This window comes from Columba livia, unplaced genomic scaffold (genome assembly GCF_036013475.1).
Source record: "Columba livia isolate bColLiv1 breed racing homer unplaced genomic scaffold, bColLiv1.pat.W.v2 Scaffold_107, whole genome shotgun sequence".
Taxonomy (NCBI): domain Eukaryota; kingdom Metazoa; phylum Chordata; class Aves; order Columbiformes; family Columbidae; genus Columba; species Columba livia.
In genome coordinates this window covers 2,294,437-2,365,284 of record NW_027043012.1, presented here as the reverse complement: position 1 = coordinate 2,365,284, position 70,848 = coordinate 2,294,437, and positions in this window count along the sequence as shown.

Here is a 70,848-nt window from a genome sequence, read left to right as displayed (position 1 = left end):
CAAGAGACAAGTCGGGAAGAAAGATATGGGACAGAGGGAGAAAGCGAAGGGAGCAGGAGAAAGGGAAGGAAGAATAAAAAGTAGTGTTGGGCTGCAGGAGTGAGATGGAGGAATTGCAAGAAAAGAGGCAGGAAGCAGGAGAGTGAGAGAAAAGGGAAGAAGAGACATGCAGCCAGACGAGGGCTTAGTGAGAGAGGATGGGACAGAGAACAGGATGAGAAGGACATAAGGCAAGGCTAGGACAGGCAAGGACAGGCAAGGCAAGGCTAGGCTGCAGGACATGTTTTTGCTTTATAGTTTCTAGCACATTCGTCTTCAGACTAGGAGGAAAGCCATAAGACCGTATGGATTAGGCCCAAGCAAAAACCCCAGGTACTTGAGACACTTAGACTAAGCCTAAAATACCAAGATCTCTCCATAAGGATGGTTTTTATACTGTACTTCCACAATCTGCTGGCAGTACAAAAAAGTAAGCTGCAGATCTCCTTAGGCTGAGTCATAGTGCTTTGGGGCAGGGACCATGCATATCATGGGAATATTTCACAGTTTCTGCTCTGTTTTCAGTGTATGACACCAAAACACCCACCTGATGACATCCTTTCAAGAGCAAAGGCAGCAATTTGCAGAATTCCGCTTCTTAGGGGAAGTGAGAAATTGCTGAGCTGACACCAAGTCCTGCAGTGTCCCTGTCACCTGCAGAGCCACCGCATCCTCGCCACGGTAGCGGGCATTGTGACAAAGGTTCTATGTCAGCTGGGTGTGGCAGCCAGGCGCCCCCTAGGGGATGGGGAGCCTGGCTGCCCCGGGCCTGTCACTGCCTGCTGTCCCTGCTGCCACCAGCCAGGCCTCTGAAAACTTGTCAAAGCATGCCCAGACTTGGGGCCAGTTTGGCCCAAAGTCTGCAAGAGACAAGTCGGGAAGAAAGATATGGGATAGAGGGAGAAAGCGAAGGGAGCAGGAGAAAGGGAAGGAAGAATAAAAAGTAGTGTTGGGCTGCAGGAGTGAGATGGAGGAATTGCAAGAAAAGAGGCAGGAAGCAGGAGAGTGAGAGAAAAGGAAAGAAGAGACATGCAGCCAGACGAGGGCTTAGTGAGAGAGGATGGGACAGAGAACAGGATGAGAAGGACATAAGGCAAGGCTAGGACAGGCAAGGACAGGCAAGGCAAGGCTAGGCTGCAGGACATGTTTTTGCTTTATAGTTTCTAGCACATTCGTCTTCAGACTAGGAGGAAAGCCACGAGACCGTATGGATTAGGCCCAAGCAAAAACCCCAGCTACTTGAGACACTTAGACTAAGCCTAAAATACCAAGATCTCTCCATAAGGATGGTTTTTATACTGTACTTCCACAATCTGCTGGCAGTACAAAAAAATAAGCTGCAGATCTCCTTAGGCTGAGTCATGGTGCTTTGGGGCAGGGACCATGCATATCATGGGAATATTTCACAGTTTCTGCTCTGTTTTCAGTGTATGACACCAAAACACCCACCTGATGACATCCTTTCAAGAGCAAAGGCAGCAATTTGCAGAATTCCGCTTCTTAGGGGAAGTGAGAAATTGCTGAGCTGACACCAAGTCCTGCAGTGTCCCTGTCACCTGCAGAGCCACCGCATCCTCGCCACGGTAGCGGGCATTGTGACAAAGGTTCTATGTCAGCTGGGTGTGGCAGCCAGGCGCCCCCTAGGGGATGGGGAGCCTGTCAGCCCCGGGCCTGTCACTGCCTGGTGTCCCTGCTGCCACCAGCCAGGCCTCTGAAAACTTGTCAAAGCATGCCCAGACTTGGGGCCAGTTTGGCCCAAAGTCTGCAAGAGACAAGTCGGGAAGAAAGATATGGGACAGAGGGAGAAAGCGAAGGGAGCAGGAGAAAGGGAAGGAAGACTAAAAAGTAGTGTTGGGCTGCAGGAGTGAGATGGAGGAATTGCAAGAAAAGAGGCAGGAAGCAGGAGAGTGAGAGAAAAGGAAAGAAGAGACATGCAGCCAGACGAGGGCTTAGTGAGAGAGGATGGGACAGAGAACAGGATGAGAAGGAAATAAGGCAAGGCTAGGACAGACAAGGACAGGCAAGGCAAGGCTAGGCTGCAGGACATGTTTTTGCTTTATAGTTTCTAGCACATTCGTCTTCAGACTAGGAGGAAAGCCATAAGACCGTATGGATTAGGCCCAAGCAAAAACCCCAGCTACTTGAGACACTTAGACTAAGCCTAAAATACCAAGATCTCTCCATAAGGATGGTTTTTATACTGTACTTCCACAATCTGCTGCCAGTACAAAAAAATAAGCTGCAGATCTCCTTAGGCTCAGTCATGGTGCTTTGGGGCAGGGACCATGCATATCATGGGAATGTTTCACAGTTTCTGCTCTGTTTTCAGTGTATGACACCAAAACACCCACCTGATGACATCCTTTCAAGAGCAAAGGCAGCAATTTGCAGAATTCCGCTTCTTAGGGGAAGTGAGAAATTGCTGAGCTGACACCAAGTCCTGCAGTGTCCCTGTCACCTGCAGAGCCACCGCATCCTCGCCACGGTAGCGGGCATTGTGACAAAGGTTCTATGTCAGCTGGGTGTGGCAGCCAGGCGCCCCCTAGGGGATGGGGAGCCTGTCAGCCCCGGGCCTGTCACTGCCTGCTGTCCCTGCTGCCACCAGCCAGGCCTCTGAAAACTTGTCAAAGCATGCCCAGACTTGGGGCCAGTTTGGCCCAAAGTCTGCAAGAGACAAGTCGGGAAGAAAGATATGGGACAGAGGGAGAAAGCGAAGGGAGCAGGAGAAAGGGAAGGAAGAATAAAAAGTAGTGTTGGGCTGCAGGAGTGAGATGGAGGAATTGCAAGAAAAGAGGCAGGAAGCAGGAGAGTGAGAGAAAAGGAAAGAAGAGACATGCAGCCAGACGAGGGCTTAGTGAGAGAGGATGGGACAGAGAACAGGATGAGAAGGACATAAGGCAAGGCTAGGACAGGCAAGGACAGGCAAGGCAAGGCTAGGCTGCAGGACATGTTTTTGCTTTATAGTTTCTAGCACATTCGTCTTCAGACTAGGAGGAAAGCCACAAGACCGTATGGATTAGGCCCAAGCAAAAACCCCAGCTACTTGAGACACTTAGACTAAGCCTAAAATACCAAGATCTCTCCATAAGGATGGTTTTTATACTGTACTTCCACAATCTGCTGGCAGTACAAAAAAATAAGCTGCAGATCTCCTTAGGCTCAGTCATGGTGCTTTGGGGCAGGGACCATGCATATCATGGGAATGTTTCACAGTTTCTGCTCTGTTTTCAGTGTATGACACCAAAACACCCACCTGATGACATCCTTTCAAGAGCAAAGGCAGCAATTTGCAGAATTCCGCTTCTTAGGGGAAGTGAGAAATTGCTGAGCTGACACCAAGTCCTGCAGTGTCCCTGTCACCTGCAGAGCCACCGCATCCTCGCCACGGTAGCGGGCATTGTGACAAAGGTTCTATGTCAGCTGGGTGTGGCAGCCAGGCGCCCCCTAGGGGATGGGGAGCCTGTCAGCCCCGGGCCTGTCACTGCCTGCTGTCCCTGCTGCCACCAGCCAGGCCTCTGAAAACTTGTCAAAGCATGCCCAGACTTGGGGCCAGTTTGGCCCAAAGTCTGCAAGAGACAAGTCGGGAAGAAAGATATGGGACAGAGGGAGAAAGCGAAGGGAGCAGGAGAAAGGGAAGGAAGAATAAAAAGTAGTGTTGGGCTGCAGGAGTGAGATGGAGGAATTGCAAGAAAAGAGGCAGGAAGCAGGAGAGTGAGAGAAAAGGAAAGAAGAGACATTTAGCCAGACGAGGGGTTAGTGAGAGAGGATGGGACAGAGAACAGGATGAGAAGGAAATAAGGCAAGGCTAGGACAGGCAAGGACAGGCAAGGCAAGGCTAGGCTGCAGGACATGTTTTTGCTTTATAGTTTCTAGCACATTCGTCTTCAGACTAGGAGGAAAGCCATAAGACCGTATGGATTAGGCCCAAGCAAAAACCCCAGCTACTTGAGACACTTAGACTAAGCCTAAAATACCAAGATCTCTCCATAAGGATGGTTTTTATACTGTACTTCCACAATCTGCTGCCAGTACAAAAAAATAAGCTGCAGATCTCCTTAGGCTGAGTCATGGTGCTTTGGGGCAGGGACCATGCATATCATGGGAATGTTTCACAGTTTCTGCTCTGTTTTCAGTGTATGACACCAAAACACCCACCTGATGACATCCTTTCAAGAGCAAAGGCAGCAATTTGCAGAATTCCGCTTCTTAGGGGAAGTGAGAAATTGCTGAGCTGACACCAAGTCCTGCAGTGTCCCTGTCACCTGCAGAGCCACCGCATCCTCGCCACGGTAGCGGGCATTGTGACAAAGGTTCTATGTCAGCTGGGTGTGGCAGCCAGGCGCCCCCTAGGGGATGGGGAGCCTGTCAGCCCCGGGCCTGTCACTGCCTGGTGTCCCTGCTGCCACCAGCCAAGCCTCTGAAAACTTGTCAAAGCATGCCCAGACTTGGGGCCAGTTTGGCCCAAAGTCTGCAAGAGACAAGTCGGGAAGAAAGATATGGGACAGAGGGAGAAAGCGAAGGGAGCAGGAGAAAGGGAAGGAAGAATAAAAAGTAGTGTTGGGCTGCAGGAGTGAGATGGAGGAATTGCAAGAAAAGAGGCAGGAAGCAGGAGAGTGAGAGAAAAGGAAAGAAGAGACATGCAGCCAGACGAGGGGTTAGTGAGAGAGGATGGGACAGAGAACAGGATGAGAAGGACATAAGGCAAGGCTAGGACAGGCAAGGACAGGCAAGGCAAGGCTAGGCTGCAGGACATGTTTTTGCTTTATAGTTTCTAGCACATTCGTCTTCAGACTAGGAGGAAAGCCACAAGACCGTATGGATTAGGCCCAAGCAAAAACCCCAGCTACTTGAGACACTTAGACTAAGCCTAAAATACCAAGATCTCTCCATAAGGATGGTTTTTATACTGTACTTCCACAATCTGCTGGCAGTACAATAAAATAAGCTGCAGATCTCCTTAGGCTGAGTCATGGTGCTTTGGGGCAGGGACCATGCATATCATGGGAATGTTTCACAGTTTCTGCTCTGTTTTCAGTGTATGACACCAAAACACCCACCTGATGACATCCTTTCAAGAGCAAAGGCAGCAATTTGCAGAATTCCGCTTCTTAGGGGAAGTGAGAAATTGCTGAGCTGACACCAAGTCCTGCAGTGGCCCTGTCACCTGCAGAGCCACCGCATCCTCGCCACGGTAGCGGGCATTGTGACAAAGGTTCTATGTCAGCTGGGTGTGGCAGCCAGGCGCCCCCTAGGGGATGGGGAGCCTGTCAGCCCCGGGCCTGTCACTGCCTGGTGTCCCTGCTGCCACCAGCCAGGCCTCTGAAAACTTGTCAAAGCATGCCCAGACTTGGGGCCAGTTTGGCCCAAAGTCTGCAAGAGACAAGTCGGGAAGAAAGATATGGGACAGAGGGAGAAAGCGAAGGGAGCAGGAGAAAGGGAAGGAAGAATAAAAAGTAGTGTTGGGCTGCAGGAGTGAGATGGAGGAATTGCAAGAAATGAGGCAGGAAGCAGGAGAGTGAGAGAAAAGGAAAGAAGAGACATGCAGCCAGACGAGGGCTTAGTGAGAGAGGATGGGACAGAGAACAGGATGAGAAGGACATAAGGCAAGGCTAGGACAGGCAAGGACAGGCAAGGCAAGGCTAGGCTGCAGGACATGTTTTTGCTTTATAGTTTCTAGCACATTCGTCTTCAGACTAGGAGGAAAGCCATAAGACCGTATGGATTAGGCCCAAGCAAAAACCCCAGCTACTTGAGACAATTAGACTAAGCCTAAAATACCAAGATCTCTCCATAAGGATGGTTTTTATACTGTACTTCCACAATCTGCTGGCAGTACAATAAAATAAGCTGCAGATCTCCTTAGGCTGAGTCATGGTGCTTTGGGGCAGGGACCATGCATATCATGGGAATATTTCACAGTTTCTGCTCTGTTTTCAGTGTATGACACCAAAACACCCACCTGATGACATCCTTTCAAGAGCAAAGGCAGCAATTTGCAGAATTCCGCTTCTTAGGGGAAGTGAGAAATTGCTGAGCTGACACCAAGTCCTGCAGTGTCCCTGTCACCTGCAGAGCCACCGCATCCTCGCCACGGTAGCGGGCATTGTGACAAAGGTTCTATGTCAGCTGGGTGTGGCAGCCAGGCGCCCCCTAGGGGATGGGGAGCCTGTCAGCCCCGGGCCTGTCACTGCCTGCTGTCCCTGCTGCCACCAGCCAGGCCTCTGAAAACTTGTCAAAGCATGCCCAGACTTGGGGCCAGTTTGGCCCAAAGTCTGCAAGAGACAAGTCGGGAAGAAAGATATGGGACAGAGGGAGAAAGCGAAGGGAGCAGGAGAAAGGGAAGGAAGAAAAAAAAGTAGTGTTGGGCTGCAGGAGTGAGATGGAGGAATTGCAAGAAAAGAGGCAGGAAGCAGGAGAGTGAGAGAAAAGGAAAGAAGAGACATGCAGCCAGACGAGGGCTTAGTGAGAGAGGATGGGACAGAGAACAGGATGAGAAGGACATAAGGCAAGGCTAGGACAGGCAAGGACAGGCAAGGCAAGGCTAGGCTGCAGGACATGTTTTTGCTTTATAGTTTCTAGCACATTCGTCTTCAGACTAGGAGGAAAGCCATAAGACCGTATGGATTAGGCCCAAGCAAAAACCCCAGCTACTTGAGACAATTAGACTAAGCCTAAAATACCAAGATCTCTCCATAAGGATGGTTTTTATACTGTACTTCCACAATCTGCTGGCAGTACAAAAAAATAAGCTGCAGATCTCCTTAGGCTGAGTCATGGTGCTTTGGGGCAGGGACCATGCATATCATGGGAATATTTCACAGTTTCTGCTCTGTTTTCAGTGTATGACACCAAAACACCCACCTGATGACATCCTTTCAAGAGCAAAGGCAGCAATTTGCAGAATTCCGCTTCTTAGGGGAAGTGAGAAATTGCTGAGCTGACACCAAGTCCTGCAGTGTCCCTGTCACCTGCAGAGCCACCGCATCCTCGCCACGGTAGCGGGCATTGTGACAAAGGTTCTATGTCAGCTGGGTGTGGCAGCCAGGCGCCCTCTAGGGGATGGGGAGCCTGTCAGCCCCGGGCCTGTCACTGCCTGCTGTCCCTGCTGCCACCAGCCAGGCCTCTGAAAACTTGTCAAAGCATGCCCAGACTTGGGGCCAGTTTGGCCCAAAGTCTGCAAGAGACAAGTCGGGAAGAAAGATATGGGACAGAGGGAGAAAGCGAAGGGAGCAGGAGAAAGGGAAGGAAGAATAAAAAGTAGTGTTGGGCTGCAGGAGTGAGATGGAGGAATTGCAAGAAAAGAGGCAAGAAGCAGGAGAGTGAGAGAAAAGGAAAGAAGAGACATTTAGCCAGACGAGGGGTTAGTGAGAGAGGATGGGACAGAGAACAGGATGAGAAGGAAATAAGGCAAGGCTAGGACAGGCAAGGACAGGCAAGGCAAGGCTAGGCTGCAGGACATGTTTTTGCTTTATAGTTTCTAGCACATTCGTCTTCAGACTAGGAGGAAAGCCATAAGACCGTATGGATTAGGCCCAAGCAAAAACCCCAGCTACTTGAGACACTTAGACTAAGCCTAAAATACCAAGATCTCTCCATAAGGATGGTTTTTATACTGTACTTCCACAATCTGCTGCCAGTACAAAAAAATAAGCTGCAGATCTCCTTAGGCTGAGTCATGGTGCTTTGGGGCAGGGACCATGCATATCATGGGAATGTTTCACAGTTTCTGCTCTGTTTTCAGTGTATGACACCAAAACACCCACCTGATGACATCCTTTCAAGAGCAAAGGCAGCAATTTGCAGAATTCCGCTTCTTAGGGGAAGTGAGAAATTGCTGAGCTGACACCAAGTCCTGCAGTGTCCCTGTCACCTGCAGAGCCACCGCATCCTCGCCACGGTAGCGGGCATTGTGACAAAGGTTCTATGTCAGCTGGGTGTGGCAGCCAGGCGCCCCCTAGGGGATGGGGAGCCTGTCAGCCCCGGGCCTGTCACTGCCTGGTGTCCCTGCTGCCACCAGTCAAGCCTCTGAAAACTTGTCAAAGCATGCCCAGACTTGGGGCCAGTTTGGCCCAAAGTCTGCAAGAGACAAGTCGGGAAGAAAGATATGGGACAGAGGGAGAAAGCGAAGGGAGCAGGAGAAAGGGAAGGAAGAATAAAAAGTAGTGTTGGGCTGCAGGAGTGAGATGGAGGAATTGCAAGAAAAGAGGCAGGAAGCAGGAGAGTGAGAGAAAAGGAAAGAAGAGACATGCAGCCAGACGAGGGGTTAGTGAGAGAGGATGGGACAGAGAACAGGATGAGAAGGACATAAGGCAAGGCTAGGACAGGCAAGGACAGGCAAGGCAAGGCTAGGCTGCAGGACATGTTTTTGCTTTATAGTTTCTAGCACATTCGTCTTCAGACTAGGAGGAAAGCCACAAGACCGTATGGATTAGGCCCAAGCAAAAACCCCAGCTACTTGAGACACTTAGACTAAGCCTAAAATACCAAGATCTCTCCATAAGGATGGTTTTTATACTGTACTTCCACAATCTGCTGGCAGTACAATAAAATAAGCTGCAGATCTCCTTAGGCTGAGTCATGGTGCTTTGGGGCAGGGACCATGCATATCATGGGAATATTTCACAGTTTCTGCTCTGTTTTCAGTGTATGACACCAAAACACCCACCTGATGACATCCTTTCAAGAGCAAAGGCAGCAATTTGCAGAATTCCGCTTCTTAGGGGAAGTGAGAAATTGCTGAGCTGACACCAAGTCCTGCAGTGTCCCTGTCACCTGCAGAGCCACCGCATCCTCGCCACGGTAGCGGGCATTGTGACAAAGGTTCTATGTCAGTTGGGTGTGGCAGCCAGGCGCCCCCTAGGGGATGGGGAGCCTGTCAGCCCCGGGCCTGTCACTGCCTGCTGTCCCTGCTGCCACCAGCCAGGCCTCTGAAAACTTGTCAAACCATGCCCAGACTTGGGGCCAGTTTGGCCCAAAGTCTGCAAGAGACAAGTCGGGAAGAAAGATATGGGACAGAGGGAGAAAGCGAAGGGAGCAGGAGAAAGGGAAGGAAGAATAAAAAGTAGTGTTGGGCTGCAGGAGTGAGATGGAGGAATTGCAAGAAAAGAGGCAGGAAGCAGGAGAGTGAGAGAAAAGGAAAGAAGAGACATTTAGCCAGACGAGGGGTTAGTGAGAGAGGATGGGACAGAGAACAGGATGAGAAGGAAATAAGGCAAGGCTAGGACAGGCAAGGACAGGCAAGGCAAGGCTAGGCGGCAGGACATGTTTTTGCTTTATAGTTTCTAGCACATTCGTCTTCAGACTAGGAGGAAAGCCATAAGACCGTATGGATTAGGCCCAAGCAAAAACCCCAGCTACTTGAGACACTTAGACTAAGCCTAAAATACCAAGATCTCTCCATAAGGATGGTTTTTATACTGTACTTCCACAATCTGCTGGCAGTACAATAAAATAAGCTGCAGATCTCCTTAGGCTGAGTCATGGTGCTTTGGGGCAGGGACCATGCATATCATGGGAATATTTCACAGTTTCTGCTCTGTTTTCAGTGTATGACACCAAAACACCCACCTGATGACATCCTTTCAAGAGCAAAGGCAGCAATTTGCAGAATTCCGCTTCTTAGGGGAAGTGAGAAATTGCTGAGCTGACACCAAGTCCTGCAGTGTCCCTGTCACCTGCAGAGCCACCGCATCCTCGCCACGGTAGCGGGCATTGTGACAAAGGTTCTATGTCAGCTGGGTGTGGCAGCCAGGCGCCCCCTAGGGGATGGGGAGCCTGTCAGCCCCGCGCCTGTCACTGCCTGGTGTCCCTGCTGCCACCAGCCAGGCCTCTGAAAACTTGTCAAAGCATGCCCAGACTTGGGGCCAGTTTGGCCCAAAGTCTGCAAGAGACAAGTCGGGAAGAAAGATATGGGACAGAGGGAGAAAGCGAAGGGAGCAGGAGAAAGGGAAGGAAGAATAAAAAGTAGTGTTGGGCTGCAGGAGTGAGATGGAGGAATTGCAAGAAAAGAGGCAGGAAGGAGGAGAGTGAGAGAAAAGGAAAGAAGAGACATGCAGCCAGACGAGGGGTTAGTGAGAGAGGATGGGACAGAGAACAGGATGAGAAGGACATAAGGCAAGGCTAGGACAGGCAAGGACAGGCAAGGCAAGGCTAGGCTGCAGGACATGTTTTTGCTTTATAGTTTCTAGCACATTCGTCTTCAGACTAGGAGGAAAGCCACGAGACCGTATGGATTAGGCCCAAGCAAAAACCCCAGCTACTTGAGACACTTAGACTAAGCCTAAAATACCAAGATCTCTCCATAAGGATGGTTTTTATACTGTACTTCCACAATCTGCTGGCAGTACAAAAAAATAAGCTGCAGATCTCCTTAGGCTGAGTCATGGTGCTTTGGGGCAGGGACCATGCATATCATGGGAATGTTTCACAGTTTCTGCTCTGTTTTCAGTGTATGACACCAAAACACCCACCTGATGACATCCTTTCAAGAGCAAAGGCAGCAATTTGCAGAATTCCGCTTCTTAGGGGAAGTGAGAAATTGCTGAGCTGACACCAAGTCCTGCAGTGTCCCTGTCACCTGCAGAGCCACCGCATCCTCGCCACGGTAGCGGGCATTGTGACAAAGGTTCTATGTCAGCTGGGTGTGGCAGCCAGGCGCCCCCTAGGGGATGGGGAGCCTGTCAGCCCCGGGCCTGTCACTGCCTGGTGTCCCTGCTGCCACCAGCCAGGCCTCTGAAAACTTGTCAAAGCATGCCCAGACTTGGGGCCAGTTTGGCCCAAAGTCTGCAAGAGACAAGTCGGGAAGAAAGATATGGGACAGAGGGAGAAAGCGAAGGGAGCAGGAGAAAGGGAAGGAAGAATAAAAAGTAGTGTTGGGCTGCAGGAGTGAGATGGAGGAATTGCAAGAAAAGAGGCAGGAAGCAGGAGAGTGAGAGAAAAGGAAAGAAGAGACATGCAGCCAGACGAGGGCTTAGTGAGAGAGGATGGGACAGAGAACAGGATGAGAAGGACATAAGGCAAGGCTAGGACAGGCAAGGACAGGCAAGGCAAGGCTAGGCTGCAGGACATGTTTTTGCTTTATAGTTTCTAGCACATTCGTCTTCAGACTAGGAGGAAAGCCATAAGACCGTATGGATTAGGCCCAAGCAAAAACCCCAGCTACTTGAGACAATTAGACTAAGCCTAAAATACCAAGATCTCTCCATAAGGATGGTTTTTATACTGTACTTCCACAATCTGCTGGCAGTACAAAAAAATAAGCTGCAGATCTCCTTAGGCTGAGTCATGGTGCTTTGGGGCAGGGACCATGCATATCATGGGAATATTTCACAGTTTCTGCTCTGTTTTCAGTGTATGACACCAAAACACCCACCTGATGACATCCTTTCAAGAGCAAAGGCAGCAATTTGCAGAATTCCGCTTCTTAGGGGAAGTGAGAAATTGCTGAGCTGACACCAAGTCCTGCAGTGTCCCTGTCACCTGCAGAGCCACCGCATCCTCGCCACGGTAGCGGGCATTGTGACAAAGGTTCTATGTCAGCTGGGTGTGGCAGCCAGGCGCCCTCTAGGGGATGGGGAGCCTGTCAGCCCCGGGCCTGTCACTGCCTGCTGTCCCTGCTGCCACCAGCCAGGCCTCTGAAAACTTGTCAAAGCATGCCCAGACTTGGGGCCAGTTTGGCCCAAAGTCTGCAAGAGACAAGTCGGGAAGAAAGATATGGGACAGAGGGAGAAAGCGAAGGGAGCAGGAGAAAGGGAAGGAAGAATAAAAAGTAGTGTTGGGCTGCAGGAGTGAGATGGAGGAATTGCAAGAAAAGAGGCAGGAAGCAGGAGAGTGAGAGAAAAGGAAAGAAGAGACATTTAGCCAGACGAGGGGTTAGTGAGAGAGGATGGGACAGAGAACAGGATGAGAAGGAAATAAGGCAAGGCTAGGACAGGCAAGGACAGGCAAGGCAAGGCTAGGCTGCAGGACATGTTTTTGCTTTATAGTTTCTAGCACATTCGTCTTCAGACTAGGAGGAAAGCCATAAGACCGTATGGATTAGGCCCAAGCAAAAACCCCAGCTACTTGAGACAATTAGACTAAGCCTAAAATACCAAGATCTCTCCATAAGGATGGTTTTTATACTGTACTTCCACAATCTGCTGGCAGTACAAAAAAATAAGCTGCAGATCTCCTTAGGCTGAGTCATGGTGCTTTGGGGCAGGGACCATGCATATCATGGGAATATTTCACAGTTTCTGCTCTGTTTTCAGTGTATGACACCAAAACACCCACCTGATGACATCCTTTCAAGAGCAAAGGCAGCAATTTGCAGAATTCCGCTTCTTAGGGGAAGTGAGAAATTGCTGAGCTGACACCAAGTCCTGCAGTGTCCCTGTCACCTGCAGAGCCACCACATCCTCGCCACGGTAGCGGGCATTGTGACAAAGGTTCTATGTCAGCTGGGTGTGGCAGCCAGGCGCCCCCTAGGGGATGGGGAGCCTGTCAGCCCCGGGCCTGTCACTGCCTGCTGTCCCTGCTGCCACCAGCCAGGCCTCTGAAAACTTGTCAAAGCATGCCCAGACTTGGGGCCAGTTTGGCCCAAAGTCTGCAAGAGACAAGTCGGGAAGAAAGATATGGGACAGAGGGAGAAAGCGAAGGGAGCAGGAGAAAGGGAAGGAAGAATAAAAAGTAGTGTTGGGCTGCAGGAGTGAGATGGAGGAATTGCAAGAAAAGAGGCAGGAAGCAGGAGAGTGAGAGAAAAGGAAAGAAGAGACATTTAGCCAGACGAGGGGTTAGTGAGAGAGGATGGGACAGAGAACAGGATGAGAAGGAAATAAGGCAAGGCTAGGACAGGCAAGGACAGGCAAGGCAAGGCTAGGCTGCAGGACATGTTTTTGCTTTATAGTTTCTAGCACATTCGTCTTCAGACTAGGAGGAAAGCCATAAGACCGTATGGATTAGGCCCAAGCAAAAACCCCAGCTACTTGAGACACTTAGACTAAGCCTAAAATACCAAGATCTCTCCATAAGGATGGTTTTTATACTGTACTTCCACAATCTGCTGGCAGTACAAAAAAATAAGCTGCAGATCTCCTTAGGCTGAGTCATGGTGCTTTGGGGCAGGGACCATGCATATCATGGGAATGTTTCACAGTTTCTGCTCTGTTTTCAGTGTATGACACCAAAACACCCACCTGATGACATCCTTTCAAGAGCAAAGGCAGCAATTTGCAGAATTCCGCTTCTTAGGGGAAGTGAGAAATTGCTGAGCTGACACCAAGTCCTGCAGTGTCCCTGTCACCTGCAGAGCCACCGCATCCTCGCCACGGTAGCGGGCATTGTGACAAAGGTTCTATGTCAGCTGGGTGTGGCAGCCAGGCGCCCCCTAGGGGATGGGGAGCCTGTCAGCCCCGGGCCTGTCACTGCCTGGTGTCCCTGCTGCCACCAGCCAAGCCTCTGAAAACTTGTCGAAGCATGCCCAGACTTGGGGCCAGTTTGGCCCAAAGTCTGCAAGAGACAAGTCGGGAAGAAAGATATGGGACAGAGGGAGAAAGCGAAGGGAGCAGGAGAAAGGGAAGGAAGAATAAAAAGTAGTGTTGGGCTGCAGGAGTGAGATGGAGGAATTGCAAGAAAAGAGGCAGGAAGCAGGAGAGTGAGAGAAAAGGAAAGAAGAGACATGCAGCCAGACGAGGGGTTAGTGAGAGAGGATGGGACAGAGAACAGGATGAGAAGGACATAAGGCAAGGCTAGGACAGGCAAGGACAGGCAAGGCAAGGCTAGGCTGCAGGACATGTTTTTGCTTTATAGTTTCTAGCACATTCGTCTTCAGACTAGGAGGAAAGCCACAAGACCGTATGGATTAGGCCCAAGCAAAAACCCCAGCTACTTGAGACACTTAGACTAAGCCTAAAATACCAAGATCTCTCCATAAGGATGGTTTTTATACTGTACTTCCACAATCTGCTGGCAGTACAAAAAAATAAGCTGCAGATCTCCTTAGGCTGAGTCATGGTGCTTTGGGGCAGGGACCATGCATATCATGGGAATGTTTCACAGTTTCTGCTCTGTTTTCAGTGTATGACACCAAAACACCCACCTGATGACATCCTTTCAAGAGCAAAGGCAGCAATTTGCAGAATTCCGCTTCTTAGGGGAAGTGAGAAATTGCTGAGCTGACACCAAGTCCTGCAGTGTCCCTGTCACCTGCAGAGCCACCGCATCCTCGCCACGGTAGCGGGCATTGTGACAAAGGTTCTATGTCAGCTGGGTGTGGCAGCCAGGCGCCCCCTAGGGGATGGGGAGCCTGTCAGCCCCGGGCCTGTCACTGCCTGGTGTCCCTGCTGCCACCAGCCAGGCCTCTGAAAACTTGTCAAAGCATGCCCAGACTTGGGGCCAGTTTGGCCCAAAGTCTGCAAGAGACAAGTCGGGAAGAAAGATATGGGACAGAGGGAGAAAGCGAAGGGAGCAGGAGAAAGGGAAGGAAGAATAAAAAGTAGTGTTGGGCTGCAGGAGTGAGATGGAGGAATTGCAAGAAAAGAGGCAGGAAGCAGGAGAGTGAGAGAAAAGGAAAGAAGAGACATGCAGCCAGACGAGGGCTTAGTGAGAGAGGATGGGACAGAGAACAGGATGAGAAGGACATAAGGCAAGGCTAGGACAGGCAAGGACAGGCAAGGCAAGGCTAGGCTGCAGGACATGTTTTTGCTTTATAGTTTCTAGCACATTCGTCTTCAGACTAGGAGGAAAGCCATAAGACCGTATGGATTAGGCCCAAGCAAAAACCCCAGCTACTTGAGACACTTAGACTAAGCCTAAAATACCAAGATCTCTCCATAAGGATGGTTTTTATACTGTACTTCCACAATCTGCTGGCAGTACAATAAAATAAGCTGCAGATCTCCTTAGGCTGAGTCATGGTGCTTTGGGGCAGGGACCATGCATATCATGGGAATATTTCACAGTTTCTGCTCTGTTTTCAGTGTATGACACCAAAACACCCACCTGATGACATCCTTTCAAGAGCAAAGGCAGCAATTTGCAGAATTCCGCTTCTTAGGGGAAGTGAGAAATTGCTGAGCTGACACCAAGTCCTGCAGTGTCCCTGTCACCTGCAGAGCCACCGCATCCTCGCCACGGTAGCGGGCATTGTGACAAAGGTTCTATGTCAGCTGGGTGTGGCAGCCAGGCGCCCCCTAGGGGATGGGGAGCCTGTCAGCCCCGGGCCTGTCACTGCCTGCTGTCCCTGCTGCCACCAGCCAGGCCTCTGAAAACTTGTCAAAGCATGCCCAGACTTGGGGCCAGTTTGGCCCAAAGTCTGCAAGAGACAAGTCGGGAAGAAAGATATGGGACAGAGGGAGAAAGCGAAGGGAGCAGGAGAAAGGGAAGGAAGAATAAAAAGTAGTGTTGGGCTGCAGGAGTGAGATGGAGGAATTGCAAGAAAAGAGGCAGGAAGCAGGAGAGTGAGAGAAAAGGTAAGAAGAGACATGCAGCCAGACGAGGGCTTAGTGAGAGAGGATGGGACAGAGAACAGGATGAGAAGGACATAAGGCAAGGCTAGGACAGGCAAGGACAGGCAAGGCAAGGCTAGGCTGCAGGACATGTTTTTGCTTTATAGTTTCTAGCACATTCGTCTTCAGACTAGGAGGAAAGCCATAAGACCGTATGGATTAGGCCCAAGCAAAAACCCCAGCTACTTGAGACACTTAGACTAAGCCTAAAATACCAAGATCTCTCCATAAGGATGGTTTTTATACTGTACTTCCACAATCTGCTGGCAGTACAATAAAATAAGCTGCAGATCTCCTTAGGCTGAGTCATGGTGCTTTGGGGCAGGGACCATGCATATCATGGGAATATTTCACAGTTTCTGCTCTGTTTTCAGTGTATGACACCAAAACACCCACCTGATGACATCCTTTCAAGAGCAAAGGCAGCAATTTGCAGAATTCCGCTTCTTAGGGGAAGTGAGAAATTGCTGAGCTGACACCAAGTCCTGCAGTGTCCCTGTCACCTGCAGAGCCACCGCATCCTCGCCACGGTAGCGGGCATTGTGACAAAGGTTCTATGTCAGTTGGGTGTGGCAGCCAGGCGCCCCCTAGGGGATGGGGAGCCTGTCAGCCCCGGGCCTGTCACTGCCTGCTGTCCCTGCTGCCACCAGCCAGGCCTCTGAAAACTTGTCAAAGCATGCCCAGACTTGGGGCCAGTTTGGCCCAAAGTCTGCAAGAGACAAGTCGGGAAGAAAGATATGGGACAGAGGGAGAAAGCGAAGGGAGCAGGAGAAAGGGAAGGAAGAATAAAAAGTAGTGTTGGGCTGCAGGAGTGAGATGGAGGAATTGCAAGAAAAGAGGCAGGAAGCAGGAGAGTGAGAGAAAAGGAAAGAAGAGACATTTAGCCAGACGAGGGGTTAGTGAGAGAGGATGGGACAGAGAACAGGATGAGAAGGAAATAAGGCAAGGCTAGGACAGGCAAGGACAGGCAAGGCAAGGCTAGGCGGCAGGACATGTTTTTGCTTTATAGTTTCTAGCACATTCGTCTTCAGACTAGGAGGAAAGCCATAAGACCGTATGGATTAGGCCCAAGCAAAAACCCCAGCTACTTGAGACACTTAGACTAAGCCTAAAATACCAAGATCTCTCCATAAGGATGGTTTTTATACTGTACTTCCACAATCTGCTGGCAGTACAATAAAATAAGCTGCAGATCTCCTTAGGCTGAGTCATGGTGCTTTGGGGCAGGGACCATGCATATCATGGGAATATTTCACAGTTTCTGCTCTGTTTTCAGTGTATGACACCAAAACACCCACCTGATGACATCCTTTCAAGAGCAAAGGCAGCAATTTGCAGAATTCCGCTTCTTAGGGGAAGTGAGAAATTGCTGAGCTGACACCAAGTCCTGCAGTGTCCCTGTCACCTGCAGAGCCACCGCATCCTCGCCACGGTAGCGGGCATTGTGACAAAGGTTCTATGTCAGCTGGGTGTGGCAGCCAGGCGCCCCCTAGGGGATGGGGAGCCTGTCAGCCCCGGGCCTGTCACTGCCTGGTGTCCCTGCTGCCACCAGCCAGGCCTCTGAAAACTTGTCAAAGCATGCCCAGACTTGGGGCCAGTTTGGCCCAAAGTCTGCAAGAGACAAGTCGGGAAGAAAGATATGGGACAGAGGGAGAAAGCGAAGGGAGCAGGAGAAAGGGAAGGAAGAATAAAAAGTAGTGTTGGGCTGCAGGAGTGAGATGGAGGAATTGCAAGAAAAGAGGCAGGAAGGAGGAGAGTGAGAGAAAAGGAAAGAAGAGACATGCAGCCAGACGAGGGGTTAGTGAGAGAGGATGGGACAGAGAACAGGATGAGAAGGACATAAGGCAAGGCTAGGACAGGCAAGGACAGGCAAGGCAAGGCTAGGCTGCAGGACATGTTTTTGCTTTATAGTTTCTAGCACATTCGTCTTCAGACTAGGAGGAAAGCCACGAGACCGTATGGATTAGGCCCAAGCAAAAACCCCAGCTACTTGAGACACTTAGACTAAGCCTAAAATACCAAGATCTCTCCATAAGGATGGTTTTTATACTGTACTTCCACAATCTGCTGGCAGTACAAAAAAATAAGCTGCAGATCTCCTTAGGCTGAGTCATGGTGCTTTGGGGCAGGGACCATGCATATCATGGGAATGTTTCACAGTTTCTGCTCTGTTTTCAGTGTATGACACCAAAACACCCACCTGATGACATCCTTTCAAGAGCAAAGGCAGCAATTTGCAGAATTCCGCTTCTTAGGGGAAGTGAGAAATTGCTGAGCTGACACCAAGTCCTGCAGTGTCCCTGTCACCTGCAGAGCCACCGCATCCTCGCCACGGTAGCGGGCATTGTGACAAAGGTTCTATGTCAGCTGGGTGTGGCAGCCAGGCGCCCCCTAGGGGATGGGGAGCCTGTCAGCCCCGGGCCTGTCACTGCCTGGTGTCCCTGCTGCCACCAGCCAGGCCTCTGAAAACTTGTCAAAGCATGCCCAGACTTGGGGCCAGTTTGGCCCAAAGTCTGCAAGAGACAAGTCGGGAAGAAAGATATGGGACAGAGGGAGAAAGCGAAGGGAGCAGGAGAAAGGGAAGGAAGAATAAAAAGTAGTGTTGGGCTGCAGGAGTGAGATGGAGGAATTGCAAGAAAAGAGGCAGGAAGCAGGAGAGTGAGAGAAAAGGAAAGAAGAGACATGCAGCCAGACGAGGGCTTAGTGAGAGAGGATGGGACAGAGAACAGGATGAGAAGGACATAAGGCAAGGCTAGGACAGGCAAGGACAGGCAAGGCAAGGCTAGGCTGCAGGACATGTTTTTGCTTTATAGTTTCTAGCACATTCGTCTTCAGACTAGGAGGAAAGGCATAAGACCGTATGGATTAGGCCCAAGCAAAAACCCCAGCTACTTGAGACAATTAGACTAAGCCTAAAATACCAAGATCTCTCCATAAGGATGGTTTTTATACTGTACTTCCACAATCTGCTGGCAGTACAATAAAATAAGCTGCAGATCTCCTTAGGCTGAGTCATGGTGCTTTGGGGCAGGGACCATGCATATCATGGGAATATTTCACAGTTTCTGCTCTGTTTTCAGTGTATGACACCAAAACACCCACCTGATGACATCCTTTCAAGAGCAAAGGCAGCAATTTGCAGAATTCCGCTTCTTAGGGGAAGTGAGAAATTGCTGAGCTGACACCAAGTCCTGCAGTGTCCCTGTCACCTGCAGAGCCACCGCATCCTCGCCACGGTAGCGGGCATTGTGACAAAGGTTCTATGTCAGCTGGGTGTGGCAGCCAGGCGCCCCCTAGGGGATGGGGAGCCTGTCAGCCCCGGGCCTGTCACTGCCTGGTGTCCCTGCTGCCACCAGCCAGGCCTCTGAAAACTTGTCAAAGCATGCCCAGACTTGGGGCCAGTTTGGCCCAAAGTCTGCAAGAGACAAGTCGGGAAGAAAGATATGGGACAGAGGGAGAAAGCGAAGGGAGCAGGAGAAAGGGAAGGAAGAATAAAAAGTAGTGTTGGGCTGCAGGAGTGAGATGGAGGAATTGCAAGAAAAGAGGCAGGAAGCAGGAGAGTGAGAGAAAAGGTAAGAAGAGACATGCAGCCAGACGAGGGCTTAGTGAGAGAGGATGGGACAGAGAACAGGATGAGAAGGACATAAGGCAAGGCTAGGACAGGCAAGGACAGGCAAGGCAAGGCTAGGCTGCAGGACATGTTTTTGCTTTATAGTTTCTAGCACATTCGTCTTCAGACTAGGAGGAAAGCCACGAGACCGTATGGATAAGTCCCAAGCAAAAACCCCAGCTACTTGAGACACTTAGACTAAGCCTAAAATACCAAGATCTCTCCATAAGGATGGTTTTTATACTGTACTTCCACAATCTGCTGCCAGTACAAAAAAATAAGCTGCAGATCTCCTTAGGCTGAGTCATGGTGCTTTGGGGCAGGGACCATGCATATCATGGGAATGTTTCACAGTTTCTGCTCTGTTTTCAGTGTATGACACCAAAACACCCACCTGATGACATACTTTCAAGAGCAAAGGCAGCAATTTGCAGAATTCCGCTTCTTAGGGGAAGTGAGAAATTGCTGAGCTGACACCAAGTCCTGCAGTGTCCCTGTCACCTGCAGAGCCACCGCATCCTCGCCACGGTAGCGGGCATTGTGACAAAGGTTCTATGTCAGCTGGGTGTGGCAGCCAGGCGCCCCCTAGGGGATGGGGAGCCTGTCAGCCCCGGGCCTGTCACTGCCTGGTGTCCCTGCTGCCACCAGCCAGGCCTCTGAAAACTTGTCAAAGCATGCCCAGACTTGGGGCCAGTTTGGCCCAAAGTCTGCAAGAGACAAGTCGGGAAGAAAGATATGGGACAGAGGGAGAAAGCGAAGGGAGCAGGAGAAAGGGAAGGAAGAATAAAAAGTAGTGTTGGGCTGCAGGAGTGAGATGGAGGAATTGCAAGAAAAGAGGCAGGAAGCAGGAGAGTGAGAGAAAAGGAAAGAAGAGACATGCAGCCAGACGAGGGCTTAGTGAGAGAGGATGGGACAGAGAACAGGATGAGAAGGACATAAGGCAAGGCTAGGACAGGCAAGGACAGGCAAGGCAAGGCTAGGCTGCAGGACATGTTTTTGCTTTATAGTTTCTAGCACATTCGTCTTCAGACTAGGAGGAAAGCCATAAGACCGTATGGATTAGGCCCAAGCAAAAACCCCAGCTACTTGAGACAATTAGACTAAGCCTAAAATACCAAGATCTCTCCATAAGGATGGTTTTTATACTGTACTTCCACAATCTGCTGGCAGTACAATAAAATAAGCTGCAGATCTCCTTAGGCTGAGTCATGGTGCTTTGGGGCAGGGACCATGCATATCATGGGAATATTTCACAGTTTCTGCTCTGTTTTCAGTGTATGACACCAAAACACCCACCTGATGACATCCTTTCAAGAGCAAAGGCAGCAATTTGCAGAATTCCGCTTCTTAGGGGAAGTGAGAAATTGCTGAGCTGACACCAAGTCCTGCAGTGTCCCTGTCACCTGCAGAGCCACCGCATCCTCGCCACGGTAGCGGGCATTGTGACAAAGGTTCTATGTCAGCTGGGTGTGGCAGCCAGGCGCCCCCTAGGGGATGGGGAGCCTGTCAGCCCCGGGCCTGTCACTGCCTGGTGTCCCTGCTGCCACCAGCCAGGCCTCTGAAAACTTGTCAAAGCATGCCCAGACTTGGGGCCAGTTTGGCCCAAAGTCTGCAAGAGACAAGTCGGGAAGAAAGATATGGGACAGAGGGAGAAAGCGAAGGGAGCAGGAGAAAGGGAAGGAAGAATAAAAAGTAGTGTTGGGCTGCAGGAGTGAGATGGAGGAATTGCAAGAAAAGAGGCAGGAAGCAGGAGAGTGAGAGAAAAGGAAAGAAGAGACATGCAGCCAGACGAGGGCTTAGTGAGAGAGGATGGGACAGAGAACAGGATGAGAAGGACATAAGGCAAGGCTAGGACAGGCAAGGACAGGCAAGGCAAGGCTAGGCTGCAGGACATGTTTTTGCTTTATAGTTTCTAGCACATTCGTCTTCAGACTAGGAGGAAAGCCACGAGACCGTATGGATTAGGCCCAAGCAAAAACCCCAGCTACTTGAGACACTTAGACTAAGCCTAAAATACCAAGATCTCTCCATAAGGATGGTTTTTATACTGTACTTCCACAATCTGCTGCCAGTACAAAAAAATAAGCTGCAGATCTCCTTAGGCTGAGTCATGGTGCTTTGGGGCAGGGACCATGCATATCATGGGAATGTTTCACAGTTTCTGCTCTGTTTTCAGTGTATGACACCAAAACACCCACCTGATGACATCCTTTCAAGAGCAAAGGCAGCAATTTGCAGAATTCCGCTTCTTAGGGGAAGTGAGAAATTGCTGAGCTGACACCAAGTCCTGCAGTGTCCCTGTCACCTGCAGAGCCACCGCATCCTCGCCACGGTAGCGGGCATTGTGACAAAGGTTCTATGTCAGCTGGGTGTGGCAGCCAGGCGCCCCCTAGGGGATGGGGAGCCTGTCAGCCCCGGGCCTGTCACTGCCTGGTGTCCCTGCTGCCACCAGCCAGGCCTCTGAAAACTTGTCAAAGCATGCCCAGACTTGGGGCCAGTTTGGCCCAAAGTCTGCAAGAGACAAGTCGGGAAGAAAGATATGGGACAGAGGGAGAAAGCGAAGGGAGCAGGAGAAAGGGAAGGAAGAATAAAAAGTAGTGTTGGGCTGCAGGAGTGAGATGGAGGAATTGCAAGAAAAGAGGCAGGAAGCAGGAGAGTGAGAGAAAAGGAAAGAAGAGACATGCAGCCAGACGAGGGGTTAGTGAGAGAGGATGGGACAGAGAACAGGATGAGAAGGACATAAGGCAAGGCTAGGACAGGCAAGGACAGGCAAGGCAAGGCTAGGCTGCAGGACATGTTTTTGCTTTATAGTTTCTAGCACATTCGTCTTCAGACTAGGAGGAAAGCCACGAGACCGTATGGATTAGGCCCAAGCAAAAACCCCAGCTACTTGAGACACTTAGACTAAGCCTAAAATACCAAGATCTCTCCATAAGGATGGTTTTTATACTGTACTTCCACAATCTGCTGCCAGTACAAAAAAATAAGCTGCAGATCTCCTTAGGCTGAGTCATGGTGCTTTGGGGCAGGGACCATGCATATCATGGGAATGTTTCACAGTTTCTGCTCTGTTTTCAGTGTATGACACCAAAACACCCACCTGATGACATCCTTTCAAGAGCAAAGGCAGCAATTTGCAGAATTCCGCTTCTTAGGGGAAGTGAGAAATTGCTGAGCTGACACCAAGTCCTGCAGTGTCCCTGTCACCTGCAGAGCCACCGCATCCTCGCCACGGTAGCGGGCATTGTGACAAAGGTTCTATGTCAGCTGGGTGTGGCAGCCAGGCGCCCCCTAGGGGATGGGGAGCCTGTCAGCCCCGGGCCTGTCACTGCCTGGTGTCCCTGCTGCCACCAGCCAGGCCTCTGAAAACTTGTCAAACCATGCCCAGACTTGGGGCCAGTTTGGCCCAAAGTCTGCAAGAGACAAGTCGGGAAGAAAGATATGGGACAGAGGGAGAAAGCGAAGGGAGCAGGAGAAAGGGAAGGAAGAATAAAAAGTAGTGTTGGGCTGCAGGAGTGAGATGGAGGAATTGCAAGAAAAGAGGCAGGAAGCAGGAGAGTGAGAGAAAAGGAAAGAAGAGACATGCAGCCAGACGAGGGGTTAGTGAGAGAGGATGGGACAGAGAACAGGATGAGAAGGACATAAGGCAAGGCTAGGACAGGCAAGGACAGGCAAGGCAAGGCTAGGCTGCAGGACATGTTTTTGCTTTATAGTTTCTAGCACATTCGTCTTCAGACGAGGAGGAAAGCCATAAGACCGTATGGATTAGGCCCAAGCAAAAACCCCAGCTACTTGAGACAATTAGACTAAGCCTAAAATACCAAGATCTCTCCATAAGGATGGTTTTTATACTGTACTTCCACAATCTGCTGCCAGTACAAAAAAATAAGCTGCAGATCTCCTTAGGCTGAGTCATGGTGCTTTGGGGCAGGGACCATGCATATCATGGGAATGTTTCACAGTTTCTGCTCTGTTTTCAGTGTATGACACCAAAACACCCACCTGATGACATCCTTTCAAGAGCAAAGGCAGCAATTTGCAGAATTCCGCTTCTTAGGGGAAGTGAGAAATTGCTGAGCTGACACCAAGTCCTGCAGTGTCCCTGTCACCTGCAGAGCCACCGCATCCTCGCCACGGTAGCGGGCATTGTGACAAAGGTTCTATGTCAGCTGGGTGTGGCAGCCAGGCGCCCCCTAGGGGATGGGGAGCCTGTCAGCCCCGGGCCTGTCACTGCCTGCTGTCCCTGCTGCCACCAGCCAGGCCTCTGAAAACTTGTCAAAGCATGCCCAGACTTGGGGCCAGTTTGGCCCAAAGTCTGCAGGAGACAAGTCGGGAAGAAAGATATGGGACAGAGGGAGAAAGCGAAGGGAGCAGGAGAAAGGGAAGGAAGAATAAAAAGTAGTGTTGGGCTGCAGGAGTGAGATGGAGGAATTGCAAGAAAAGAGGCAGGAAGCAGGAGAGTGAGAGAAAAGGAAAGAAGAGACATTTAGCCAGACGAGGGCTTAGTGAGAGAGGATGGGACAGAGAACAGGATGAGAAGGAAATAAGGCAAGGCTAGGACAGGCAAGGACAGGCAAGGCAAGGCTAGGCTGCAGGACATGTTTTTGCTTTATAGTTTCTAGCACATTCGTCTTCAGACTAGGAGGAAAGCCACAAGACCGTATGGATTAGGCCCAAGCAAAAACCCCAGCTACTTGAGACACTTAGACTAAGCCTAAAATACCAAGATCCCTCCATAAGGATGGTTTTTATACTGTACTTCCACAATCTGCTGGCAGTACAAAAAAATAAGCTGCAGATCTCCTTAGGCTGAGTCATGGTGCTTTGGGGCAGGGACCATGCATATCATGGGAATATTTCACAGTTTCTGCTCTGTTTTCAGTGTATGACACCAAAACACCCACCTGATGACATCCTTTCAAGAGCAAATGCAGCAATTTGCAGAATTCCGCTTCTTAGGGGAAGTGAGAAATTGCTGAGCTGACACCATGTCCTGCAGTGTCCCTGTCACCTGCAGAGCCACCGCATCTTCGCCACGGTAGCGGGCATTGTGACAAAGGTTCTATGTCAGCTGGGTGTGGCAGCCAGGCGCCCCCTAGTGGATGGGGAGCCTGTCAGCCCCGGGCCTGTCACTGCCTGCTGTCCCTGCTGCCACCAGCCAGGCCTCTGAAAACTTGTCAAAGCATGCCCAGACTTGGGGCCAGTTTGGCCCAAAGTCTGCAAGAGACAAGTCGGGAAGAAAGATATGGGACAGAGGGAGAAAGCGAAGGGAGCAGGAGAAAGGGAAGGAAGAATAAAAAGTAGTGTTGGGCTGCAGGAGTGAGATGGAGGAATTGCAAGAAAAGAGGCAGGAAGCAGGAGAGTGAGAGAAAAGGAAAGAAGAGACATGCAGCCAGACGGGGGGTTAGTGAGAGAGGATGGGACAGAGAACAGGATGAGAAGGACATAAGGCAAGGCTAGGACAGGCAAGGACAGGCAAGGCAAGGCTAGGCTGCAGGACATGTTTTTGCTTTATAGTTTCTAGCACATTCGTCTTCAGACTAGGAGGAAAGCCACAAGACCGTATGGATTAGGCCCAAGCAAAAACCCCAGCTACTTGAGACACTTAGACTAAGCCTAAAATACCAAGATCCCTCCATAAGGATGGTTTTTATACTGTACTTCCACAATCTGCTGGCAGTACAAAAAAATAAGCTGCAGATCTCCTTAGGCTGAGTCATGGTGCTTTGGGGCAGAGACCATGCATATCATGGGAATGTTTCACAGTTTCTGCTCTGTTTTCAGTGTATGACACCAAAACACCCACCTGATGACATCCTTTCAAGAGCAAAGGCAGCAATTTGCAGAATTCCGCTTCTTAGGGGAAGTGAGAAATTGCTGAGCTGACACCAAGTCCTGCAGTGTCCCTGTCACCTGCAGAGCCACCGCATCCTCGCCACGGTAGCGGGCATTGTGACAAAGGTTCTATGTCAGCTGGGTGTGGCAGCCAGGCGCCCCCTAGGGGATGGGGAGTCTGTCAGCCCCGGTCCTGTCACTGCCGGCTGTCCCTGCTGCCACCAGCCAGGCCTCTGAAAACTTGTCAAACCATGTCCAGACTTGGGGCCAGTTTGGCCCAAAGTTTGCTAAAGACAAGTCGGGAAGAAAGATATGGGACAGAGGGAGAAAGCGAAGGGAGCAGGAGAAAGGGAAGGAAGACTAAAAAGTAGTGTTGGGCTGCAGGAGTGAGATGGAGGAATTGCAAGAAAAGAGGCAGGAAGCAGGAGAGTGAGAGAAAAGGAAAGAAGAGACATGCAGCCAGACGAGGGCTTAGTGAGAGAGGATGGGACAGAGAACAGGATGAGAAGGACATAAGGCAAGGCTAGGACAGGCAAGGACAGGCAAGGCAAGGCTAGGCTGCAGGACATGTTTTTGCTTTATAGTTTCTAGCACATTCGTCTTCAGACGAGGAGGAAAGCCATAAGACCGTATGGTTAAGTCCCAAGCAAAAACCCCAGCTACTTGAGACACTTGGACTAAGCCTAAAATACCAAGATCTCTCCATAAGGATGGTTTTTATACTGTACTTCCACAATCTGCTGGCAGTACAAAAAAATAAGCTGCAGATCTCCTTAGGCTGAGTCATGGTGCTTTGGGGCAGGGACCATGCATATCATGGGAATGTTTCACAGTTTCTGCTCTGTTTTCAGTGTATGACACCAAAACACCCACCTGATGACATCCTTTCAAGAGCAAAGGCAGCAATTTGCAGAATTCCGCTTCTTAGGGGAAGTGAGAAATTGCTGAGCTGACACCAAGTCCTGCAGTGTCCCTGTCACCTGCAGAGTCACCGCATCCTCCCCACGGTAGCGGGCATTGTGACAAAGGTTCTATGTCAGCTGGGTGTGGCAGCCAGGCGCCCCCTAGGGGATGGGGAGCCTGTCAGCCCCGGGCCTGTCACTGCCTGGTGTCCCTGCTGCCACCAGCCAGGCCTCTGAAAACTTGTCAAAGCATGCCCAGACTTGGGGCCAGTTTGGCCCAAAGTCTGCAAGAGACAAGTCGGGAAAAAAGATATGGGACAGAGGGAGAAAGCGAAGGGAGCAGGAGAAAGGGAAGGAAGAATAAAAAGTAGTGTTGGGCTGCAGGAGTGAGATGGAGGAATTGCAAGAAAAGAGGCAGGAAGCAGGAGAGTGAGAGAAAAGGAAAGAAGAGACATGCAGCCAGACGAGGGGTTAGTGAGAGAGGATGGGAGAGACAACAGGATGAGAAGGACATAAGGCAAGGCTAGGACAGGCAAGGACAGGCAAGGCAAGGCTAGGCTGCAGGACATGTTTTTGCTTTATAGTTTCTAGCACATTCGTCTTCAGACGAGGAGGAAAGCCACAAGACCGTATGGATTAGGCCCAAGCAAAAACCCCAGCTACTTGAGACTCTTAGACTAAGCCTAAAATACCAAGATCTCTCCATAAAGATGGTTTTTATACTGTACTTCCACAATCTGCTTTCAGTACAAAAAAATAAGCTGCAGATCTCCTTAGGCTGAGTCATGGTGCTTTGGGGCAGGGACCATGCATATCATGGGAATGTTTCACAGTTTCTGCTCTGTTTTCAGTGTATGACACCAAAACACCCACCTGATGACATCCTTTCAAGAGCAAAGGCAGCAATTTGCAGAATTCTGCTTCTTAGGGGAAGTGAGAAATTGCTGAGCTGACACCAAGTCCTGCAGTGTCCCTGTCACCTGCAGAGCCACCGCATCCTCGCCACGGTAGCGGGCATTGTGACAAAGGTTCTATGTCAGCTGGGTGTGGCAGCCAGGCACCCCCTAGGGGATGGGGAGCCTGTCAGCCCCGGTCCTGTCACTGCCGGCTGTCCCTGCTGCCACCAGCCAGGCCTCTGAAAACTTGTCAAAGCATGCCCAGACTTGGGGACAGTTTGGCCCAAAGTCTGCAAAAGACAAGTCGGGAAGAAAGATATGGGACAGAGGGAGAAAGCGAAGGGAGCAGGAGAAAGGGAAGGAAGAATAAAAAGTAGTGTTGGGCTGCAGGAGTGAGATGGAGGAATTGCAAGAAAAGAGGCAGGAAGCAGGAGAGTGAGAGAAAAGGAAAGAAGAGACATGCAGCCAGACGAGGGGTTAGTGAGAGAGGATGGGACAGAGAACAGGATGAGAAGGACATAAGGCAAGGCTAGGACAGGCAAGGACAGGCAAGGCAAGGCTAGGCTGCAGGACATGTTTTTGCTTTATAGTTTCTAGCACATTCGTCTACAGACTAGGAGGAAAGCCACAAGACCGTATGGATTAGGCCCAAGCAAAAACCCCAGCTACTTGAGACAATTAGACTAAGCCTAAAATACCAAGATCTCTCCATAAGGATGGTTTTTATACTGTACTTCCACAATCTGCTGGCAGTACAAAAAAATAAGCTGCAGATCTCCTTAGGCTGAGTCATGGTGCTTTGGGGCAGGGACCATGCATATCATGGGAATATTTCACAGTTTCTGCTCTGTTTTCAGTGTATGACACCAAAACACCCACCTGATGACATCCTTTCAAGAGCAAAGGCAGCAATTTGCAGAATTCCGCTTCTTAGGGGAAGTGAGAAATTGCTGAGCTGATACCAAGTCCTGCAGTGTCCCTGTCACCTGCAGAGCCACCGCATCCTCGCCACGGTAGCGGGCATTGTGACAAAGGTTCTAAGTCAGCTGGGTGTGGCAGCCAGGCGCCCCCTAGGGGATGGGGAGCCTGTCAGCCCCGGGCGTGTCACTGCCGGCTGTCCCTGCTGCCACCAGCCAGGCCTCTGAAAACTTGTCAAAGCATGCCCAGACTTGGGGCCAGTTTGGCCCAAAGTTTGCTAGAGACAAGTCGGGAAGAAAGATATGGGACAGAGGGAGAAAGCGAAGGGAGCAGGAGAAAGGGAAGGAAGAATAAAAAGTAGTGTTGGGCTGCAGGAGTGAGATGGAGGAATTGCAAGAAAAGAGGCAGGAAGCAGGAGAGTGAGAGAAAAGGAAAGAAGAGACATGCAGCCAGACGAGGGCTTAGTGAGAGAGGATGGGACAGAGAACAGGATGAGAAGGACATAAGGCAAGGCTAGGACAGGCAAGGACAGGCAAGGTAAGGCTAGGCTGCAGGACATGTTTTTGCTTTATAGTTTCTAGCACATTCGTCTTCAGACTAGGAGGAAAGCCACAAGACCGTATGGATTAGGCCCAAGCAAAAACCCCAGCTACTTGAGACTCTTAGACTAAGCCTAAAATACCAAGATCTCTGCATAAGGATGGTTTTTATACTGTACTTCCACAATCTGCTGGCAGTACAAAAAAATAAGCTGCAGATCTCCTTAGGCTGAGTCATGGTGCTTTGGGGCAGGGACCATGCCTATCATGGGAATGTTTCACAGTTTCTGCTCTGTTTTCAGTGTATGACACCAAAACACCCACCTGATGACATCCTTTCAAAAGCAAAGGCAGCAATTTGCAGAATTCCGCTTCTTAGGGGAAGTGAGAAATTGCTGAGCTGACACCAAGTCCTGCAGTGTCCCTGTCACCTGCAGAGCCACCGCATCCTCGCCACGGTAGCGGGCATTGTGACAAAGGTTCTATTTCAGCTGGGTGTGGCAGCCAGGCACCCCCTAGGGGATGGAAAGCCTGTCAGCCCCGGTCCTGTCACTGCCGGGTGTCCCTGCTGCCACCAGCCAGGCCTCTGAAAACTTGTCAAAGCATGCCCAGACTTGGGGCCAGTTTGGCCCAAAGTCTGCAAGAGACAAGTCGGGAAGAAAGATATGGGACAGAGGGAGAAAGCGAAGGGAGCAGGAGAAAGGGAAGGAAGAATAAAAAGTAGTGTTGGGCTCCAGGAGTGAGATGGAGGAATTGCAAGAAAAGAGGCAGGAAGCAGGAGAGTGAGAGAAAAGGAAAGAAGAGACATGCAGCCAGACGAGGGCTTAGTGAGAGAGGATGGGACAGAGAACAGGATGAGAAGGACATAAGGCAAGGCTAGGACAGGCAAGGACAGGCAAGGCAAGGCTAGGCTGCAGGACATGTTTTTGCTTTATAGTTTCTAGCACATTCGTCTTCAGACTAGGAGGAAAGCCACAAGACCGTATGGATTAGGCCCAAGCAAAAACCCCAGCTACTTGAGACTCTTAGACTAAGCCTTAAATACCAAGATCTCTCCATAAGGATGGTTTTTATACTGTACTTCCACAATCTGCTGGCAGTACAAAAAAATAAGCTGCAGATCTCCTTAGGCTGAGTCATGGTGCTTTGGGGCAGGGACCATGCATATCATGGGAATATTTCACAGTTTCTGCTCTGTTTTCAGTGTATGACACCAAAACACCCACCTGATGACATCCTTTCAAGAGCAAAGGCAGCAATTTGCAGAATTCCGCTTCTTAGGGGAAGTGAGAAATTGCTGAGCTGACACCAAGTCCTGCAGTGTCCCTGTCACCTGCAGAGCCACCGCATCCTCGCCACGGTAGCGGGCATTGTGACAAAGGTTCTATGTCAGCTGGGTGTGGCAGCCAGGCGCCCCCTAGGGGATGGGGAGCCTGTCAGCCCCGGGCCTGTCACTGCCTGGTGTCCCTGCTGCCACCAGCCAGGCCTCTGAAAACTTGTCAAAGCATGCCCAGACTTGGGGCCAGTTTGGCCCAAAGTTTGCTAGAGACAAGTCGGGAAGAAAGATATGGGACAGAGGGAGAAAGCGAAGGGAGCAGGAGAAAGGGAAGGAAGAATAAAAAGTAGTGTTGGGCTGCAGGAGTGAGATGGAGGAATTGCAAGAAAAGAGGCAGGAAGCAGGAGAGTGAGAGAAAAGGAAAGAAGAGACATGCACCCAGACGGGGGGTTAGTGAGAGAGGATGGGACAGAGAACAGGATGAGAAGGACATAAGGCAAGGCTAGGACAGGCAAGGACAGGCAAGGCAAGGCTAGGCTGCAGGACATGTTTTTGCTTTATAGTTTCTAGCACATTCGTCTTCAGACGAGGAGGAAAGCCATAAGACCGTATGGATAAGTCCCAAGCAAAAACCCCAGCTACTTGAGACACTTGGACTAAGCCTAAAATACCAAGATCTCTCCATAAGGATGGTTTTTATACTGTACTTCCACAATCTGCTGGCAGTACAAAAAAATAAGCTACAGATCTCCTTAGGCTGAGTCATGGTGCTTTGGGGCAGGGACCATGCATATCATGGGAATATTTCACAGTTTCTGCTCTGTTTTCAGTGTATGACACCAAAACACCCACCTGATGACATCCTTTCAAGAGCAAAGGCAGCAATTTGCAGAATTCCGCTTCTTAGGGGAAGTGAGAAATTGCTGAGCTGACACCAAGTCCTGCAGTGTCCCTGTCACCTGCAGAGTCACCGCATCCTCCCCACGGTAGCGGGCATTGTGACAAAGGTTCTATGTCAGCTGGGTGTGGCAGCCAGGCGCCCCCTAGGGGATGGGGAGCCTGTCAGCCCCGGGCCTGTCACTGCCTGGTGTCCCTGCTGCCACCAGCCAGGCCTCTGAAAACTTGTCAAAGCATGCCCAGACTTGGGGCCAGTTTGGCCCAAAGTCTGCAAGAGACAAGTCGGGAAGAAAGATATGGGACAGAGGGAGAAAGCGAAGGGAGCAGGAGAAAGGGAAGGAAGAATAAAAAGTAGTGTTGGGCTGCAGGAGTGAGATGGAGGAATTGCAAGAAAAGAGGCAGGAAGCAGGAGAGTGAGAGAAAAGGAAAGAAGAGACATGCAGCCAGACGAGGGGTTAGTGAGAGAGGATGGGAGAGACAACAGGATGAGAAGGACATAAGGCAAGGCTAGGACAGGCAAGGACAGGCAAGGCAAGGCTAGGCTGCAGGACATGTTTTTGCTTTATAGTTTCTAGCACATTCGTCTTCAGACGAGGAGGAAAGCCACAAGACCGTATGGATTAGGCCCAAGCAAAAACCCCAGCTACTTGAGACTCTTAGACTAAGCCTAAAATACCAAGATCTCTCCATAAAGATGGTTTTTATACTGTACTTCCACAATCTGCTTTCAGTACAAAAAAATAAGCTGCAGATCTCCTTAGGCTGAGTCATGGTGCTTTGGGGCAGGGACCATGCATATCATGGGAATGTTTCACAGTTTCTGCTCTGTTTTCAGTGTATGACACCAAAACACCCACCTGATGACATCCTTTCAAGAGCAAAGGCAGCAATTTGCAGAATTCAGCTTCTTAGGGGAAGTGAGAAATTGCTGAGCTGATACCAAGTCCTGCAGTGTCCCTGTCACCTGCAGAGCCACCGCATCCTCGCCACGGTAGCGGGCATTGTGACAAAGGTTCTAAGTCAGCTGGGTGTGGCAGCCAGGCGCCCCCTAGGGGATGGGGAGCCTGTCAGCCCCGGGCGTGTCACTGCCGGCTGTCCCTGCTGCCACCAGCCAGGCCTCTGAAAACTTGTCAAAGCATGCCCAGACTTGGGGCCAGTTTGGCCCAAAGTTTGCTAGAGACAAGTCGGGAAGAAAGATATGGGACAGAGGGAGAAAGCGAAGGGAGCAGGAGAAAGGGAAGGAAGAATAAAAAGTAGTGTTGGGCTGCAGGAGTGAGATGGAGGAATTGCAAGAAAAGAGGCAGGAAGCAGGAGAGTGAGAGAAAAGGAAAGAAGAGACATGCAGCCAGACGAGGGCTTAGTGAGAGAGGATGGGACAGAGAACAGGATGAGAAGGACATAAGGCAAGGCTAGGACAGGCAAGGACAGGCAAGGTAAGGCTAGGCTGCAGGACATGTTTTTGCTTTATAGTTTCTAGCACATTCGTCTTCAGACTAGGAGGAAAGCCACAAGACCGTATGGATTAGGCCCAAGCAAAAACCCCAGCTACTTGAGACTCTTAGACTAAGCCTAAAATACCAAGATCTCTGCATAAGGATGGTTTTTATACTGTACTTCCACAATCTGCTGGCAGTACAAAAAAATAAGCTGCAGATCTCCTTAGGCTGAGTCATGGTGCTTTGGGGCAGGGACCATGCCTATCATGGGAATGTTTCACAGTTTCTGCTCTGTTTTCAGTGTATGACACCAAAACACCCAGCTGATGACATCCTTTCAAAAGCAAAGGCAGCAATTTGCAGAATTCCGCTTCTTAGGGGAACTGAGAAATTGCTGAGCTGACACCAAGTCCTGCAGTGTCCCTGTCACCTGCAGAGCCACCGCATCCTCGCCACGGTAGCGGGCATTGTGACAAAGGTTCTATTTCAGCTGGGTGTGGCAGCCAGGCACCCCCTAGGGGATGGAGAGCCTGTCAGCCCCGGTCCTGTCACTGCCGGGTGTCCCTGCTGCCACCAGCCAGGCCTCTGAAAACTTGTCAAAGCATGCCCAGACTTGGGGCCAGTTTGGCCCAAAGTCTGCAAGAGACAAGTCGGGAAGAAAGATATGGGACAGAGGGAGAAAGCGAAGGGAGCAGGAGAAAGGGAAGGAAGACTAAAAAGTAGTGTTGGGCTGCAGGAGTGAGATGGAGGAATTGCAAGAAAAGAGGCAGGAAGCAGGAGAGTGAGAGAAAAGGAAAGAAGAGACATGCAGCCAGACGAGGGCTTAGTGAGAGAGGATGGGACAGAGAACAGGATGAGAAGGACATAAGGCAAGGCTAGGACAGGCAAGGACAGGCAAGGCAAGGCTAGGCTGCAGGACATGTTTTTGCTTTATAGTTTCTAGCACATTCGTCTTCAGACTAGGAGGAAAGCCACAAGACCGTATGGATTAGGCCCAAGCAAAAACCCCAGCTACTTGAGACTCTTAGACTAAGCCTTAAATACCAAGATCTCTCCATAAGGATGGTTTTTATACTGTACTTCCACAATCTGCTGGCAGTACAAAAAAATAAGCTGCAGATCTCCTTAGGCTGAGTCATGGTGCTTTGGGGCAGGGACCATGCATATCATGGGAATATTTCACAGTTTCTGCTCTGTTTTCAGTGTATGACACCAAAACACCCACCTGATGACATCCTTTCAAGAGCAAAGGCAGCAATTTGCAGAATTCCGCTTCTTAGGGGAAGTGAGAAATTGCTGAGCTGACACCAAGTCCTGCAGTGTCCCTGTCACCTGCAGAGCCACCGCATCCTCGCCACGGTAGCGGGCATTGTGACAAAGGTTCTATGTCAGCTGGGTGTGGCAGCCAGGCGCCCCCTAGGGGATGGGGAGCCTGTCAGCCCCGGGCCTGTCACTGCCTGGTGTCCCTGCTGCCACCAGCCAGGCCTCTGAAAACTTGTCAAAGCATGCCCAGACTTGGGGCCAGTTTGGCCCAAAGTTTGCTAGAGACAAGTCGGGAAGAAAGATATGGGACAGAGGGAGAAAGCGAAGGGAGCAGGAGAAAGGGAAGGAAGAATAAAAAGTAGTGTTGGGCTGCAGGAGTGAGATGGAGGAATTGCAAGAAAAGAGGCAGGAAGCAGGAGAGTGAGAGAAAAGGAAAGAAGAGACATGCAGCCAGACGAGGGCTTAGTGAGAGAGGATGGGACAGAGAACAGGATGAGAAGGACATAAGGCAAGGCTAGGACAGGCAAGGACAGGCAAGGCAAGGCTAGGCTGCAGGACATGTTTTTGCTTTATAGTTTCTAGCACATTCGTCTTCAGACTAGGAGGAAAGCCACAAGACCGTATGGATTAGGCCCAAGCAAAAACCCCAGCTACTTGAGACACTTAGACTAAGCCTAAAATACCAAGATCTCTCCATAAGGATGGTTTTTATACTGTACTTCCACAATCTGCTGGCAGTACAAAAAAATAAGCTGCAGATCTCCTTAGGCTGAGTCATGGTGCTTTGGGGCAGGGACCATGCATATCATGGGAATGTTTCACAGTTTCTGCTCTGTTTTCAGTGCATGACACCAAAACACCCACCTGATGACATCCTTTCAAGAGCAAAGGCAGCAATTTGCAGAATTCCGCTTCTTAGGGGAAGTGAGAAATTGCTGAGCTGACACCAAGTCCTGCAGTGTCCCTGTCACCTGCAGAGCCACCGCATCCTCGCCACGGTAGCGGGCATTGTGACAAAGGTTCTATGTCAGCTGGGTGTGGCAGCCAGGCGCCCCCTAGGGGATGGGGAGCCTGTCAGCCCCGGGCCTGTCACTGCCTGGTGTCCCTGCTGCCACCAGCCAGGCCTCTGAAAACTTGTCAAAGCATGCCCAGACTTGGGGCCAGTTTGGCCCAAAGTCTGCAAGAGACAAGTCGGGAAGAAAGATATGGGATAGAGGGAGAAAGTGAAGGGAGCAGGAGAAAGGGAAGGAAGAATAAAAAGTAGTGTTGGGCTGCAGGAGTGAGATGGAGGAATTGCAAGAAAAGAGGCAGGAAGCAGGAGAGTGAGAGAAAAGGAAAGAAGAGACATTTAGCCAGACGAGGGGTTAGTGAGAGAGGATGGGACAGAGAACAGGATGAGAAGGACATAAGGCAAGGCTAGGACAGGCAAGGACAGGCAAGGCAAGGCTAGGCTGCAGGACATGTTTTTGCTTTATAGTTTCTAGCACATTCGTCTTCAGACTAGGAGGAAAGCCATAAGACCGTATGGATTAGGCCCAAGCAAAAACCCCAGCTACTTGAGACACTTAGACTAAGCCTAAAATACGAAGATCTCACCATAAGGATGGTTTTTATACTGTACTTCCACAATCTGCTGGCAGTACAAAAAAATAAGCTGCAGATCTCCTTAGGCTGAGTCATGGTGCTTTGGGGCAGGGACCGTGCATATCATGGGAATAGTTCACAGTTTCTGCTCTGTTTTCAGTGTATGACACCAAAACACCCACCTGATGACATCCTTTCAAGAGCAAAGGCAGCAATTTGCAGAATTCTGCTTCTTAGGGGAAGTGAGAAATTGCTGAGCTGACACCAAGTCCTGCAGTGTCCCTGTCACCTGCAGAGCCACCGCATCCTCGCCACGGTAGCGGGCATTGTGACAAAGGTTCTATGTCAGCTGGGTGTGGCAGCCAGGCGCCCCCTAGGGGATGGGGAGCCTGTCAGCCCCGGGCCTGTCACTGCCTGCTGTCCCTGCTGCCACCAGCCAGGCCTCTGAAAACTTGTCAAAGCATGCCCAGACTTGGGGCCAGTTTGGCCCAAAGTCTGCAAGAGACAAGTCGGGAAGAAAGATATGGGACAGAGGGAGAAAGCAAAGGGAGCAGGAGAAAGGGAAGGAAAAATAAAAAGTAGTGTTGGGCTGCAGGAGTGAGATGGAGGAATTGCAAGAAAAGAGGCAGGAAGCAGGAGAGTGAGAGAAAAGGAAAGAAGAGACATGCAGCCAGACGAGGGCTTAGTGAGAGAGGATGGGACAGAGAACAGGATGAGAAGGACATAAGGCAAGGCTAGGACAGGCAAGGACAGGCAAGGCAAGGCTAGGCTGCAGGACATGTTTTTGCTCTATAGTTTCTAGCACATTCGTCTTCAGACTAGGAGGAAAGCCATAAGACCGTATGGATTAGGCCCAAGCAAAAACCCCAGCTACTTGAGACACTTAGACTAAGCCTAAAATACCAAGATCTCTCCATAAGGATGGTTTTTATACTGTACTTCCACAATCTGCTGGCAGTACAAAAAAATAAGCTGCAGATCTCCTTAGGCTGAGTCATGGTGCTTTGGGGCAGGGACCATGCATATCATGGGAATATTTCACAGTTTCTGCTCTGTTTTCAGTGTATGACACCAAAACACCCACCTGATGACATCCTTTCAAGAGCAAAGGCAGCAATTTGCAGAATTCCGCTTCTTAGGGGAAGTGAGAAATTGCTGAGCTGACACCAAGTCCTGCAGTGTCCCTGTCACCTGCAGAGCCACCGCATCCTCGCCACGGTAACGGGCATTGTGACAAAGGTTCTATGTCAGCTGGGTGTGGCAGCCAGGCGCCCCCTAGGGGATGGGGAGCCTGTCAGCCCCGGGCCTGTCACTGCCTGGTGTCCCTGCTGCCACCAGCCAGGCCTCTGAAAACTTGTCAAAGCATGCCCAGACTTGGGGCCAGTTTGGCCCAAAGTCTCCAAGAGACAAGTCGGGAAGAAAGATATGGGACAGAGGGAGAAAGCCAAGGGAGCAGGAGAAAGGGAAGGAAGAATAAAAAGTAGTGTTGGGCTGCAGGAGTGAGATGGAGGAATTGCAAGAAAAGAGGCAGGAAGCAGGAGAGTGAGAGAAAAGGAAAGAAGAGACATGCAGCCAGACGGGGGGTTAGTGAGAGGGGATGGGACAGAGAACAGGATGAGAAGGACATAAGGCAAGGCTAGGACAGGCAAGGACAGGCAAGGCAAGGCTAGGCTGCAGGACATGTTTTTGCTTTATAGTTTCTAGCACATTCTTCTTCAGACTAGGAGGAAAGCCATAAGACCGTATGGATTAGGCCCAAGCAAAAACCCCAGCTACTTGAGACACTTAGACTAAGCCTAAAATACCAAGATCTCTCCATAAGGATGGTTTTTATACTGTAATTCCACAATCTGCTGGCAGTACAAAAAAATAAGCTGCAGATCTCCTTAGGCTGAGTCATGGTGCTTTGGGGCAGGGACCATGCATATCATGGGAATGTTTCACAGTTTCTGCTCTGTTTTCAGTGTATGACACCAAAACACCCACCTGATGACATCCTTTCAAGAGCAAAAGCAGCAATTTGCAGAATTCTGCTTCTTAGGGGAAGTGAGAAATTGCTGAGCTGACACCAAGTCCTGCAGTGTCCCTGTCACCTGCAGAGCCACCGCATCCTCGCCACGGTAGCGGGCATTGTGACAAAGGTTCTATGTCAGCTGGGTGTGGCAGCCAGGCGCCCCCTAGGGGATGGGGAGCCTGTCAGCCCCGGGCCTGTCACTGCCGGGTGTCCCTGCTGCCACCAGCCAGGCCTCTGAAAACTTGTCAAACCATGCCCAGACTTGGGGCCAGTTTGGCCCAAAGTCTGCAAGAGACAAGTCGGGAAGAAAGATATGGGACAGAGGGAGAAAGCAAAGGGAGCAGGAGAAAGGGAAGGAAAAATAAAAAGTAGTGTTGGGCTGCAGGAGTGAGATGGAGGAATTGCAAGAAAAGAGGCAGGAAGCAGGAGAGTGAGAGAAAAGGAAAGAAGAGACATGCAGCCAGACAAGGGGTTAGTGAGAGAGGATGGGATAGAGAACAGGATGAGAAGGACATAAGGCAAGGCTAGGACAGGCAAGGACAGGCAAGGCAAGGCTAGGCTGCAGGACATGTTTTTGCTCTATAGTTTCTAGCACATTCGTCTTCAGACTAGGAGGAAAGCCATAAGACCGTATGGATTAGGCCCAAGCAAAAACCCCAGCTACTTGAGACACTTAGACTAAGCCTAAAATACCAAGATCTCTCCATAAGGATGGTTTTTATACTGTACTTCCACAATCTGCTGGCAGTACAAAAAAATAAGCTGCAGATCTCCTTAGGCTGAGTCATGGTGCTTTGGGGCAGGGACCATGCATATCATGGGAATATTTCACAGTTTCTGCTCTGTTTTCAGTGTATGACACCAAAACACCCACCTGATGACATCCTTTCAAGAGCAAAGGCAGCAATTTGCAGAATTCCGCTTCTTAGGGGAAGTGAGAAATTGCTGAGCTGACACCAAGTCCTGCAGTGTCCCTGTCACCTGCAGAGCCACCGCATCCTCGCCACGGTAGCGGGCATTGTGACAAACGTTCTATGTCAGCTGGGTGTGGCAGCCAGGCGCCCCCTAGGGGATGGGGAGCCTGTCAGCCCCGGGCCTGTCACTGCCTGGTGTCCCTGCTGCCACCAGCCAGGCCTCTGAAAACTTGTCAAAGCATGCCCAGACTTGGGGCCAGTTTGGCCCAAAGTCTGCAAGAGACAAGTCGGGAAGAAAGATATGGGACAGAGGGAGAAAGCGAAGGGAGCAGGAGAAAGGGAAGGAAGAATAAAAAGTAGTGTTGGGCTGCAGGAGTGAGATGGAGGAATTGCAAGAAAAGAGGCAGGAAGCAGGAGAGTGAGAGAAAAGGAAAGAAGAGACATGCAGCCAGACGAGGGGTTAGTGAGAGAGGATGGGACAGAGAACAGGATGAGAAGGACATAAGGCAAGGCTAGGACAGGCAAGGACAGGCAAGGCAAGGCTAGGCTGCAGGACATGTTTTTGCTTTATAGTTTCTAGCACATTCGTCTTCAGACTAGGAGGAAAGCCATAAGACCGTATGGATTAGGCCCAAGCAAAAACCCCAGCTACTTGAGACACTTAGACTAAGCCTAAAATACCAAGATCTCTCCATAAGGATGGTTTTTATACTGTACTTCCACAATCTGCTGGCAGTACAAAAAAATAAGCTGCAGATCTCCTTAGCTGAGTCATGGTGCTTTGGGGCAGGGACCGTGCATATCATGGGAATAGTTCACAGTTTCTGCTCTGTTTTCAGTGTATGACACCAAAACACCCACCTGATGACATCCTTTCAAGAGCAAAGGCAGCAATTTGCAGAATTCCGCTTCTTAGGGGAAGTGAGAAATTGCTGAGCTGACACCAAGTCCTGCAGTGTCCCTGTCACCTGCAGAGCCACCGCATCCTCGCCACGGTAGCGGGCATTGTGACAAAGGTTCTATGTCAGCTGGGTGTGGCAGCCAGGCGCCCCCTAGGGGATGGGGAGCCTGTCAGCCCCGGGCCTGTCACTGCCTGGTGTCCCTGCTGCCACCAGCCAGGCCGCTGAAAACTTGTCAAAGCATGCCCAGACTTGGGGCCAGTTTGGCCCAAAGTCTGCAAGAGACAAGTCGGGAAGAAAGATATGGGACAGAGGGAGAAAGCGAAGGGAGCAGGAGAAAGGGAAGGAAGAATAAAAAGTAGTGTTGGGCTGCAGGAGTGAGATGGAGGAATTGCAAGAAAAGAGGCAGGAAGCAGGAGAGTGAGAGAAAAGGAAAGAAGAGACATGCAGCCAGACGGGGGGTTAGTGAGAGGGGATGGGACAGAGAACAGGATGAGAAGGACATAAGGCAAGGCTAGGACAGGCAAGGACAGGCAAGGCAAGGCTAGGCTGCAGGACATGTTTTTGCTTTATAGTTTCTAGCACATTCGTCTTCAGACTAGGAGGAAAGCCATAAGACCGTATGGATTAGGCCCAAGCAAAAACCCCAGCTACTTGAGACTCTTAGACTAAGCCTAAAATACCAAGATCTCTCCATAAGGATGGTTTTTATACTGTACTTCCACAATCTGCTGGCAGTACAAAAAAATAAGCTGCAGATCTCCTTAGGCTGAGTCATGGTGCTTTGGGGCAGGGACCGTGCATATCATGGGAATATTTCACAGTTTCTGCTCTGTTTTCCGTGTATGACACCAAAACACCCACCTGATGACATCCTTTCAAGAGCAAAGGCAGCAATTTGCAGAATTCCGCTTCTTAGGGGAAGTGAGAAATTGCTGAGCTGACACCAAGTCCTGCAGTGTCCCTGTCACCTGCAGAGACACCGCATCCTCGCCACGGTAGCGGGCATTGTGACAAAGGTTCTATGTCAGCTGGGTGTGGCAGCCAGGCGCCCCCTAGGGGATGGGGAGCCTGTCAGCCCCGGGCCTGTCACTGCCTGCTGTCCCTGCTGCCACCAGCCAGGCCTCTGAAAACTTGTCAAAGCATGCCCAGACTTGGGGCCAGTTTGGCCCAAAGTCTGCAAGAGACAAGTCGGGAAGAAAGATATGGGACAGAGGGAGAAAGCGAAGGGAGCAGGAGAAAGGGAAGGAAGAATAAAAAGTAGTGTTGGGCTGCAGGAGTGAGATGGAGGAATTGCAAGAAAAGAGGCAGGAAGCAGGAGAGTGAGAGAAAAGGAAAGAAGAGACATGCAGCCAGACGAGGGGTTAGTGAGAGAGGATTTGACAGAGAACAGGATGAGAAGGACATAAGGCAAGGCTAGGACAGGCAAGGACAGGCAAGGCAAGGCTAGGCTGCAGGACATGTTTTTGCTTTATAGTTTCTAGCACATTCGTCTTCAGACTAGGAGGAAAGCCATAAGACCGTATGGATTAGGCCCAAGCAAAAACCCCAGCTACTTGAGACACTTAGACTAAGCCTAAAATACCAAGATCTCTCCATAAGGATGGTTTTTATACTGTACTTCCACAATCTGCTGGCAGTACAAAAAATTAAGCTGCAGATCTCCTTAGGCTGAGTCATGGTGCTTTGGGGCAGGGACCATGCATATCATGGGAATATTTAACAGTTTCTGCTCTGTTTTCAGTGTATGACACCAAAACACCCACCTGATGACATCCTTTCAAGAGCAAAGGCAGCAATTTGCAGACTTCCGCTTCTTAGGGGAAGTGAGAAATTGCTGAGCTGACACCAAGTCCTGCAGTGTCCCTGTCACCTGCAGAGCCACCGCATCCTCGCCACGGTAGCGGGCATTGTGACAAAGGTTCTATGTCAGCTGGGTGTGGCAGCCAGGCGCCCCCTAGGGGATGGGGAGCCTGTCAGCCCTGGGCCTGTCACTGCCTGGTGTCCCTGCTGCCACCAGCCAGGCCTCTGAAAACTTGTCAAAGCATGCCCAGACTTGGGGCCAGTTTGGCCCAAAGTCTGCAAGAGACAAGTCGGGAAGAAAGATATGGGACAGAGGGAGAAAGCGAAGGGAGCAGGAGAAAGGGAAGGAAGAATAAAAAGTAGTGTTGGGCTGCAGGAGTGAGATGGAGGAATTGCAAGAAAAGAGGCAGGAAGCAGGAGAGTGAGAGAAAAGGAAAGAAGAGACATGCAGCCAGACGAGGGCTTAGTGAGAGAGGATGGGACAGAGAACAGGATGAGAAGGACATAAGGCAAGGCTAGGACAGGCAAGGACAGGCAAGGTAAGGCTAGGCTGCAGGACATGTTTTTGCTTTATAGTTTCTAGCACATTCGTCTTCAGACTAGGAGGAAAGCCACAAGACCGTATGGATTAGGCCCAAGCAAAAACCCCAGCTACTTGAGACTCTTAGACTAAGCCTAAAATACCAAGATCTCTGCATAAGGATGGTTTTTATACTGTACTTCCACAATCTGCTGGCAGTACAAAAAAATAAGCTGCAGATCTCCTTAGGCTGAGTCATGGTGCTTTGGGGCAGGGACCATGCCTATCATGGGAATGTTTCACAGTTTCTGCTCTGTTTTCAGTGTATGACACCAAAACACCCAGCTGATGACATCCTTTCAAAAGCAAAGGCAGCAATTTGCAGAATTCCGCTTCTTAGGGGAACTGAGAAATTGCTGAGCTGACACCAAGTCCTGCAGTGTCCCTGTCACCTGCAGAGCCACCGCATCCTCGCCACGGTAGCGGGCATTGTGACAAAGGTTCTATTTCAGCTGGGTGTGGCAGCCAGGCACCCCCTAGGGGATGGAGAGCCTGTCAGCCCCGGTCCTGTCACTGCCGGGTGTCCCTGCTGCCACCAGCCAGGCCTCTGAAAACTTGTCAAAGCATGCCCAGACTTGGGGCCAGTTTGGCCCAAAGTCTGCAAGAGACAAGTCGGGAAGAAAGATATGGGACAGAGGGAGAAAGCGAAGGGAGCAGGAGAAAGGGAAGGAAGACTAAAAAGTAGTGTTGGGCTGCAGGAGTGAGATGGAGGAATTGCAAGAAAAGAGGCAGGAAGCAGGAGAGTGAGAGAAAAGGAAAGAAGAGACATGCAGCCAGACGAGGGCTTAGTGAGAGAGGATGGGACAGAGAACAGGATGAGAAGGACATAAGGCAAGGCTAGGACAGGCAAGGACAGGCAAGGCAAGGCTAGGCTGCAGGACATGTTTTTGCTTTATAGTTTCTAGCACATTCGTCTTCAGACTAGGAGGAAAGCCACAAGACCGTATGGATTAGGCCCAAGCAAAAACCCCAGCTACTTGAGACTCTTAGACTAAGCCTTAAATACCAAGATCTCTCCATAAGGATGGTTTTTATACTGTACTTCCACAATCTGCTGGCAGTACAAAAAAATAAGCTGCAGATCTCCTTAGGCTGAGTCATGGTGCTTTGGGGCAGGGACCATGCATATCATGGGAATATTTCACAGTTTCTGCTCTGTTTTCAGTGTATGACACCAAAACACCCACCTGATGACATCCTTTCAAGAGCAAAGGCAGCAATTTGCAGAATTCCGCTTCTTAGGGGAAGTGAGAAATTGCTGAGCTGACACCAAGTCCTGCAGTGTCCCTGTCACCTGCAGAGCCACCGCATCCTCGCCACGGTAGCGGGCATTGTGACAAAGGTTCTATGTCAGCTGGGTGTGGCAGCCAGGCGCCCCCTAGGGGATGGGGAGCCTGTCAGCCCCGGGCCTGTCACTGCCTGGTGTCCCTGCTGCCACCAGCCAGGCCTCTGAAAACTTGTCAAAGCATGCCCAGACTTGGGGCCAGTTTGGCCCAAAGTTTGCTAGAGACAAGTCGGGAAGAAAGATATGGGACAGAGGGAGAAAGCGAAGGGAGCAGGAGAAAGGGAAGGAAGAATAAAAAGTAGTGTTGGGCTGCAGGAGTGAGATGGAGGAATTGCAAGAAAAGAGGCAGGAAGCAGGAGAGTGAGAGAAAAGGAAAGAAGAGACATGCAGCCAGACGAGGGCTTAGTGAGAGAGGATGGGACAGAGAACAGGATGAGAAGGACATAAGGCAAGGCTAGGACAGGCAAGGACAGGCAAGGCAAGGCTAGGCTGCAGGACATGTTTTTGCTTTATAGTTTCTAGCACATTCGTCTTCAGACTAGGAGGAAAGCCATAAGACCGTATGGATTAGGCCCAAGCAAAAACCCCAGCTACTTGAGACACTTAGACTAAGCCTAAAATACCAAGATCTCTCCATAAGGATGGTTTTTATACTGTACTTCCACAATCTGCTGGCAGTACAAAAAAATAAGCTGCAGATCTCCTTAGCTGAGTCATGGTGCTTTGGGGCAGGGACCGTGCATATCATGGGAATAGTTCACAGTTTCTGCTCTGTTTTCAGTGTATGACACCAAAACACCCACCTGATGACATCCTTTCAAGAGCAAAGGCAGCAATTTGCAGAATTCCGCTTCTTAGGGGAAGTGAGAAATTGCTGAGCTGACACCAAGTCCTGCAGTGTCCCTGTCACCTGCAGAGCCACCGCATCCTCGCCACGGTAGCGGGCATTGTGACAAAGGTTCTATGTCAGCTGGGTGTGGCAGCCAGGCGCCCCCTAGGGGATGGGGAGCCTGTCAGCCCCGGGCCTGTCACTGCCTGGTGTCCCTGCTGCCACCAGCCAGGCCGCTGAAAACTTGTCAAAGCATGCCCAGACTTGGGGCCAGTTTGGCCCAAAGTCTGCAAGAGACAAGTCGGGAAGAAAGATATGGGACAGAGGGAGAAAGCGAAGGGAGCAGGAGAAAGGGAAGGAAGAATAAAAAGTAGTGTTGGGCTGCAGGAGTGAGATGGAGGAATTGCAAGAAAAGAGGCAGGAAGCAGGAGAGTGAGAGAAAAGGAAAGAAGAGACATGCAGCCAGACGGGGGGTTAGTGAGAGGGGATGGGACAGAGAACAGGATGAGAAGGACATAAGGCAAGGCTAGGACAGGCAAGGACAGGCAAGGCAAGGCTAGGCTGCAGGACATGTTTTTGCTTTATAGTTTCTAGCACATTCGTCTTCAGACTAGGAGGAAAGCCATAAGACCGTATGGATTAGGCCCAAGCAAAAACCCCAGCTACTTGAGACTCTTAGACTAAGCCTAAAATACCAAGATCTCTCCATAAGGATGGTTTTTATACTGTACTTCCACAATCTGCTGGCAGTACAAAAAAATAAGCTGCAGATCTCCTTAGGCTGAGTCATGGTGCTTTGGGGCAGGGACCGTGCATATCATGGGAATATTTCACAGTTTCTGCTCTGTTTTCCGTGTATGACACCAAAACACCCACCTGATGACATCCTTTCAAGAGCAAAGGCAGCAATTTGCAGAATTCCGCTTCTTAGGGGAAGTGAGAAATTGCTGAGCTGACACCAAGTCCTGCAGTGTCCCTGTCACCTGCAGAGACACCGCATCCTCGCCACGGTAGCGGGCATTGTGACAAAGGTTCTATGTCAGCTGGGTGTGGCAGCCAGGCGCCCCCTAGGGGATGGGGAGCCTGTCAGCCCCGGGCCTGTCACTGCCTGCTGTCCCTGCTGCCACCAGCCAGGCCTCTGAAAACTTGTCAAAGCATGCCCAGACTTGGGGCCAGTTTGGCCCAAAGTCTGCAAGAGACAAGTCGGGAAGAAAGATATGGGACAGAGGGAGAAAGCGAAGGGAGCAGGAGAAAGGGAAGGAAGAATAAAAAGTAGTGTTGGGCTGCAGGAGTGAGATGGAGGAATTGCAAGAAAAGAGGCAGGAAGCAGGAGAGTGAGAGAAAAGGAAAGAAGAGACATGCAGCCAGACGAGGGGTTAGTGAGAGAGGATTTGACAGAGAACAGGATGAGAAGGACATAAGGCAAGGCTAGGACAGGCAAGGACAGGCAAGGCAAGGCTAGGCTGCAGGACATGTTTTTGCTTTATAGTTTCTAGCACATTCGTCTTCAGACTAGGAGGAAAGCCATAAGACCGTATGGATTAGGCCCAAGCAAAAACCCCAGCTACTTGAGACACTTAGACTAAGCCTAAAATACCAAGATCTCTCCATAAGGATGGTTTTTATACTGTACTTCCACAATCTGCTGGCAGTACAAAAAATTAAGCTGCAGATCTCCTTAGGCTGAGTCATGGTGCTTTGGGGCAGGGACCATGCATATCATGGGAATATTTAACAGTTTCTGCTCTGTTTTCAGTGTATGACACCAAAACACCCACCTGATGACATCCTTTCAAGAGCAAAGGCAGCAATTTGCAGACTTCCGCTTCTTAGGGGAAGTGAGAAATTGCTGAGCTGACACCAAGTCCTGCAGTGTCCCTGTCACCTGCAGAGCCACCGCATCCTCGCCACGGTAGCGGGCATTGTGACAAAGGTTCTATGTCAGCTGGGTGTGGCAGCCAGGCGCCCCCTAGGGGATGGGGAGCCTGTCAGCCCTGGGCCTGTCACTGCCTGGTGTCCCTGCTGCCACCAGCCAGGCCTCTGAAAACTTGTCAAAGCATGCCCAGACTTGGGGCCAGTTTGGCCCAAAGTCTGCAAGAGACAAGTCGGGAAGAAAGATATGGGACAGAGGGAGAAAGCGAAGGGAGCAGGAGAAAGGGAAGGAAGAATAAAAAGTAGTGTTGGGCTGCAGGAGTGAGATGGAGGAATTGCAAGAAAAGAGGCAGGAAGCAGGAGAGTGAGAGAAAAGGAAAGAAGAGACATGCAGCCAGACGAGGGCTTAGTGAGAGAGGATGGGACAGAGAACAGGATGAGAAGGACATAAGGCAAGGCTAGGACAGGCAAGGACAGGCAAGGTAAGGCTAGGCTGCAGGACATGTTTTTGCTTTATAGTTTCTAGCACATTCGTCTTCAGACTAGGAGGAAAGCCACAAGACCGTATGGATTAGGCCCAAGCAAAAACCCCAGCTACTTGAGACTCTTAGACTAAGCCTAAAATACCAAGATCTCTGCATAAGGATGGTTTTTATACTGTACTTCCACAATCTGCTGGCAGTACAAAAAAATAAGCTGCAGATCTCCTTAGGCTGAGTCATGGTGCTTTGGGGCAGGGACCATGCCTATCATGGGAATGTTTCACAGTTTCTGCTCTGTTTTCAGTGTATGACACCAAAACACCCAGCTGATGACATCCTTTCAAAAGCAAAGGCAGCAATTTGCAGAATTCCGCTTCTTAGGGGAACTGAGAAATTGCTGAGCTGACACCAAGTCCTGCAGTGTCCCTGTCACCTGCAGAGCCACCGCATCCTCGCCACGGTAGCGGGCATTGTGACAAAGGTTCTATTTCAGCTGGGTGTGGCAGCCAGGCACCCCCTAGGGGATGGAGAGCCTGTCAGCCCCGGTCCTGTCACTGCCGGGTGTCCCTGCTGCCACCAGCCAGGCCTCTGAAAACTTGTCAAAGCATGCCCAGACTTGGGGCCAGTTTGGCCCAAAGTCTGCAAGAGACAAGTCGGGAAGAAAGATATGGGACAGAGGGAGAAAGCGAAGGGAGCAGGAGAAAGGGAAGGAAGACTAAAAAGTAGTGTTGGGCTGCAGGAGTGAGATGGAGGAATTGCAAGAAAAGAGGCAGGAAGCAGGAGAGTGAGAGAAAAGGAAAGAAGAGACATGCAGCCAGACGAGGGCTTAGTGAGAGAGGATGGGACAGAGAACAGGATGAGAAGGACATAAGGCAAGGCTAGGACAGGCAAGGACAGGCAAGGCAAGGCTAGGCTGCAGGACATGTTTTTGCTTTATAGTTTCTAGCACATTCGTCTTCAGACTAGGAGGAAAGCCACAAGACCGTATGGATTAGGCCCAAGCAAAAACCCCAGCTACTTGAGACTCTTAGACTAAGCCTTAAATACCAAGATCTCTCCATAAGGATGGTTTTTATACTGTACTTCCACAATCTGCTGGCAGTACAAAAAAATAAGCTGCAGATCTCCTTAGGCTGAGTCATGGTGCTTTGGGGCAGGGACCATGCATATCATGGGAATATTTCACAGTTTCTGCTCTGTTTTCAGTGTATGACACCAAAACACCCACCTGATGACATCCTTTCAAGAGCAAAGGCAGCAATTTGCAGAATTCCGCTTCTTAGGGGAAGTGAGAAATTGCTGAGCTGACACCAAGTCCTGCAGTGTCCCTGTCACCTGCAGAGCCACCGCATCCTCGCCACGGTAGCGGGCATTGTGACAAAGGTTCTATGTCAGCTGGGTGTGGCAGCCAGGCGCCCCCTAGGGGATGGGGAGCCTGTCAGCCCCGGGCCTGTCACTGCCTGGTGTCCCTGCTGCCACCAGCCAGGCCTCTGAAAACTTGTCAAAGCATGCCCAGACTTGGGGCCAGTTTGGCCCAAAGTTTGCTAGAGACAAGTCGGGAAGAAAGATATGGGACAGAGGGAGAAAGCGAAGGGAGCAGGAGAAAGGGAAGGAAGAATAAAAAGTAGTGTTGGGCTGCAGGAGTGAGATGGAGGAATTGCAAGAAAAGAGGCAGGAAGCAGGAGAGTGAGAGAAAAGGAAAGAAGAGACATGCAGCCAGACGAGGGCTTAGTGAGAGAGGATGGGACAGAGAACAGGATGAGAAGGACATAAGGCAAGGCTAGGACAGGCAAGGACAGGCAAGGCAAGGCTAGGCTGCAGGACATGTTTTTGCTTTATAGTTTCTAGCACATTCGTCTTCAGACTAGGAGGAAAGCCACAAGACCGTATGGATTAGGCCCAAGCAAAAACCCCAGCTACTTGAGACACTTAGACTAAGCCTAAAATACCAAGATCTCTCCATAAGGATGGTTTTTATACTGTACTTCCACAATCTGCTGGCAGTACAAAAAAATAAGCTGCAGATCTCCTTAGGCTGAGTCATGGTGCTTTGGGGCAGGGACCATGCATATCATGGGAATGTTTCACAGTTTCTGCTCTGTTTTCAGTGCATGACACCAAAACACCCACCTGATGACATCCTTTCAAGAGCAAAGGCAGCAATTTGCAGAATTCCGCTTCTTAGGGGAAGTGAGAAATTGCTGAGCTGACACCAAGTCCTGCAGTGTCCCTGTCACCTGCAGAGCCACCGCATCCTCGCCACGGTAGCGGGCATTGTGACAAAGGTTCTATGTCAGCTGGGTGTGGCAGCCAGGCGCCCCCTAGGGGATGGGGAGCCTGTCAGCCCCGGGCCTGTCACTGCCTGGTGTCCCTGCTGCCACCAGCCAGGCCTCTGAAAACTTGTCAAAGCATGCCCAGACTTGGGGCCAGTTTGGCCCAAAGTCTGCAAGAGACAAGTCGGGAAGAAAGATATGGGATAGAGGGAGAAAGTGAAGGGAGCAGGAGAAAGGGAAGGAAGAATAAAAAGTAGTGTTGGGCTGCAGGAGTGAGATGGAGGAATTGCAAGAAAAGAGGCAGGAAGCAGGAGAGTGAGAGAAAAGGAAAGAAGAGACATTTAGCCAGACGAGGGGTTAGTGAGAGAGGATGGGACAGAGAACAGGATGAGAAGGACATAAGGCAAGGCTAGGACAGGCAAGGACAGGCAAGGCAAGGCTAGGCTGCAGGACATGTTTTTGCTTTATAGTTTCTAGCACATTCGTCTTCAGACTAGGAGGAAAGCCATAAGACCGTATGGATTAGGCCCAAGCAAAAACCCCAGCTACTTGAGACACTTAGACTAAGCCTAAAATACGAAGATCTCACCATAAGGATGGTTTTTATACTGTACTTCCACAATCTGCTGGCAGTACAAAAAAATAAGCTGCAGATCTCCTTAGGCTGAGTCATGGTGCTTTGGGGCAGGGACCGTGCATATCATGGGAATAGTTCACAGTTTCTGCTCTGTTTTCAGTGTATGACACCAAAACACCCACCTGATGACATCCTTTCAAGAGCAAAGGCAGCAATTTGCAGAATTCTGCTTCTTAGGGGAAGTGAGAAATTGCTGAGCTGACACCAAGTCCTGCAGTGTCCCTGTCACCTGCAGAGCCACCGCATCCTCGCCACGGTAGCGGGCATTGTGACAAAGGTTCTATGTCAGCTGGGTGTGGCAGCCAGGCGCCCCCTAGGGGATGGGGAGCCTGTCAGCCCCGGGCCTGTCACTGCCTGCTGTCCCTGCTGCCACCAGCCAGGCCTCTGAAAACTTGTCAAAGCATGCCCAGACTTGGGGCCAGTTTGGCCCAAAGTCTGCAAGAGACAAGTCGGGAAGAAAGATATGGGACAGAGGGAGAAAGCAAAGGGAGCAGGAGAAAGGGAAGGAAAAATAAAAAGTAGTGTTGGGCTGCAGGAGTGAGATGGAGGAATTGCAAGAAAAGAGGCAGGAAGCAGGAGAGTGAGAGAAAAGGAAAGAAGAGACATGCAGCCAGACGAGGGCTTAGTGAGAGAGGATGGGACAGAGAACAGGATGAGAAGGACATAAGGCAAGGCTAGGACAGGCAAGGACAGGCAAGGCAAGGCTAGGCTGCAGGACATGTTTTTGCTCTATAGTTTCTAGCACATTCGTCTTCAGACTAGGAGGAAAGCCATAAGACCGTATGGATTAGGCCCAAGCAAAAACCCCAGCTACTTGAGACACTTAGACTAAGCCTAAAATACCAAGATCTCTCCATAAGGATGGTTTTTATACTGTACTTCCACAATCTGCTGGCAGTACAAAAAAATAAGCTGCAGATCTCCTTAGGCTGAGTCATGGTGCTTTGGGGCAGGGACCATGCATATCATGGGAATATTTCACAGTTTCTGCTCTGTTTTCAGTGTATGACACCAAAACACCCACCTGATGACATCCTTTCAAGAGCAAAGGCAGCAATTTGCAGAATTCCGCTTCTTAGGGGAAGTGAGAAATTGCTGAGCTGACACCAAGTCCTGCAGTGTCCCTGTCACCTGCAGAGCCACCGCATCCTCGCCACGGTAACGGGCATTGTGACAAAGGTTCTATGTCAGCTGGGTGTGGCAGCCAGGCGCCCCCTAGGGGATGGGGAGCCTGTCAGCCCCGGGCCTGTCACTGCCTGGTGTCCCTGCTGCCACCAGCCAGGCCTCTGAAAACTTGTCAAAGCATGCCCAGACTTGGGGCCAGTTTGGCCCAAAGTCTCCAAGAGACAAGTCGGGAAGAAAGATATGGGACAGAGGGAGAAAGCCAAGGGAGCAGGAGAAAGGGAAGGAAGAATAAAAAGTAGTGTTGGGCTGCAGGAGTGAGATGGAGGAATTGCAAGAAAAGAGGCAGGAAGCAGGAGAGTGAGAGAAAAGGAAAGAAGAGACATGCAGCCAGACGGGGGGTTAGTGAGAGGGGATGGGACAGAGAACAGGATGAGAAGGACATAAGGCAAGGCTAGGACAGGCAAGGACAGGCAAGGCAAGGCTAGGCTGCAGGACATGTTTTTGCTTTATAGTTTCTAGCACATTCTTCTTCAGACTAGGAGGAAAGCCATAAGACCGTATGGATTAGGCCCAAGCAAAAACCCCAGCTACTTGAGACACTTAGACTAAGCCTAAAATACCAAGATCTCTCCATAAGGATGGTTTTTATACTGTAATTCCACAATCTGCTGGCAGTACAAAAAAATAAGCTGCAGATCTCCTTAGGCTGAGTCATGGTGCTTTGGGGCAGGGACCATGCATATCATGGGAATGTTTCACAGTTTCTGCTCTGTTTTCAGTGTATGACACCAAAACACCCACCTGATGACATCCTTTCAAGAGCAAAAGCAGCAATTTGCAGAATTCTGCTTCTTAGGGGAAGTGAGAAATTGCTGAGCTGACACCAAGTCCTGCAGTGTCCCTGTCACCTGCAGAGCCACCGCATCCTCGCCACGGTAGCGGGCATTGTGACAAAGGTTCTATGTCAGCTGGGTGTGGCAGCCAGGCGCCCCCTAGGGGATGGGGAGCCTGTCAGCCCCGGGCCTGTCACTGCCGGGTGTCCCTGCTGCCACCAGCCAGGCCTCTGAAAACTTGTCAAACCATGCCCAGACTTGGGGCCAGTTTGGCCCAAAGTCTGCAAGAGACAAGTCGGGAAGAAAGATATGGGACAGAGGGAGAAAGCAAAGGGAGCAGGAGAAAGGGAAGGAAAAATAAAAAGTAGTGTTGGGCTGCAGGAGTGAGATGGAGGAATTGCAAGAAAAGAGGCAGGAAGCAGGAGAGTGAGAGAAAAGGAAAGAAGAGACATGCAGCCAGACAAGGGGTTAGTGAGAGAGGATGGGATAGAGAACAGGATGAGAAGGACATAAGGCAAGGCTAGGACAGGCAAGGACAGGCAAGGCAAGGCTAGGCTGCAGGACATGTTTTTGCTCTATAGTTTCTAGCACATTCGTCTTCAGACTAGGAGGAAAGCCATAAGACCGTATGGATTAGGCCCAAGCAAAAACCCCAGCTACTTGAGACACTTAGACTAAGCCTAAAATACCAAGATCTCTCCATAAGGATGGTTTTTATACTGTACTTCCACAATCTGCTGGCAGTACAAAAAAATAAGCTGCAGATCTCCTTAGGCTGAGTCATGGTGCTTTGGGGCAGGGACCATGCATATCATGGGAATATTTCACAGTTTCTGCTCTGTTTTCAGTGTATGACACCAAAACACCCACCTGATGACATCCTTTCAAGAGCAAAGGCAGCAATTTGCAGAATTCCGCTTCTTAGGGGAAGTGAGAAATTGCTGAGCTGACACCAAGTCCTGCAGTGTCCCTGTCACCTGCAGAGCCACCGCATCCTCGCCACGGTAGCGGGCATTGTGACAAACGTTCTATGTCAGCTGGGTGTGGCAGCCAGGCGCCCCCTAGGGGATGGGGAGCCTGTCAGCCCCGGGCCTGTCACTGCCTGGTGTCCCTGCTGCCACCAGCCAGGCCTCTGAAAACTTGTCAAAGCATGCCCAGACTTGGGGCCAGTTTGGCCCAAAGTCTGCAAGAGACAAGTCGGGAAGAAAGATATGGGACAGAGGGAGAAAGCGAAGGGAGCAGGAGAAAGGGAAGGAAGAATAAAAAGTAGTGTTGGGCTGCAGGAGTGAGATGGAGGAATTGCAAGAAAAGAGGCAGGAAGCAGGAGAGTGAGAGAAAAGGAAAGAAGAGACATGCAGCCAGACGAGGGGTTAGTGAGAGAGGATGGGACAGAGAACAGGATGAGAAGGACATAAGGCAAGGCTAGGACAGGCAAGGACAGGCAAGGCAAGGCTAGGCTGCAGGACATGTTTTTGCTTTATAGTTTCTAGCACATTCGTCTTCAGACTAGGAGGAAAGCCATAAGACCGTATGGATTAGGCCCAAGCAAAAACCCCAGCTACTTGAGACACTTAGACTAAGCCTAAAATACCAAGATCTCTCCATAAGGATGGTTTTTATACTGTACTTCCACAATCTGCTGGCAGTACAAAAAAATAAGCTGCAGATCTCCTTAGCTGAGTCATGGTGCTTTGGGGCAGGGACCGTGCATATCATGGGAATAGTTCACAGTTTCTGCTCTGTTTTCAGTGTATGACACCAAAACACCCACCTGATGACATCCTTTCAAGAGCAAAGGCAGCAATTTGCAGAATTCCGCTTCTTAGGGGAAGTGAGAAATTGCTGAGCTGACACCAAGTCCTGCAGTGTCCCTGTCACCTGCAGAGCCACCGCATCCTCGCCACGGTAGCGGGCATTGTGACAAAGGTTCTATGTCAGCTGGGTGTGGCAGCCAGGCGCCCCCTAGGGGATGGGGAGCCTGTCAGCCCCGGGCCTGTCACTGCCTGGTGTCCCTGCTGCCACCAGCCAGGCCGCTGAAAACTTGTCAAAGCATGCCCAGACTTGGGGCCAGTTTGGCCCAAAGTCTGCAAGAGACAAGTCGGGAAGAAAGATATGGGACAGAGGGAGAAAGCGAAGGGAGCAGGAGAAAGGGAAGGAAGAATAAAAAGTAGTGTTGGGCTGCAGGAGTGAGATGGAGGAATTGCAAGAAAAGAGGCAGGAAGCAGGAGAGTGAGAGAAAAGGAAAGAAGAGACATGCAGCCAGACGGGGGGTTAGTGAGAGGGGATGGGACAGAGAACAGGATGAGAAGGACATAAGGCAAGGCTAGGACAGGCAAGGACAGGCAAGGCAAGGCTAGGCTGCAGGACATGTTTTTGCTTTATAGTTTCTAGCACATTCGTCTTCAGACTAGGAGGAAAGCCATAAGACCGTATGGATTAGGCCCAAGCAAAAACCCCAGCTACTTGAGACTCTTAGACTAAGCCTAAAATACCAAGATCTCTCCATAAGGATGGTTTTTATACTGTACTTCCACAATCTGCTGGCAGTACAAAAAAATAAGCTGCAGATCTCCTTAGGCTGAGTCATGGTGCTTTGGGGCAGGGACCGTGCATATCATGGGAATATTTCACAGTTTCTGCTCTGTTTTCCGTGTATGACACCAAAACACCCACCTGATGACATCCTTTCAAGAGCAAAGGCAGCAATTTGCAGAATTCCGCTTCTTAGGGGAAGTGAGAAATTGCTGAGCTGACACCAAGTCCTGCAGTGTCCCTGTCACCTGCAGAGACACCGCATCCTCGCCACGGTAGCGGGCATTGTGACAAAGGTTCTATGTCAGCTGGGTGTGGCAGCCAGGCGCCCCCTAGGGGATGGGGAGCCTGTCAGCCCCGGGCCTGTCACTGCCTGCTGTCCCTGCTGCCACCAGCCAGGCCTCTGAAAACTTGTCAAAGCATGCCCAGACTTGGGGCCAGTTTGGCCCAAAGTCTGCAAGAGACAAGTCGGGAAGAAAGATATGGGACAGAGGGAGAAAGCGAAGGGAGCAGGAGAAAGGGAAGGAAGAATAAAAAGTAGTGTTGGGCTGCAGGAGTGAGATGGAGGAATTGCAAGAAAAGAGGCAGGAAGCAGGAGAGTGAGAGAAAAGGAAAGAAGAGACATGCAGCCAGACGAGGGGTTAGTGAGAGAGGATTTGACAGAGAACAGGATGAGAAGGACATAAGGCAAGGCTAGGACAGGCAAGGACAGGCAAGGCAAGGCTAGGCTGCAGGACATGTTTTTGCTTTATAGTTTCTAGCACATTCGTCTTCAGACTAGGAGGAAAGCTATAAGACCGTATGGATTAGGCCCAAGCAAAAACCCCAGCTACTTGAGACACTTAGACTAAGCCTAAAATACCAAGATCTCTCCATAAGGATGGTTTTTATACTGTACTTCCACAATCTGCTGGCAGTACAAAAAATTAAGCTGCAGATCTCCTTAGGCTGAGTCATGGTGCTTTGGGGCAGGGACCATGCATATCATGGGAATATTTAACAGTTTCTGCTCTGTTTTCAGTGTATGACACCAAAACACCCACCTGATGACATCCTTTCAAGAGCAAAGGCAGCAATTTGCAGACTTCCGCTTCTTAGGGGAAGTGAGAAATTGCTGAGCTGACACCAAGTCCTGCAGTGTCCCTGTCACCTGCAGAGCCACCGCATCCTCGCCACGGTAGCGGGCATTGTGACAAAGGTTCTATGTCAGCTGGGTGTGGCAGCCAGGCGCCCCCTAGGGGATGGGGAGCCTGTCAGCCCTGGGCCTGTCACTGCCTGGTGTCCCTGCTGCCACCAGCCAGGCCTCTGAAAACTTGTCAAAGCATGCCCAGACTTGGGGCCAGTTTGGCCCAAAGTCTGCAAGAGACAAGTCGGGAAGAAAGATATGGGACAGAGGGAGAAAGCGAAGGGAGCAGGAGAAAGGGAAGGAAGAATAAAAAGTAGTGTTGGGCTGCAGGAGTGAGATGGAGGAATTGCAAGAAAAGAGGCAGGAAGCAGGAGAGTGAGAGAAAAGGAAAGAAGAGACATGCAGCCAGACGGGGGGTTAGTGAGAGGGGATGGGACAGAGAACAGGATGAGAAGGACATAAGGCAAGGCTAGGACAGGCAAGGACAGGCAAGGCAAGGCTAGGCTGCAGGACATGTTTTTGCTTTATAGTTTCTAGCACATTCGTCTTCAGACTAGGAGGAAAGCCACAAGACCGTATGGATTAGGCCCAAGCAAAAACCCCAGCTACTTGAGACACTTAGACTAAGCCTAAAATACCAAGATCTCTCCATAAGGATGGTTTTTATACTGTACTTCCACAATCTGCTGGCAGTACAAAAAAATAAGCTGCAGATCTCCTTAGGCTCAGTCATGGTGCTTTGGGGCAGGGACCGTGCATATCATGGGAATATTTCACAGTTTCTGCTCTGTTTTCAGTGTATGACACCAAAACACCCACCTGATGACATCCTTTCAAGAGCAAAGGCAGCAATTTGCAGAATTCCGCTTCTTAGGGGAAGTGAGAAATTGCTGAGCTGACACCAAGTCCTGCAGTGTCCCTGTCACCTGCAGAGCCACCGCATCCTCGCCACGGTAGCGGGCATTGTGACAAAGGTTCTATGTCAGCTGGGTGTGGCAGCCAGGCGCCCCCTAGGGGATGGGGAGCCTGTCAGCCCCGGGCCTGTCACTGCCTGGTGTCCCTGCTGCCACCAGCCAGGCCGCTGAAAACTTGTCAAAGCATGCCCAGACTTGGGGCCAGTTTGGCCCAAAGTCTGCAAGAGACAAGTCGGGAAGAAAGATATGGGACAGAGGGAGAAAGCCAAGGGAGCAGGAGAAAGGGAAGGAAGAATAAAAAGTAGTGTTGGGCTGCAGGAGTGAGATGGAGGAATTGCAAGAAAAGAGGCAGGAAGCAGGAGAGTGAGAGAAAAGGAAAGAAGAGACATGCAGCCAGACGGGGGGTTAGTGAGAGGGGATGGGACAGAGAACAGGATGAGAAGGACATAAGGCAAGGCTAGGACAGGCAAGGACAGGCAAGGCAAGGCTAGGCTGCAGGACATGTTTTTGCTTTATAGTTTCTAGCACATTCGTCTTCAGACTAGGAGGAAAGCCATAAGACCGTATGGATTAGGCCCAAGCAAAAACCCCAGCTACTTGAGACTCTTAGACTAAGCCTAAAATACCAAGATCTCTCCATAAGGATGGTTTTTATACTGTACTTCCACAATCTGCTGGCAGTACAAAAAAATAAGCTGCAGATCTCCTTAGGCTGAGTCATGGTGCTTTGGGGCAGGGACCGTGCATATCATGGGAATATTTCACAGTTTCTGCTCTGTTTTCAGTGTATGACACCAAAACACCCACCTGATGACATCCTTTCAAGAGCAAAGGCAGCAATTTGCAGAATTTCGCTTCTTAGGGGAAGTGAGAAATTGCTGAGCTGACACCAAGTCCTGCAGTGTCCCTGTCACCTGCAGAGCCACCGCATCCTCGCCACGGTAGCGGGCATTGTGACAAAGGTTCTATGTCAGCTGGGTGTGGCAGCCAGGCGCCCCCTAGGGGATGGGGAGCCTGTCAGCCCCGGGCCTGTCACTGCCTGGTGTCCCTGCTGCCACCAGCCAGGCCTCTGAAAACTTGTCAAAGCATGCCCAGACTTGGGGCCAGTTTGGCCCAAAGTCTGCAAGAGACAAGTCGGGAAGAAAGATATGGGACAGAGGGAGAAAGCGAAGGGAGCAGGAGAAAGGGAAGGAAGAATAAAAAGTAGTGTTGGGCTGCAGGAGTGAGATGGAGGAATTGCAAGAAAAGAGGCAGGAAGCAGGAGAGTGAGAGAAAAGGAAAGAAGAGACATGCAGCCAGACGAGGGGTTAGTGACAGAGGATGGGACAGAGAACAGGATGAGAAGGACATAAGGCTAGGCTAGGACAGGCAAGGACAGGCAAGGCAAGGCTAGGCTGCAGGACATGTTTTTGCTTTATAGTTTCTAGCACATTCGTCTTCAGACTAGGAGGAAAGCCATAAGACCGTATGGATTAGGCCCAAGCAAAAACCCCAGCTACTTGAGACACTTAGACTAAGCCTAAAATACCAAGATCTCTCCATAAGGATGGTTTTTATACTGTACTTCCACAATCTGCTGGCAGTACAAAAAAATAAGCTGCAGATCTCCTTAGGCTGAGTCATGGTGCTTTGGGGCAGGGACCATGCATATCATGGGAATATTTCACAGTTTCTGCTCTGTTTTCAGTGTATGACACCAAAACACCCACCTGATGACATCCTTTCAAGAGCAAAGGCAGCAATTTGCAGAATTCCGCTTCTTAGGGGAAGTGAGAAATTGCTGAGCTGACACCAAGTCCTGCAGTGTCCCTGTCACCTGCAGAGCCACCGCATGCTCGCCACGGTAGCGGGCATCGTGACAAAGGTTCTATGTCAGCTGGGTGTGGCAGCCAGGCGCCCCCTAGGGGATGGGGAGCCTGTCAGCCCCGGGCCTGTCACTGCCTGGTGTCCCTGCTGCCACCAGCCAGGCCGCTGAAAACTTGTCAAAGCATGCCCAGACTTGGGGCCAGTTTGGCCCAAAGTCTGCAAGAGACAAGTCGGGAAGAAAGATATGGGACAGAGGGAGAAAGCCAAGGGAGCAGGAGAAAGGGAAGGAAGAATAAAAAGTAGTGTTGGGCTGCAGGAGTGAGATGGAGGAATTGCAAGAAAAGAGGCAGGAAGCAGGAGAGTGAGAGAAAAGGAAAGAAGAGACATGCAGCCAGACGGGGGGTTAGTGAGAGGGGATGGGACAGAGAACAGGATGAGAAGGACATAAGGCAAGGCTAGGACAGGCAAGGACAGGCAAGGCAAGGCTAGGCTGCAGGACATGTTTTTGCTTTATAGTTTCTAGCACATTCGTCTTCAGACTAGGAGGAAAGCCATAAGACCGTATGGATTAGGCCCAAGCAAAAACCCCAGCTACTTGAGACTCTTAGACTAAGCCTAAAATACCAAGATCTCTCCATAAGGATGGTTTTTATACTGTACTTCCACAATCTGCTGGCAGTACAAAAAAATAAGCTGCAGATCTCCTTAGGCTGAGTCATGGTGCTTTGGGGCAGGGACCGTGCATATCATGGGAATATTTCACAGTTTCTGCTCTGTTTTCAGTGTATGACACCAAAACACCCACCTGATGACATCCTTTCAAGAGCAAAGGCAGCAATTTGCAGAATTTCGCTTCTTAGGGGAAGTGAGAAATTGCTGAGCTGACACCAAGTCCTGCAGTGTCCCTGTCACCTGCAGAGCCACCGCATCCTCGCCACGGTAGCGGGCATTGTGACAAAGGTTCTATGTCAGCTGGGTGTGGCAGCCAGGCGCCCCCTAGGGGATGGGGAGCCTGTCAGCCCCGGGCCTGTCACTGCCTGGTGTCCCTGCTGCCACCAGCCAGGCCTCTGAAAACTTGTCAAAGCATGCCCAGACTTGGGGCCAGTTTGGCCCAAAGTCTGCAAGAGACAAGTCGGGAAGAAAGATATGGGACAGAGGGAGAAAGCGAAGGGAGCAGGAGAAAGGGAAGGAAGAATAAAAAGTAGTGTTGGGCTGCAGGAGTGAGATGGAGGAATTGCAAGAAAAGAGGCAGGAAGCAGGAGAGTGAGAGAAAAGGAAAGAAGAGACATGCAGCCAGACGAGGGGTTAGTGACAGAGGATGGGACAGAGAACAGGATGAGAAGGACATAAGGCTAGGCTAGGACAGGCAAGGACAGGCAAGGCAAGGCTAGGCTGCAGGACATGTTTTTGCTTTATAGTTTCTAGCACATTCGTCTTCAGACTAGGAGGAAAGCCATAAGACCGTATGGATTAGGCCCAAGCAAAAACCCCAGCTACTTGAGACACTTAGACTAAGCCTAAAATACCAAGATCTCTCCATAAGGATGGTTTTTATACTGTACTTCCACAATCTGCTGGCAGTACAAAAAAATAAGCTGCAGATCTCCTTAGGCTGAGTCATGGTGCTTTGGGGCAGGGACCATGCATATCATGGGAATATTTCACAGTTTCTGCTCTGTTTTCAGTGTATGACACCAAAACACCCACCTGATGACATCCTTTCAAGAGCAAAGGCAGCAATTTGCAGAATTCCGCTTCTTAGGGGAAGTGAGAAATTGCTGAGCTGACACCAAGTCCTGCAGTGTCCCTGTCACCTGCAGAGCCACCGCATGCTCGCCACGGTAGCGGGCATCGTGACAAAGGTTCTATGTCAGCTGGGTGTGGCAGCCAGGCGCCCCCTAGGGGATGGGGAGCCTGTCAGCCCCGGGCCTGTCACTGCCTGGTGTCCCTGCTGCCACCAGCCAGGCCTCTGAAAACTTGTCAAAGCATGCCCAGACTTGGGGCCAGTTTGGCCCAAAGTCTGCAAGAGACAAGTCGGGAAGAAAGATATGGGACAGAGGGAGAAAGCGAAGGGAGCAGGAGAAAGGGAAGGAAGAATAAAAAGTAGTTTTGGGCTGCAGGACTGAGATGGAGGAATTGCAAGAAAAGAGGCAGGAAGCAGGAGAGTGAGAGAAAAGGAAAGAAGAGACATGCAGCCAGACGGGGGGTTAGTGAGAGGGGATGGGACAGAGAACAGGATGAGAAGGACATAAGGCAAGGCTAGGACAGGCAAGGACAGGCAAGGCAAGGCTAGGCTGCAGGACATGTTTTTGCTTTATAGTTTCTAGCACATTCGTCTTCAGACTAGGAGGAAAGCCATAAGACCGTATGGATTAGGCCCAAGCAAAAACCCCAGCTACTTGAGACACTTAGACTAAGCCTAAAATACCAAGATCTCTCCATAAGGATGGTTTTTATACTGTACTTCCACAATCTGCTGGCAGTACGAAAAAATAAGCTGCAGATCTCCTTAGGCTGAGTCATGGTGCTTTGGGGCAGGGACCATGCATATCATGGGAATATTTCACAGTTTCTGCTCTGTTTTCAGTGTATGACACCAAAACACCCACCTGATGACATCCTTTCAAGAGCAAAGGCAGCAATTTGCAGAATTTCGCTTCTTAGGGGAAGTGAGAAATTGCTGAGCTGACACCAAGTCCTGCAGTGTCCCTGTCACCTGCAGAGCCGCCACATCCTCGCCAAGGTAGCGGGCATTGTGACAAAGGTTCTATGTCAGCTGGGTGTGGCAGCCAGGCGCCCCCTACTGGATGGGGAGCCTGTCAGCCCCGGGCCTGTCACTGCCTGGTGTCCCTGCTGCCACCAGCCAGGCCTCTGAAAACTTGTCAAAGCATGCCCAGACTTGGGGCCAGTTTGGCCCAAAGTCTGCAAGAGACAAGTCGGGAAGAAAGATAGGGGACAGAGGGAGAAAGCAAAGGGAGCAGGCGAAAGGGAAGGAAGAATAAAAAGTAGTGTTGGGCTGCAGGAGTGAGATGGAGGAATTGCAAGAAAAGAGGCAGGAAGCAGGAGAGTGAGAGAAAAGGAAAGAAGAGACATGCAGCCAGACGAGGGGTTAGTGACAGAGGATGGGACAGAGAACAGGATGAGAAGGACATAAGGCAAGGCTAGGACAGGCAAGGACAGGCAAGGCAAGGCTAGGCTGCAGGACATGTTTTAGCTTTATAGTTTCTAGCACATTCGTCCTCAGACTAGGAGGAAAGCCATAAGACCGTATGGATTAGGCCCAAGCAAAAACCCCAGCTACTTGAGACACTTAGACTAAGCCTAAAATACCAAGATCTCACCATAAGGATGGTTTTTATACTGTACTTCCACAATCTGCTGGCAGTACAAAAAAATAAGCTGCAGATCTCCTTAGGCTGAGTCATGGTGCTTTGGGGCAGGGACCATGCATATCATGGGAATGTTTCACAGTTTCTGCTCTGTTTTCAGTGTATGACACCAAAACACCCACCTGATGACATCCTTTCAAGAGCAAAGGCAGCAATTTGCAGAATTCAGCTTCTTAGGGGAAGTGAGAAATTGCTGAGCTGACACCAAGTCCTGCAGTGTCCCTGTCACCTGCAGAGCCACCGCATCCTCGCCACGGTAGCGGGCATTGTGACAAAGGTTCTATGTCAGCTGGGTGTGGCAGCCAGGCGCCCCCTAGGGGATGGGGAGCCTGTCAGCCCCGGGCCTGTCACTGCCTGGTGTCCCTGCTGCCACCAGCCAGGCCTCTGAAAACTTGTCAAAGCATGCCCAGACTTGGGGCCAGTTTGGCCCAAAGTCTGCAAGAGACAAGTCGGGAAGAAAGATATGGGACAGAGGGAGAAAGCGAAGGGAGCAGGAGAAAGGGAAGGAAGAATAAAAAGTAGTGTTGGGCTGCAGGACTGAGATGGAGGAATTGCAAGAAAAGAGGCAGGAAGCAGGAGAGTGAGAGAAAAGGAAAGAAGAGACATGCAGCCAGACGGGGGGTTAGTGACAGAGGATGGGACAGAGAACAGGATGAGAAGGACATAAGGCAAGGCTAGGACAGGCAAGGACAGGCAAGGCAAGGCTAGGCTGCAGGACATGTTTTAGCTTTATAGTTTCTAGCACATTCGTCTTCAGACTAGGAGGAAAGCCATAAGACCGTATGGATTAGGCCCAAGCAAAAACCCCAGCTACTTGAGACACTTAGACTAAGCCTAAAATACCAAGATCTCACCATAAGGATGGTTTTTATACTGTACTTCCACAATCTGCTGGCAGTACAAAAAAATAAGCTGCAGATCTCCTTAGGCTGAGTCATGGTGCTTTGGGGCATGGACCATGCATATCATGGGAATATTTCACAGTTTCTGCTCTGTTTTCAGTGTATGACACCAAAACACCCACCTGATGACATCCTTTCAAGAGCAAAGGCAGCAATTTGCAGAATTCCGCTTCTTAGGGGAAGTGAGAAATTGCTGAGCTGACACCAAGTCCTGCAGTGTCCCTGTCACCTGCAGAGCCACCGCATGCTCGCCACGGTAGCGGGCATCGTGACAAAGGTTCTATGTCAGCTGGGTGTGGCAGCCAGGCGCCCCCTAGGGGATGGGGAGCCTGTCAGCCCCGGGCCTGTCACTGCCTGGTGTCCCTGCTGCCACCAGCCAGGACTCTGAAAACTTGTCAAAGCATGCCCAGACTTGGGGCCAGTTTGGCCCAAAGTCTGCAAGAGACAAGTCGGGAAGAAAGATATGGGACAGAGGGAGAAAGCAAAGGGAGCAGGAGAAAGGGAAGGAAGAATAAAAAGTAGTGTTGGGCTGCAGGACTGAGATGGAGGAATTGCAAGAAAAGAGGCAGGAAGCAGGAGAGTGAGAGAAAAGGAAAGAAGAGACATGCAGCCAGACGGGGGGTTAGTGAGAGGGGATGGGACAGAGAACAGGATGAGAAGGACATAAGGCAAGGCTAGGACAGGCAAGGACAGGCAAGGCAAGGCTAGGCTGCAGGACATGTTTTTGCTTTATAGTTTCTAGCACATTCGTCTTCAGACTAGGAGGAAAGCCATAAGACCGTATGGATTAGGCCCAAGCAAAAACCCCAGCTACTTGAGACACTTAGACTAAGCCTAAAATACCAAGATCTCACCATAAGGATGGTTTTTATACTGTACTTCCACAATCTGCTGGCAGTACAAAAAAATAAGCTGCAGATCTCCTTAGGCTGAGTCATGGTGCTTTGGGGCAGGGACCGTGCATATCATGGGAATATTTCACAGTTTCTGCTCTGTTTTCAGTGTATGACACCAAAACACCCACCTGATGACATCCTTTCAAGAGCAAAGGCAGCAATTTGCAGAATTCCGCTTCTTAGGAGAAGTGAGAAATTGCTGAGCTGACACCAAGTCCTGCAGTGTCCCTGTCACCTGCAGAGCCACCGCATCCTCGCCACGGTAGCGGGCATTGTGACAAAGGTTCTATGTCAGCTGGGTGTGGCAGCCAGGCGCCCCCTAGGGGATGGGGATCCTGTCAGCCCCGGGCCTGTCACTGCCTGGTGTCCCTGCTGCCACCAGCCAGGCCTCTGAAAACTTGTCAAACCATGCCCAGACTTGGGGCCAGTTTGGCCCAAAGTCTGCAAGAGACAAGTCGGGAAGAAAGATATGGGACAGAGGGAGAAAGCGAAGGGAGCAGGAGAAAGGGAAGGAAGAATAAAAAGTCGTGTTGGGCTGCAGGAGTGAGATGGAGGAATTGCAAGAAAAGAGGCAGGAAGCAGGAGAGTGAGAGAAAAGGAAAGAAGAGACATGCAGCCAGACAAGGGGTTAGTGAGAGAGGATGGGACAGAGAACAGGATGAGAAGGACATAAGGCAAGGCTAGGACAGGCAAGGACAGGCAAGGCAAGGCTAGGATGCAGGACATGTTTTAGCTTTATAGTTTCTAGCACATTCGTCTTCAGACTAGGAGGAAAGCCATAAGACCGTATGGATTAGGCCCAAGCAAAAACCCCAGCTACTTGAGACACTTAGACTAAGCCTAAAATACCAAGATCTCACCATAAGGATGGTTTTTATACTGTACTTCCACAATCTGCTGGCAGTACAAAAAAATAAGCTGCAGATCTCCTTAGGCTGAGTCATGGTGCTTTGGGGCAGGGACCATGCATATCATGGGAATGTTTCACAGTTTCTGCTCTGTTTTCAGTGTATGACACCAAAACACCCACCTGATGACATCCTTTCAAGAGCAAAGGCAGCAATTTGCAGAATTCCGCTTCTTAGGGGAAGTGAGAAATTGCTGAGCTGACACCAAGTCCTGCAGTGTCCCTGTCACCTGCAGAGCCACCGCATCCTCGCCACGGTAGCGGGCATTGTGACAAAGGTTCTATGTCAGCTGGGTGTGGCAGCCAGGCGCCCCCTAGGGGATGGGGATCCTGTCAGCCCCGGGCCTGTCACTGCCTGGTGTCCCTGCTGCCACCAGCCAGGCCTCTGAAAACTTGTCAAAGCATGCCCAGACTTGGGGCCAGTTTGGCCCAAAGTCTGCAAGAGACAAGTCGGGAAGAAAGATATGGGACAGAGGGAGAAAGCGAAGGGAGCAGGAGAAAGGGAAGGAAGAATAAAAAGTCGTGTTGGGATGCAGGAGTGAGATGGAGGAATTGCAAGAATAGAGGCAGGAAGCAGGAGAGTGAGAGAAAAGGAAAGAAGAGACATGCAGCCAGACGAGGGCTTAGTGAGAGAGGATGGGACAGAGAACAGGATGAGAAGGACATAAGGCAAGGCTAGGACAGGCAAGGACAGGCAAGGCAAGGCTAGGCTGCAGGACATGTTTTTGCTTTATAGTTTCTAGCACATTCGTCTTCAGACTAGGAGGAAAGCCATAAGACCGTATGGATTAGGCCCAAGCAAAAACCCCAGCTACTTGAGACACTTAGACTAAGCCTAAAATACCAAGATCTCTCCATAAGGATGGTTTTTATACTGTACTTCCACAATCTGCTGGCAGTACAAAAAAATAAGCTGCAGATCTCCTTAGGCTGAGTCATGGTGCTTTGGGGCAGGGACCATGCATATCATGGGAATATTTCACAGTTTCTGCTCTGTTTTCAGTGTATGACACCAAAACACCCACCTGATGACATCCTTTCAAGAGCAAAGGCAGCAATTTGCAGAATTCCGCTTCTTAGGGGAAGTGAGAAATTGCTGAGCTGACACCAAGTCCTGCAGTGTCCCTGTCACCTGCAGAGCCGCCGCATCCTCGCCACGGTAGCGGGCATTGTGACAAAGGTTCTATGTCAGCTGGGTGTGGCAGCCAGGCGCCCCCTAGGGGATGGGGACCCTGTCAGCCCCTGGCCTGTCACTGCCTGGTGTCCCTGCTGCCACCAGCCAGGCCTCTGAAAACTTGTCAAAGCATGCCCAGACTTGGGGCCAGTTTGGCCCAAAGTCTGCAAGAGACAAGTCGGGAAGAAAGATATGGGACAGAGGGAGAAAGCGAAGGGAGCAGGAGAAAGGGAAGGAAGAATAAAAAGTAGTGTTGGGCTGCAGGAGTGAGATGGAGGAATTGCAAGAAAAGAGGCAGGAAGCAGGAGAGTGAGAGAAAAGGAAAGAAGAGACATGCAGCCAGACGAGGGGTTAGTGAGAGAGGATGGGACAGAGAACAGGATGAGAAGGACATAAGGCAAGGCTAGGACAGGCAAGGACAGGCAAGGCAAGGCTAGGCTGCAGGACATGTTTTAGCTTTAAAGTTTCTAGCACCTTTGTCTTCAGACTAGGAGGAAAGCCATAAGACCGTATGGATTAGGCCCAAGCAAAAACCCCAGCTACTTGAGACACTTAGACTAAGCCTAAAATACCAAGATCTCACCATAAGGATGGTTTTTATACTGTACTTCCACAATCTGCTGGCAGTACAAAAAAATAAGCTGCAGATCTCCTTAGGCTGAGTCATGGTGCTTTGGGCATGGACCATGCATATCATGGGAATATTTCACAGTTTCTGCTCTGTTTTCAGTGTATGACACCAAAACACCCACCTGATGACATCCTTTCAAGAGCAAAGGCAGCAATTTGCAGAATTCCGCTTCTTAGGGGAAGTGAGAAATTGCTGAGCTGACACCAAGTCCTGCAGTGTCCCTGTCACCTGCAGAGCCACCGCATGCTCGCCACGGTAGCGGGCATTGTGACAAAGGTTCTATGTCAGCTGAGTGTGGCAGCCAGGCGCCCCCTAGGGGATGGGGATCCTGTCAGCCCCGGGCCTGTCACTGCCTGGTGTCCCTGCTGCCACCAGCCAGGCCTCTGAAAACTTGTCAAAGCATGCCCAGACTTGGGGCCAGTTTGGCCCAAAGTCTGCAAGAGACAAGTCGGGAAGAAAGATATGGGACAGAGGGAGAAAGCGAAGGGAGCAGGAGAAAGGGAAGGAAGAATAAAAAGTAGTGTTGGGCTGCAGGAGTGAGATGGAGGAATTGCAAGAAAAGAGGCAGGAAGCAGGAGAGTGAGAGAAAAGGAAAGAAGAGACATGCAGCCAGACGAGGGCTTAGTGAGAGAGGATGGGACAGAGAACAGGATGAGAAGGACATAAGGCAAGGCTAGGACAGGCAAGGACAGGCAAGGCAAGGCTAGGCTGCAGGACATGTTTTAGCTTTATAGTTTCTAGCACATTCGTCTTCAGACTAGGAGGAAAGCCATAAGACCGTATGGATTAGGCCCAAGCAAAAACCCCAGCTACTTGAGACACTTAGACTAAGCCTAAAATACCAAGATCTCACCATAAGGATGGTTTTTATACTGTACTTCCACAATCTGCTGGCAGTACAAAAAAATAAGCTGCAGATCTCCTTAGGCTGAGTCATGCTGCTTTGGGGCAGGGACCATGCATATCATGGGAATATTTCACAGTTTCTGCTCTGTTTTCAGTGTATGACACCAAAACACCCACCTGATGACATCCTTTCAAGAGCAAAGGCAGCAATTTGCAGAATTTCGCTTCTTAGGGGAAGTGAGAAATTGCTGAGCTGACACCAAGTCCTGCAGTGTCCCTGTCACCTGCAGAGCCGCCACATCCTCGCCACGGTAGCGGGCATTGTGACAAAGGTTCTATGTCAGCTGGGTGTGGCAGCCAGGCGCCCCCTAGGGGATGGGGACCCTGTCAGCCCCTGGCCTGTCACTGCCTGGTGTCCCTGCTGCCACCAGCCAGGCCTCTGAAAACTTGTCAAAGCATGCCCAGACTTGGGGCCAGTTTGGCCCAAAGTCTGCAAGAGACAAGTCGGGAAGAAAGATATGGGACAGAGGGAGAAAGCGAAGGGAGCAGGAGAAAGGGAAGGAAGAATAAAAAGTAGTGTTGGGCTGCAGGAGTGAGATGGAGGAATTGCAAGAAAAGAGGCAGGAAGCAGGAGAGTGAGAGAAAAGGAAAGAAGAGACATGCAGCCAGACGAGGGCTTAGTGAGAGAGGATGGGACAGAGAACAGGATGAGAAGGACATAAGGCAAGGCTAGGACAGGCAAGGACAGGCAAGGCAAGGCTAGGCTGCAGGACATGTTTTAGCTTTATAGTTTCTAGCACATTCGTCTTCAAACTAGGAGGAAAGCCATAAGACCGTATGGATTAGGTCCAAGCAAAAACCCCAGCTACTTGAGACACTTAGACTAAGCCTAAAATACCAAGATCTCACCATAAGGATGGTTTTTATACTGTACTTCCACAATCTGCTGGCAGTACAAAAAAATAAGCTGCAGATCTCCTTAGGCTGAGTCATGGTGCTTTGGGCATGGACCATGCATATCATGGGAATATTTCACAGTTTCTGCTCTGTTTTCAGTGTATGACACCAAAACACCCACCTGATGACATCCTTTCAAGAGCAAAGGCAGCAATTTGCAGAATTCCGCTTCTTAGGGGAAGTGAGAAATTGCTGAGCTGACACCAAGTCCTGCAGTGTCCCTCTCACCTGCAGAGCCACCGCATCCTCGCCACGGTAGCGGGCATTGTGACAAAGGTTCTATGTCAGCTGGGTGTGGCAGCCAGGCGCCCCCTAGGGGATGGGGAGCCTGTCAGCCCCGGGCCTGTCACTGCCTGGTGTCCCTGCTGCCACCAGCCAGGCCTCTGAAAACTTGTCAAAGCATGCCCAGACTTGGGGCCAGTTTGGCCCAAAGTCTGCAAGAGACAAGTCGGGAAGAAAGATATGGGACAGAGGGAGAAAGCGAAGGGAGCAGGAGAAAGGGAAGGAAGAATAAAAAGTAGTGTTGGGCTGCAGGAGTGAGATGGAGGAATTGCAAGAAAAGAGGCAGGAAGCAGGAGAGTGGGAGAAAAGGAAAGAAGAGACATGCAGCCAGACGAGGGCTTAGTGAGAGAGGATGGGACAGAGAACAGGATGAGAAGGACATAAGGCAAGGCTAGGACAGGCAAGGACAGGCAAGGCAAGGCTAGGCTGCAGGACATGTTTTTGCTTTATAGTTTCTAGCACATTCGTCTTCAGACTAGGAGGAAAGCCATAAGACCGTATGGATTAGGCCCAAGCAAAAACCCCAGCTACCTGAGACACTTAGACTAAGCCTAAAATACCAAGATCTCTCCATAAGGATGGTTTTTATACTGTACTTCCACAATCTGCTGGCAGTACAAAAAAATAAGCTGCAGATCTCCTTAGGCTGAGTCATGGTGCTTTGGGGCATGGACCATGCATATCATGGGAATATTTCACAGTTTCTGCTCTGTTTTCAGTGTATGACACCAAAACACCCACCTGATGACATCCTTTAAAGAGCAAAGGCAGCAATTTGCAGAATTCCGCTTCTTAGGGGAAGTGAGAAATTGCTGAGCTGACACCAACTCCTGCAGTGTCCCTGTCACCTGCAGAGCCACCACATCCTCGCCATGGTAGCGGGCATTGTGACAAAGGTTTTATGTCAGCTGGGTGTGGCAGCCAGGCGCCCCCTAGGGGATGGGGAGCCTGTCAGCCCCGGGCCTGTCACTGCCTGGTGTCCCTGCTGCCACCAGCCAGGCCTCTGAAAACTTGTCAAAGCATGCCCAGACTTGGGGCCAGTTTGGCCCAAAGTCTGCAAGAGACAAGTCGGGAAGAAAGATATGGGACAGAGGGAGAAAGCAAAGGGAGCAGGAGAAAGGGAAGGAAGAATAAAAAGTAGTGTTGGGCTGCAGGAGTGAGATGGAGGAATTGCAAGAAAAGAGGCAGGAAGCAGGAGAGTGAGAGAAAAGGAAAGAAGAGACATGCAGCCAGACGAGGGCTTAGTGAGAGAGGATGGGACAGAGAACAGGATGAGAAGGACATAAGGCAAGGCTAGGACAGGCAAGGACAGGCAAGGCAAGGCTAGGCTGCAGGACATGTTTTAGCTTTATAGTTTCTAGCACATTCATCTTCAGACTAGGAGGAAAGCCATAAGACCGTATGGATTAGGCCCAAGCAAAAACCCCAGCTACTTGAGACACTTAGACTAAGCCTAAAATACCAAGATCTCTCCATAAGGATGGTTTTTATACTGTACTTCCACAATCTGCTGGCAGTACAAAAAAATAAGCTGCAGATCTCCTTAGGCTGAGTCATGGTGCTTTGGGGCAGGGACCGTGCATATCATGGGAATATTTCACAGTTTCTGCTCTGTTTTCAGTGTATGACACCAAAACACCCACCTGATGACATCCTTTCAAGAGCAAAGGCAGCAATTTGCAGAATTCCGCTTCTTAGGGGAAGTGAGAAATTGCTGAGCTGACACCAACTCCTGCAGTGTCCCTGTCACCTGCAGAGCCACCACATCCTCGCCATGGTAGCGGGCATTGTGACAAAGGTTTTATGTCAGCTGGGTGTGGCAGCCAGGCGCCCCCTAGGGGATGGGGAGCCTGTCAGCCCCGGGCCTGTCACTGCCTGGTGTCCCTGCTGCCACCAGCCAGGCCTCTGAAAACTTGTCAAAGCATGCCCAGACTTGGGGCCAGTTTGGCCCAAAGTCTGCAAGAGACAAGTCGGGAAGAAAGATATGGGACAGAGGGAGAAAGCGAAGGGAGCAGGAGAAAGGGAAGGAAGAATAAAAGGTAGTGTTGGGCTGCAGGAGTGAGATGGAGGAATTGCAGGAAAAGAGGCAGGAAGCAGGAGAGTGAGAGAAAAGGAAAGAAGAGACATGCAGCCAGACGAGGGGTTAGTGAGAGAGGATGGGACAGAGAACAGGATGAGAATAACATAAGGCAAGGCTAGGACAGGCAAGGACAGGCAAGGCAAGGCTAGGCTGCAGGACATGTTTTTGCTTTATAGTTTCTAGCACATTCGTCTTCAGACTCGGAGAAAAGCCATAAGACCGTATGGATTAGGCCCAAGCAAAAACCCCAGCTACTTGAGACACTTAGACTAAGCCTAAAATACCAAGATCTCTCCATAAGGATGGCTTTTATACTGTACTTCCACAACCTGCTGGCAGTACAAAAAAATAAGCTGCAGATCTCCTTAGGCTGAGTCATGGTGCTTTGGGGCAGGGACCGTGCATATCATGGGAATATTTCACAGTTTCTGCTCTGTTTTCAGTGTATGACACCAAAACACCCACCTGATGACATCCTTTCAAGAGCAAAGGCAGCAATTTGCAGAATTCCGCTTCTTAGGGGAAGTGAGAAATTGCTGAGCTGACACCAAGTCCTGCAGTGTCCCTGTCACCTGCAGAGCCACCGCATCCTCGCCACGGTAGCGGGCATTGTGACAAAGGTTCTATGTCAGCTGGGTGTGGCAGCCAGGCGCCCCCTAGGGGATGGGGAGCCTGTCAGCCCCGGGCCTGTCACTGCCTGGTTTCCCTGCTGCCACCAGCCAGGCCTCTGAAAACTTGTCAAAGCATGCCCAGACTTGGGGCCAGTTTGGCCCAAAGTCTGCAAGAGACAAGTCGGGAAGAAAGATATGGGACAGAGGGAGAAAGCGAAGGGAGCAGGAGAAAGGGAAGGAAGACTAAAAAGTGGTGTTGGGCTGCAGGAGTGAGATGGAGGAATTGCAAGAAAAGAGGCAGGAAGCAGGAGAGTGGGAGAAAAGGAAAGAAGAGACATGCAGCCAAACGAGAGGTTAGTGAGAGAGGATGGGACAGAGAACAGGATGAGAAGGACATAAGGCAAGGCTAGGACAGGCAAGGACAGGCAAGGCAAGGCTAGGCTGCAGGACATGTTTTAGCTTTATAGTTTCTAGCACATTCGTCTTCAGACTAGGAGGAAAGCCATAAGACCGTATGGATTAGGCCCAAGCAAATCTCCAGCTACTTGAGACACTTAGACTAAGCCTAAAATACCAAGATCTCTCCATAAGGATGGTTTTTATACTGTACTTCCACAATCTGCTGGCAGTACAAAAAAATAAGCTGCAGATCTCCTTAGGCTGAGTCATGGTGCTTTGGGGTATGGACCATGCATATCATGGGAATATTTCACAGTTTCTGCTCTGTTTTCAGTGTATGACACCAAAACACCCACCTGATGACATCCTTTCAAGAGCAAAGGCAGCAATTTGCAGAATTCCGCTTCTTAGGGGAAGTGAGAAATTGCTGAGCTGACACCAAGTCCTGCAGTGTCCCTGTCACCTGCAGAGCCACCGCATCCTCGCCACGGTAGCGGGCATTGTGACAAAGGTTCTATGTCAGCTGGGGGTGGCAGCCAGGCGCCCCCTAGGGGATGGGGAGCCTGTCAGCCCCGGGCCTGTCACTGCCTGGTGTCCCTGCTGCCACCAGCCAGGCCTCTGAAAACTTGTCAAAGCATGCCCAGACTTGGGGCCAGTTTTGCCCAAAGTCTGCAAGAGACAAGTCGGGAAGAAAGATATGGGACAGAGGGAGAAAGCGAAGGGAGCAGGAGAAAGGGAAGGAAGAATAAAAAGTAGTGTTGGGCTGCAGGAGTGAGATGGAGGAATTGCAAGAAAAGAGGCAGGAAGCAGGAGAGTGAGAGAAAAGGAAAGAAGAGACATGCAGCCAAACGAGGGGTTAGTGAGAGAGGATGGGACAGAGAACAGGATGAGAAGGACATAAGGCAAGGCTAGGACAGGCAAGGACAGGCAAGGCAAGGCTAGGCTGCAGGACATGTTTTAGCTTTATAGTTTCTAGCACATTCGTCTTCAGACTAGGAGGAAAGCCATAAGACCGTATGGATTAGGCCCAAGCAAATCTCCAGCTACTTGAGACACTTAGACTAAGCCTAAAATACCAAGATCTCTCCATAAGGATGGTTTTTATACTGTACTTCCACAATCTGCTGGCAGTACAAAAAAATAAGCTGCAGATCTCCTTAGGCTGAGTCA